Below are 72,089 nucleotides of genomic sequence, written 5' to 3'. Positions count from 1 at the left end.
TGCATAAAAGACCCCATTGCTATACTTGTCCCTCTAACCTGAAGTTCGAGTTTTTGCTGGAACTCTCTTGTCAGGAGAATCTGAAGCTCTCTGAAGTGATAGCCAAGGAGACATGCAAGAGCTGATGGAGACTGTGACAGGGAGGTTGTGGGAGCTCTCTTCACTATGTCAGTCAGGCTCTTTTGGAAAGAATTAACTTCTGCCATACCGCCTGTACAGAGTCATCCTAGATACCCGGTGGCTAGTGACAGGGTCCTAGCACCCAGAAGGTCTGGTGTTGGTTGCTTGCTCTTCTGCACTGTATGAACAGGTGAACAGCATGACATCTCCAGGTCTTGTTCTCCTCCCTACAAAGGGGCTAAGAATGAAAACACCCAGTTAGGGGTGTTCTCCTGGGAACATCAAAAGTCTAATCACTTGTGGTCAGACTGTGATTGGGGAGCACGTGTGCAAGAGCTTCAAGAATGGAGTACATGTGTACCGAGAATGTGAAGACCCTGTGTGCTCCGAGGGGAGAGAGAGACACAACTACCCCTTCTTTTGGGTCCAAAAGACCCAAAAGCCCTCTGAAATTTTCTTACCTCCTTTGTGCAAATGGGTGTCCAAGAACCATTTTGAATACTTACTTAACAGTTTCAGGGTCAAGATCATCTCATTACATTTTGATCAAAGGTGTCTGGAATCTGCTCATCATGGACCAGCAGAGACTCATTGTTCCAATTACTGGCAGAGCAATACCGTCCACCAGGATTGGCTTATGATAGCCCACAGATGTTATTCCCATCCAAGGATATTCTATTTTCTGGGAAATGAATTCTTAGAGCTGGTTGGAAAGTTTATGGATGATGATAAATTTTGAGATGAACTCTGGAGGGATCATATGACATGGTGATACCAAAGGCAGGATCAAAATGGAGCACCGAATGGTATAAATAGTTAACTTTCAGCATCCTAACTCATCCACCAACCAATAGATTGGAACTTAAAACACACTAGACTGCATCTTTGACCATAACAAATGTGGTCCAAGTTGAAAAGCTGTGAGAACGTAGTGAGGAACAAGCCAGCTAAGTGTCAGGTTCCTATCCTGTGCTGCTGTCCACAGTAGAGCAGTGTGTGGGTAAAGCATGACCACTGATTTGAGACTGTGTGCACCTGTCCTGCCTCACTCTGCTCAAGAACTCTAAACTCAGGAAAACCCAACAACTCACTCAGTTTCTATTTAGGGAAAATGCCAGCAGACCCCTCATTGCAACATCATCCAGCCTTTGTAATATCCCATATTTTGGGGCAAGGCTGCCACTGCAAAGAAGGGAGCATGTTATAGTCCAAGAGCCCTCAAGAACACATGTCAGAAAAGGAAGCTAATATCCTAAAGGATGACAAGTAAACTACAAGAAAAGGATCATTCATGGCATCTAGTAGTAGCACTTGCTTTTACATGTTTGTGGGAATGCCAATGGCTATTGTAGATTTGTCTTTCAGCCCTGGGTAAACCTAAAACCTGAAGTGGAATTCTTTGGACTCTGCATGGGTAGGTGCAAGCCTGGCCTTTTGAAAAGTACTATTTATCCTCCCAAGTTTAAGCATCACACATTTGAACACATCACCGTGAATTTGATAGGATTTATCAGCTTACTATGTTTCTCTTGACCTACCTCATTCTCATGTCTATGAGTAACCTTGACAATCAAGCCCATAAATACAACATTGCAAGTGGTATTTCAACTCCTTCTTGCAAGGTGATTCATAATAACTGCACATGAGACAAGACAAGGGAGATGGTCTGCTTAACAGCCACCTTAGAAAAAAGAAATAGTCTGCCAGCTAAAAGCAGCAGGGTCATTGCTACAAACCAGAAGGAAACATGCCCAGGAAACAGAGCAAGTCTTGGGAATGAGATAACTTGTGGGGTTGGAACAGGGGCTTGGGGACAGCTTGGGACAAGAGCATTGACACTTTCGTGAATACATTTTACATGCATATTTTTTAAGTTGATCTTCATGAATGTTCACTTATAACAAACAAAAGAGTAAAAGCATGCAATGACAATAATAAAACCACATGGATTTTCAGTGGCATCGTCCTGAGGAAGTGCTAATAACCAGGCAGATTGAATTCTTCAGAGAGACTGGGAAAGCTTACAGGACACCTTAGCATTCTGTGAGTCGAGAGAGCATGGCTGGTATGTGGGAAGAATGTGCAAGAAATGATAGACCCATGACTCCCTATGTTAAACTCAAAAGCGCTTGGGATTTCCAGGCTGCAGAATGAGACAGGTGATCAATGGCTTCCTGTGGGACCAGAAGAAAAGGCTACCTTCTGATTGAACATGCTCATCTCTCAGCATGAGCAATACCAAACTCAGCTCATATCTGTAGCAGAAGGAGACCATCTCCCCTCTACAATTTAAAAAGACACAGCAATCTCTTTTGACAGTATGAGCCACGCCACTTTAGAAGAATCCCAATATCATTGTTTAATGTCCCGAGAAGATATGGTGCTCACAAAGGCCAGCTTAAAGTAGTGGTTTCCCTCTATGTGGGTCTGAACAGCTACACCTCTCTGAGGATGCTCAAGAGAGGATCTTTCACTTCTACGTTCCCTCCAACTGTCAGCTCATTGTCTACACCTTAGAAAATTGACATATGGATTATGTCCTCTGAGTGTTTTGGAGGTGAGATCAGGACCAGGTCAGAAATGAATGGGGTGTGATTTGGTTGCCATTTGCTATGGGTGTAATTGGAGCCTGGCTCATTTCAAAATGCCAAGGACATGAGGGAGGAGCTGTAAAGACTTAGAAGGTGAAGGGATTTCCTGATATCATCCCCTAGGTCTACTTTACAAGGCAAGCATACCAAAGGAAAAAGATGTCCACATGGCTCACAGAAAAGCCTGCTGTAACAGGCCTAGCTGTGCAGTGAAGTGGGCCCATTCTAAAGCTGTTAGGACACTGGATATGGCCAACATCTTCCCATGTTCCACAAGAGCAAAGGCTGCTGTCAGGTCTAAACGTGCAGTAAGGCAGGCTTAATATAGAACTCATAGGACACTGGGCATGATTACCATCTTCCCATGTTACACAAAGGGAGAGGTGTAAGAGTTGGCTGACATCCAGATTGTGGGATAAGGTGATGGCTGTGAGAATGACTGAAATGGGTGTGTCTGAGGGGGAGCCTGTTTTACAAAGAAAGCCAGGAGGAAGGAGAGATGCTGGGTCTGTCAAGCAGGGTCTGTCAAATGTGGCTTTTCCTGTGAGCCTTGCTGGGTTTCTGTGTTCTCAGGGCCCTTGTCCTCAGAATAGACCTTCCTCAGCATGGCTTCCCCTTTTTCACAAGGACACAGTGTATATTTATCTTAGTCATGGACAGATATGGGTACTTTTACCAAAACACTAACTACCCTGTCCTTCCATATATGGACAATTTAGATGCATTGGGTTGTCACTGTAGCAAGAGTACCTAACTCATACCTGGATGGCACTGGATAAAGATGTACGGGGAACATCCCTCACAACAGCTGCAGCAAGTGTGGTAGGACTAGTCATATGCAACCACGTTTCCAACCTCACTTGCTTTAGGATGTGATGCAAGCAAAGCCTCTGCTCTAGGTGCAGAACATGAGACTGATTGGGAGTTTCCTTTGACATGAAATAGACATTTCCCCATGCTGCCCCCTGAGGACAGAACCCAGGACGTCCGCTATGCATGGTATGAGCTGCAGGACTGAGCTCTACTTTGTGTCCTCTCCTCTCATAGCTTTTTGGAATCCCGGTGCCTTAGCATCAAAAGGTAAGTCATCTAAAGTGATCATCTTACCTGCATGTAAAAGATGTGGTCCATGGTGAATTTCAGTTCTGTCTCTAAGGGGAGACTAAGGACAGACCATGAAGATGATCTGAATATTGAATTTGAAGTGAACCTCTGAGTGTCTCTTGTCAGCAGTCATGCCAACTGCAGCTTCTTTTATCATCCTCTGGAACATAGGAATATCAGATTTGCTAGCATTCCCTAGAAGGCAGAATTGGAAGCATTAAGGTGGTAGACCTCGGATCCATTTCCTGCTGTGGATTCTCTTTCTACCTGGTTTTCATCATGGCAGAGGAATATTGCTCCTTGAACAGGTTGTTGGTTATGTACAGTAGATGTAGATCCCACTGAAAAGTCAAGTTTTTCCCAGAACATCAGTGGTCTTGCTCAGACCCTCTGATAAAATCAAGAGCTTGACCTTCATTCCTTTGACACTTGGTCCAACCTTCTCACTGAGTTCAGGATACTGGAACAGGCATGGCCTTTGGAGAGATGTGGTATATTTAATGTTGAATGTGGAGACAGAAGTTAGAAGACACAACATGGGTCAAGATCATGCAAAAAATGCCCACCCCTTGATTTCTGGACTTCCAGCTACTGCTGAAGTAGTTGTTGACACTGACAAGAAAAGACTGCAAAAGGCCCAAACCCAGAATAAACAAAGAAGTTTGGACTGGTGAGCTTTGAGTTCTCAGGCTCAGGAACCATACTGGGGCAGGTCATGCTCTGAGTTTTAAGTTCTCTCTCACCACTGAGTCAAGATTAGTGTTACAAGAAGACTATCCTGTGTAAGGGCTCTGGGTATCCTGATGTGGCCTTGCCAATACTAAAGTGATACAAACGTACTGTCATAGCCATAGAAAGTTCTGGCAAAATAAAGGTAGACAGAAATAACAGGGGCAAATAAGTAGGATGCTAAGATTCAATACTACTTGACATTAGAGAACTAAGTTGAGAGATTGAGGATACCCAAATCAACAACCAAGAAAATTCTGAAGGACAGAGAAAATTCCATTGTCCTGACTGTCATCCAGGGAAGGAGAACAGCACATTCATGGTCCATGGCCGAGGTTTCTACTCTTCAGTCCAGTCAGGTACTTCTCCAGCATGGACTGGCACAGCCTCAGATCCTTCATGTTCTTCCACCTATAAAACTTTGCCAAGAATAGTAAATAGAGTTAAATCTCTGGGTCCTTTAAGGGTTTGAGAAATGCCTCAATAGAGTTATCCTCTGACATCCACAGGCTACCCACAAAATATGCATGCTACCCCCCCCCCCCCACACACACACAGACACACACACACACACAGAGAGAGAGAGAGAGAGAGAGAGAGAGAGAGAGAGAGAGAGAGAGAGAGAGAGAGAGAAACACAGACAGAGACAGAGACAGGGAGAGAGAAGCTGAGAGGCAGAGAGAAAGAGAGATAGAGAACATGAGAGAGTCAGAAACAAATGCAGAGACAGAGACAAAGCTGGAGTAGCAGAGAGATATAGAACCAGAGAAGCAGAAGAGACAGACAGAGGAGACAGCAAATACATCCTAAGTGAGAACATATGTAACTAATTTAAAATGCTTTCCAAGGTTACATGCTCTCAGTGCCCATACCATCTGTAAAAGTTACGGTAAGGTCTGTAAGCATCATACATACCTAGTAGCACTGAATTGGACCTACTCAAAGCACAGGCTAGCAGAAGGAAAATGGCCTGAAAGTCTGACCAGTTGCTAACCTCTCTTGGAGGGAGGGACTCCACTCCTGGAAAAGCACCTGGCAGAGGAAATGGAAAAATAGATCAACCTGAAGGCAAAGGAATCTGCTGTGAAATCTTAATCCCTGGGTAGAAAGCATTAGTCAAGGACACAGTAGAGACATCCCAGTGATGAGCTGATGGTTGAGTGAAAACAGTGTCAGGTATAATGTAGGGAGAAGCTGAGAGGGCCAGGTAGGACACACCACAAGATGTCAGGTTTGAGCCTGGGTAAAATGAGAAGCTGAAACCTCTAGTCACGAATCTGACAATTTTCAATGTTGGGAGCTATGGTGGACACTGGGAGCAATTCATGCCCTTTAATTAGAAATCTTAAGTAGTGCAGGAGAAGTGACCTGGAGGGAAAGTCTTTACAGAGGAATGCTCTAGATGAAGTTCCCCTGTGAGCCTGTCTATAGAGGATCAAGTTCATTATCTTAATTGACATGGGAAGACACAACAATTTGGGCAGTGCCATTCCTTAGGCTTGGGTACCAGACTGCATAATAGCACAGAGCTTTAGATGAGCACATGCAAGCATATGACATGGGTGTCCTTTTTGCCGATATGCCTTGGCTTCACTGTGGTAATGCAGTATAACAGTATAATTCCAGTATATGACTGGAAGTGTCCAGTCACTGTGATGGAAATGAAGCTAAAAAGGTTTTGCTTCAGAGTATCACAAGGACTCTAAAACAACCCAGGGACAACAGTGGAAGATATCTGGTCATTCCCTTCATCAGTAAACGTTATCAAACTGTGGCTCCCATGGCATGCTCGGTGAGGCACACTGCCTCACTTCCTCTGAATGTCTCATCTCCAGTCATAATCTAAATATTGTCTTCAGGGTGTTCTTATAAGGGTTAGAGGGACCTCTGTCAGTACATGCCGCCATGTGTCAGATGAGAGCGAAGAGGAGTTTTCTCAGACCCTGAACATCCCTCCACTAATGATCTTCCAGGAATTACCAATCACATTGAGAGGCAAGCCTATGATACTCTGCTTGCTTCCCATCTGCCACCACCCCACTGATAGGTCAGTGAGCAGCATCCTTGCTGAAGCATGGGTGAAGAGCAAGGGAGGAAGGTGCTCTGTAACAGCTGGATACTCGGATTTCTCATATTTAGGAATAACCAGTGATATCAACCACTAGCACTTCTGCAGACGGCTCTTTTCCCAAGCCCTTACCTGCAGAGGAATTCTAGGTCCACACAGTGATGTGAACGACCTATATCACACTTGATGGTGGCATCCAGGGAAGGGAGAGGCCCATACCGTGTTTACCAGACCTCCATACTACAGATGCTTGTGATGATGCAGATGGGGTTGCTTGACTTATTGGTAGTGCCCTCCTCTCTGGCAGCCCTCTTTGGCTGTCCTTCCAGGTAGCCACATTCAGCAACTTCTTGTGGGAAAGCACCAGGATCTTCAAGGGAGAAGTGAGAGGATGGAATATCATGGGATGAGAAGGACAGAGTCCATAGTACCTGGGTCATTATCCAGCCCATAGCTTCCTGACATCCTGACATTGTACTGAGACTCTGGATAGAAGATGGTGAATAGACCAGAGCATGAGCTCCCCAGGAAGAGAGGTTTGGGGGTCAAATTCCCAGAAGAAGAGGACAGAAGAGAGTGTACAGATGGTAGAACATTACAGGATAGTCCATGAGCTAGACAAGAAGGTTAATATCAGTGAAATGCCATTCAGAAAAGACCTAGCAACTGAAGATGGAAGCAGAGAAAAGTGTCTTTCAATGTGCTGAGAGAAACAGAGCTAACCACATCCAGTGGCCCCATTTTGTTCTGCCTCTAGGCATTATAGAAGTTTAGCTACTCTATGCAAGGTGTTAGTCAGGTTCCTGTTATAAAAAAAATAAACAACTTCTATGGAAATGAAGCTGCAACCCAGAAGTCAATCAGAGTAGGAGAACTTTCCTGAAGTGGGAGGGCAGGTCTGCAAACTGACCAGAGAGTGTCAGAGTGTTCAGGGAAATCATTCATACCACATGATGTTCAACTAATGAAGAGAAAGAGGCCCTCACAGAAGATCCTGAAGAGTCTCTCTGTGGGATGTGGCAGCCAGGGATCCCTCAGCCCTGTCAGCACTTCAGGGCTCTATTCATCCTAGAACTACGACTAATTTGGGGCTGGAATTGAAGGAAGTTTGCGAAGTACAATGAGATCAACCACACAGTAAGAAAGCCACATGGGACCTCTCCATCTTCCTCACCTGGTCTTTCCATTCAAGTGTACCCACTGTCCTTTCTGAGACAGAATGTTCCAGGTTGGAGGTTGGAAGCTTATATTTTCAATGCTGAATTAGATTTTTGGATCATAAGCAGCATTAGCCACAACTACAGTTCAGAGTTCAAGAAGTTGTGCCTTCACCGAGAGAGCAGGTTTAGACTCAAAGTTCAGACTACACTCAGCAGCTCCAAACAGGAAAGGACTTTGGTGCACAGCATCAGGATTTTGGCTCCAGCCTGTGTTGATTCTCTCAGGAACCCTCATGTCCTTCGACTGCTTTTCTGAAGGTCAGAATCATAGCTGGGGACATCTAAAGAGAAAATAGTGACAGGAGGTCAGAGCACAGATATAGGTAGCCCCTCCTACCTGTATCCCTCAGTGTCGTATTTTCAGAGTTATGAAAAATCCTGGACAGTAAGAGGAGTGTCTTTATGAGAGAGAAAGGAGACTAAAGTGCTGAGGGACAACCAAGGTCTAAGATTACCTCTGATGACAGTTTTTATCTGCACTCCTTACCTGCTTAGAAACTCAAAATGCATATGTGAAGAATGGTGGATCTACATGCAGGAGCATGGCCTCTTGTTTCTGGGATTGCTACATTGTCCGACCATCAGGATAGCCTCTTCATCTTCTGACTTTCCCATCACCAGCACAAGGGGAGTGTAGAGTTCAGGCTTTTGGCATGTGGCGACACCTAACACTCCTAGGGCTTTTGATCTGAGTGGAGAACACCATTTCACCAAGAGATCAATTACAATAAATTTCCTTTAGGGTATCCATAGAAATCATACTATCACAGATACTCATCAGGGCCAGTCATTGATGATGGCTGCCAGTCACATTGCTGCTCTCATGGGCCTCTGTGTCAGGCCTTCTTTCTCTACATGCTTACCCCAGCAGACAGTTAAGACCAACAACAGTTGTTCTTGACTGTCTGCTTAGGGACAGTGTTTGCCAACAACCTGTACTAGGATGGGAACTACCAGTTTCATTACTGCCTTTTTACCTGTTTTGAAGTGGACTTACCTCACCAACTTCGTCTTCCTAGATGTCCTGGACTGTGTCAGTGTGTTGGCTCCTTGGCCATGGCTTGTCCATGGCACTAATGATCCTGGGATCTAGCACCTGGCTAGAGCCTTGCACATCACTATGACTATAGAATGACAACTGAGAAAACGTCAGATAATACCACTTCATATAGACAGTCTAGAAGCTGGGGTCACATCTCAGAGCCAATCTTCACCCTTCCTCCTTGTGGGTAAGAATGAAGTCAGGCCTGTGAAGGGAAGAATGGCTTTCATGATGCAAGAGGAAGACTGGAGCAGGCACAGTCCAGGAAATGAGGAACAGGTTGCATCCCAAGAGCTGGGAGCCCAGCTCTCTCAGACATCCCACAGTTAGAACAGTCCCTAGAAAATGCAGTGGCAGTGGTCAGGGGACACCCACACTGACTGATCTGTAGAGGCCCTCCTTTAGGCTCTTTAGTCTCAAGACTGAGCATCAAGGATGAGGGAGAGTCAAGGAAAAGTTGTTGTCATTTGATGACAGTGCTGTCACTAGGAAGATTCCAGCATAGAATGAAGGTCTGAAGAGGGGAGAAGGGGTTGCACCATATAGCTTCCAGGTACATCTGGGCCTTACATCACTTTTGTATGCTGCCTCCCACTGTCACCTCTCATTACTGTCTCCTCAGTGACAGTAGCACCATGTATGGTTTGATCTCCTATATGGAGAGAGAGAAATTTTCATATGAGCTTAAAAGGCATAATATTCTTGTCAGAGGATAGTCTACTGGGACATGGGCTTTTGCAGCAGTTGGTGACAACATTGCAGCTTGAAGTGAAAGGGACCACATTCATCCACACTGTTCATGTCCAGCTTCACTCATCCAAGCATTGGATTTCTCAGTAGCCTCTCTTGGCCTTGGACTCCACATCATGACACTGTGTTTTCTGTATCTACTGTGGCATACCCCATGTGTCTTCTGGCCCTAATGAAGACACATTTCATTCTCTAGACCCCAGAGTCTATCCAAGCTCCTTCACATCTCCCACACTGAACTCCCCCATAGCTTGATTCTGGACAGCATTCATGGAGAGTCCTCGAAAATCTCTGTCCACTCTCTGTGTTTGAGCACTGGAAGCTCAGTTAGACTGGATCAGAGTTGCAAACATCTCTCGTCTTCTCTTGCCTCACAGTTGGGGAGTACTGGAACACTGGACTAGCAGAGAGTTCAGGCAGGTTGAGAAATCTGCATGGACTTAAGTGTTCAAGACTCCTGAGAAGACAAAGGCAACAGGGAGGAGGGGACCTCCTTACCTTTCCTGTCTGCAGGAATTTGGAACACTTCAAGCTGCCCTGGAGTGACCTGCACTGATGAAGGTTACATTTGGATATAGGAGAAGGTGAGCCTCGTGGCTCCTGATGGTGTTACAGGTCACCAGAACAGCTGTCACCTTATGCATCATTACTTTTGGCCTCTGGTGTTCTGGAAGTGTATTCTGCTTTCAGGAAAGATTCTGGTACTTGCAGACAGAAGGTTTCACAGTCATTCAGGCCTTACAGGTTCCCTGTCAAACTGGGTGACCTTCAAGAGGTCAGTATATATGCATGCTATGGGTGTCCCTCTCCCTTCTAAAATTCTCCTCTCAGGAAGGATGCTGGTACTGGCAGACAGAATGTTTCACAGTGATTCAAGCTTCCCTCCCAAACTGCATGCTTTTCAATGGTCAGGATATAGACCCAGTCTGTGCCCACCCCAACCCCTTTCTCAGATGGAAAAGCCTATGCATGCTATTTTTCTTATTTGGGCCCTGATACCCAGGGAGACAAGACTATTTCATTCACTGGGCACCTACACAGAGTTAGTGCTCTTTCACTGCACTCTTGGAACTTATCACTCTCCCCGTCTGGTCAGAAGCATCCACCATTCAAAGCCTGTGGATTCCTGGGTGTTGGTGTGGACACGGTTCCAGAAGTAACACTGAGCTCTCACACTTAAGTGTAGAGCCTGAGCTTCATCGTCATCATTAGAGGGTGACTCAATCATTATTATTTTGGCATCCAGCATTCTATTCTCATAGTCCTCTTCTCCTTCTTGTCCCCTTAGTGACAATAGCACAATGTTGGGGCATGCTGGGTGTGTTCATGTGGAGACAGGGGAGTCTTCACTTCATTGTCAAGGGCAGAATGGCCTTTGACAGGATAGTCTATTGTCTCGAGTGTTTCTTTCAGTAGATATCGACAGTACAGCCACTCAGGCCATCCTGCAGCTGTGACAGGATCTTCCAGAGATGGTCCACCCAGAGTGTCCATACAGAGACATGAGGACAGAGAGGTCCACATCCTCTTTTCACATGTGTTCCCTGAATTGTGGAACAAGATTCAATTCTGATATTGGCAGGAAAAGTTTTCTTGATAGGAGACAGAATGAATGGGGTAAGGAACCGAAACAAGGACCAGGTTATGTGTCCTAGGAAAATGCCTGTTATTTGGTCTTGGGGTACAGGGGCTGAAGGCATCGGCTTAGGTCTTTTTGCTGGTTCATCAGATGCTTTGGGTGGCTACGAAAGAGGCCCTATTATTGTGAATGGAGTCTCTGTGAAGAATCCTGTATCATTGTGTACACACCTCAACAGTTGGTTAGCTACTGTTTTAATGGTTGGGCGTACAGTACAAGTGTAGCACTCCAGCCTCTCCTTTGTCTAGAGATGCTAGTGTCCATTTTAGGCAGATGCTCCACTGATACAGCAGCCACAGGGTCAGGCCCTGGTTGTCCTTCTGAATGGCAGGAAAACTTTGAGGTGGCCCATTAGAGCCTTGAAATTGATCCTCTGCCAGGCACCAGATCCTCACATGATATTCCATCTGGACATGAGTTTCCCTCTGTACAACAGCCTCAGATCGGTAGGACAATTTTACTTTGTGTTTCTAGTTTCGTGTTGTTATTTTGAAAGGTGATCTGCAGCAACAATGAACCACTGCCCTCATTGTCAGGGATCCACGACTTTCCTGGCCTTACAACCATGAGCTTCGGTAGTGCAGCACTGTCATCTGCAGAGGAGAAGCTGAAGGAGGGAAAGACCTTAGATGTGAGAGGGACTTAAACCCACGCACCATGGGCAATGGCAGGCTCATCCTCTCTGAGAACCTCCTGCTGCATGAGAGATCCCTTGGGGGATGACAACTAGGGTAAGAACCAAAGGGCACAGGAGGGAAGGACACTGGAGCAAGTGCAGTGATGGGAGAAGCTATGGACCCTATCCATAAGCCCAGCATGATGCTGTCTGCCAAGACTCTCAATATCATAGTCGAGAGATTCTGGAGACACTGCAGCCATCTCCAGTGCAAGGGCATCCAGGACACACAGGAACTGGGCATCCAAATCTGCTTCCCCATGGAGGTATCCAAGCAGCAACGTCAGACTTAACAGGGCTCAGCACACTCTGCCTGCCCAATTGAATTGTACGGAGACATAGATGGGGCCAATTTGTATTTGACCGTGGTCACTCTTTCAGGCACTAGGTCCTCAAGCAGAGTCTCTTATCTGCATTTGTTCAGCATGGATGACAGCTCTACATGTCCTTTAACTCTGGCTGTAGCCACACTTGCTTGCTGATTACTGCTAGTTCAGTTGCATCAGATATGACATAGGCATTATCTAACTAGATTCCTTCCTCAGATGGTAAGTCAAGGAACAGAGATTAATCCTGCTGGAGTAGATATACACCTGACCATTGCAAGAGACCCCAGATATATACACCTTTTTGATTTTTTCCAATGAGAAGACATGAATAAAGACAGAGACTCCAAAATTCAGAGCTGAGATGTACCCTCCCATACTTGCCTACCCTTTCACCGGGCTCTGCATCCAACCTCTTTCAGGGGAGCCAATTTCTTGGAGGATCTACGCTGGCTGTTTGTCTCTGGAGCCCGGGGGGTTGCAACAAAGCCTTGAGAGGCAATTTCTGAGTCGATTGCGCAGTCTTCTGAAGAACCCAATCTTCAGAGGGGGAGATGATGTTTCCACGACAATGTCTTCCTCAGGTGGCAGGCATGTTTCATCTTCCAAAAGGATGTCGGAGATCCATGGGGCAGCCACAGCTCCAGTATGGAGGGCACAGCTAGGAGTGGTGCTCTTCTTCTCAGGAAAATGAAGAGCAATGGGAGGCATGGAATCACTTCTGGCCAACTTGTGTCCTGAGGGCCCGATGTGGAGGAGGCCAAAGTTGGGTTCACTGGCCCTTCTTTTTCGGGGAAGACCAGAGGTATGTGCTGGTGATGGGGGTGGTGTAGGGCACAGATCCGCAGGCTTGGGTGAAGGGGTAGGTGTATACTTAATCCCTTTGCCTACCTGCTCTTTTAAAAGCAAATATGTCCCCATGTTCTCATCAAACTTTTTCTTCTGCAGGGATTCTAAGATCTTATTGGCATCAAACCCCATGCCACAGAGCATGTCTATGATGGTGTAATCTGGGAAGCTATCAGCTGGAATAGTTACATCACATTTCGTGACCCAAGGATGTTGCTCAATATCTTCAATGGAGGGCCTCTTCTCAGGGGGAACTGTGAGGATCTGGTGTATGAGATTTTCCAGTTTAACAGAGATGAAAGGTGGAATACGATAGGTCCCTGTGGTAATCCTTTTCTCGAACTCTATCAAGGTACTTCCTGCAAAGGGGTGGTCCCCAGTGGTTATAAAGAATAGTAGCACACCAAGACTCCATATATCTGTCTTCCTGCCATCATATGGTTCTCCTAGCAATTTCTCTGGTGCCCAAAAGCTCCTTGTCCCACACTTCCGGCTCAGTAATCTGCCAGGGCTGCACTTTATGGCCAGGCCAAAGTCTGTCAGCTTTACATTTCTTTCCGCATCGAGGAGCACATTGTGTGGTTTAATGTCTCGATGGACAATATTAATATTGTGGAGGTATCTAATAGTTTCCACTAGCTGTCCAAACATATGTTTTGCCTCTTCCTCCTTCAGTGGGCCATGCTCCTTTATTAAATCAAATAAGCTCCCTCCTGATGCATACTCCAGTATGAAGTTGACGTAGCTTGATGTTACTAGGACCTGGAAGAGGCGAATGATGTTAGGATGATTGAGTGTCGCCAGTATTTCTCGTTCGGCCTGGATAACGTTGATGTTCTTCTTGCTGATCTCTACCATTTTTACGGCAACCAGGGCCTCAGTTTTCAGGTGTGAGGCCAATATCACAGTGCCAAATGTACCCTCTCCAAGATAGAAAAGGACCCTATACTGACTTCCCAAGCTCTTCTTTTTGGAGTTGCTGGCCATGAGGCTGACTTTTCCCTGTGCTCTGGTGCACACAAGTTGTGAGGTTCAACAATCGGCAATCCACAAGCTAGACAGCTCCAAAGTAGTCCCACAGATCACCAAAACCAGCTCCCTGCTCTGTATGGACAAATACAACAGGCCGGTCCACAGTCTTATACAGAGGATATTCATTCTTCCATCACAGAGGTTCTCTGTGAGGTCAGAGCAAAAACTGCACCAAGCAGAGAAGGTCATAACCCTTAGTGGCTGTCCTCACTCTGAGCCAGAGGGACTTTTCCATTCTCATGAAAATGAGATTAGCCTCTCTCAACTTCCTCTTCAGCAGATCAGAGACAGATATTTACTTCTTTAGCAATTACAGGCAGCAGAGTGCAGTGGTGGCCTCCGTAGCTGGATGCTGAGTATGTCAAACCAACCATCGGGGCTTTCAAGGATGATGTACATTTTGGACAAGTGTTCTGAGAGAGAGGCTATGTCACCACAAAGTGTAACTGGGAGCTTTTCCACCCAGCCACTTTGATAACAGAATAGACTCTGAGGTTTAATTCCTCACAAAGAAATACCTAGGCCATAAGCTTTGACCAATTCCCCAGCTGGCTTGTAAGTGATACAATCTCTTGATTCTAGTCTGTATCTGCCGCATGGATGGTTATCTCTCCTGAAATTCATGTTTCTGCCTTCCTCACAGTTCAAGGTCATTCTGTAGGTCTTCACTGTTTCTCAGAGTCCCATTTCTCTCTGCCTGATGTCCCACTTTGTATTTCCTGCCTTGCTTAATTGTCAATCAGATTTTAATGACAAGTGATGCCTGTGCACAGGACCAAAGAGATTCTCTATATATTCCCCTCCACAGTCCAAGTAAACACCCATCTCTAACATTAGTAAACTACAATCCAGAGGAACAACTATGAAAACCAGCAGATAAGAATTACATTCACAGTGTCCATTCTATCTGCACTTGGCCACATTGGGTTGGTCAGAACTATCTTGGTGATGGAGTTTGAGTTTCTATACAGAAATCATTTTCTATCAAACTATCCATTTATAAAGCTAAGAATATCTTTTAGACCTTATGACATTTTCTCACACAAGTTAAGTTGAAATCTGAGACTATGTCTACCCAATCTTCAATCTTTTCAGAGACATGAGGAGTTAGAAGGCCTGAGTATACTGAAAATACAACACAAGTAACTTCCAAATCTATAGACATGACAGAGGCAGCTGGTTCCTCAGACACCTGAAATGTCTATGAGTCTTTGGATGATCCACCTTCAGCCTTCTGGCTCAGAATATCTGACAGACTTTTCGGTAAAGGAGGAATTATGAAAGACTCCTTACCTTCTTGAGGCAGAGCTTGGCCATCAACTTCCTTGTGTATTGTTTATCCACAGCTTGGACAGCATTCTGTCTGCAATCTAGGCAAGCACAATATGTTGCCTAGGGTCTAGTTTGCCACATTTGAAGCAAACTCCATACAAAGGTTCTTCAGTGTCCATCATCATCTTTGAAGTAGTGTCAGTGTGCTGCCAGGAACAGACATGTCTCACTTTAAGAGCGTTTTATTAATAAAACATCTTTAAATGTCATATTCTGTAGATGTTTGAGGTTTTTGAAGACTATCTATTTATAGCATATGAGAATTGCATGTTCACAGCTAACTACTATCTGCTCAACATAGGAAACGTTTTCTGTAATCAGCAATCCTAGTATGTAACAAGCCATAGACAGTTGGCAACAGCAGACTTCAAGGACTAGAACGTCATGTTACGTAGGTACAATACCTTAAAAAGACATGAAACATGGATACATAATATATTCTTGCAAATAGAATCCTATTCTGTATTAAGATACAAAGACCATAGCAATGTGACAATATTTGGCTTGTTGATCATCTTTGGTCTTAAAGTCGATTTAAATAATCTACCATTTAATTCACACACCCATAAACACATACACACACATATAAATATACATGCATATATATGCTCTTATTCCTCTAGCCCCCTGTTTCTTTTCATGCCTTCTCTCCCTTTCCCTGAACATTAAGTAGGAGCAAGAGAGGGATAGAGGAAAGAGAAAGGAAGAGAAAAAGAAAGCCTGAGTCTAACATCCCTTACTGTGATTTCCTCCTGACCAAGCCAATTAACAACTTTTTACCAATCTCCCTTAAAGGAGGACAAATATAAATAACCCGTTTTATGACCCAAAGCATCTACCCCATTTTCGGTGAATGGGATGCCTTCCTCTTGAAATTGCTTCTTACTGTTTGGTGGTGTCTTTTCCTTAAGTATTTCCAAAGAAAACTGGGTATTTGCTAGCGTTAAGAAATCTGGTTGTACTATTAGTTGTCCAAGTTCTGTTTCCTAAAAGGTGCAAGGCTTAATGCAAGGCCCTTGTGTAATAGTCTAAGAGTAGGGACCAACTGGGAGCAGCAGCTTTCAAGGTTTCCTAGAAGTGAGTTTTGATGAAACAGCTATTGATGTAGTCTAAGGTTGAGCCTAGCAGGATGCTAGAATAATATGTCTCAGGGTCATAGTATCCTACTCAGCATCCCTGAGGGTGAATCTTGTCATGGCTTCTTTTCCTTCATTCATGTCTGTAAGCAATTTACTTTTACAGGTTATACACATTTCTACATTAACATATCTGTGGAATACGAGATGTGTCAGTCAGGTAAAGAGGGTTTGATGATGTCTGTTTGAGCTGGTAGGCTTTTGTTTTTCTAAGTTAGCTTGGATTATATTATCAGAGTTTAATATGAATTTTCATCCATGCCATTTCAAAGAATGGCATGAATCCACCTTGGATATTCTGTAGCCAATAAGATTTATTGGCAATCCTTACCTGAAGTCATAGCTAGAGACTTTTTCACATCTCAGCCTGTTTGAGTACAGTTCCCATGTAGAAGGATCAGCAAAACAAGTTACCTGTTTCGTTGGTCTTCATGATTTTTTTTTTCTTGTCAGTAGGACAGATCTTCAGGAGGTCTCTTCCAGTCACCTCTGTGTTTTATTAATTTTGAAGGATTCCACAGTTTTTCTTTTCCCGTTTGAAAAAGATCATATTCTCTTCCTCTATGCAGCATATTTACTGCCTTCTGTTCTGAGGTTAGCACATGTTTATGTTTATCTAAATCAGCAGTGCTCTCTAAGATCTAGGACTTTTTAGCAGCTGTATTATCTGTCTCGTTGGCATTTTAATAATTCAAGTCAATAAAGCTTGATTTAAACTCTCTTTGGGAGATCCTAGATCCCCCGTTTGTTCTATGAGCATTTCCTTTGAACTCCCATGAGAGCTCTCTATAACTGCCTGACCTGTAAGTTGGTAACATATAACATTTTTTATGCCCTAATGGGCAGAGTGCATTATAGTGGACACACAGGTTAAAGAATCATTTGCTCCAGTCTGCAAAGGCGTTTCCAAGGCAGCCATCATCTCTAATAAATGTGCAGTTTCAGAACCATCCCTTTTAGAAGGCAAGTCTGAAGCTTCTTAGAAGTCTGCATATGTATCCAGTGAGTGATGAATCAACAGATGTACATAGTTTAAAACTTCAAACTCAACACAATGAGACACATATTCTATTTTATGTTATTGCTTTGATAATTTAATTAATTTAATAATAAATCGGAATCTGGACGTTTATTGAGAATATTCAGCCTCTATGTGCTGTCATTTTCATCCTTCAAGCCTTTGTGCAATTTTCTCCTCCAGAAATTCTGTTTCTGCTCTCATCCTAGGTTCTGGATTGGATTCTTCCAAGACTTGGTATACTGATTTTAAGAATTCTCTCATCTCTGTTCTATGCCCTCTAACCTAGCATTCCATCCCATTTCTGTTTTATCTAAGTCAGCTTTATTTCGAACCTATTTAAAATCATTACCAAACCTATTAATTATTTCTTGTTTACACCAAAACAAAATTATATGGGGTCCAAATGCCATCAGTCATTGTTTTTTCTCCATTTCTTAGGAAAAAATATTTTCGTTTTACTCTCTCTAACTCTCTCCTTCCTATGGAGTCTTGATTATATTATTTACAAACAAATAATTCCTTTGTAATATCTTTTTTTAATTTATTTTTTTATTAGGTATTTTCCTCGTTTACATTTTCTTTTTTTTTTTATATTTTTATTACATATTTTCCTCAATTACATTTCCAATACTATCCCAAAAGTCCCCCATAGCGCCCCCCACTTCCCTACCCACCCATTCCCATTCTTTTGGCCCTGGCATTCCTCTATATTGGGGCATATAAAGTTTGCAAGTCCAATGGGCCTCTCTTTCCATTGATGGCCGACTAGGCCATCTTTCGATACATATGCAGCTAGAGACAAGAGCTCCAGGGTTCTGGTTAGTACATCATGTTGTTCCAACAATAGGGTTGCAGATCCCTTTAGCTCCTTGGGTACTTTCTCTAGCTTCTCCATTGGGAGCCCTGTGATACATCCAATAGCTGACTGTGAACATCCACTCCTGTGTTTGCTAGGCCCCGGCATCGTCTCACAAGAGACAGCTATATTTGGGTCCTTTCAGCAAAATCTTGCTAGTGTATGCAATGGTGTCAGCGTTTAGAAGCTGATTATGGGACAGATCCCTGGATACAGCAGTCTCTAAATGGTCCATCCTTTCATCACAGCTACGAACTTTGTCTCTGTAACTCCTTCCCTGGGTGTTTTGTTCCCAATTCTAAGAAGGTGCACAGTGTCCACACTTTGGTCTTCATTCTTCTTGAGTTTCATGCGTTTAGCAAATTGTATCTTATATCTTGGGTATCCTAAGTTTTGGGCTAATATCCACTTATCAGTGAATACATATTGTGTGAGTTCTTTTGTGATTGTGTTACTTCACTCAAGATGATGCCCTCCAGGTCCATCCATTTGGCTAGGAATTTCATAAATTCATTCTTTTTAATAGCTGAGTAGTACTCCATTGTGTAAATGTACCATAATTTCTGTATCCATTCCTCTGTTGAGGGACATCTGGGTTCTTTCCAGCTTCTGGCTATTATAAATAGGGCTGCTATGAACATAGTGGAGCATGTGTCCTTTTTACCGGTTGGGACATCTTCTGGATATATGCCCAGGAGAGGTATTGCTGGATCCTCCGGTAGTACTATGTCCAATTTTCTGAGGAACCGCCAGACTGATTTCCAGAGTGGTTGTACAAGCTTGCAATCCCACCAACAATGGAGGAGTGTTCCTCTTTCTCCACATCCTCGCCAGCATCTGCTGTCACCTGAATTTTTGATCTTAGCCATTCTGACTGGTGTGAGGTGGAATCTCAGGGTTGTTTTGATTTGCATTTCCCTGATGATTAAGGATGTTGAACATTTTTTCAGGTGCTTCTCTGCCATTCGGTATTCCTCAGGTGAGAATTCTTTGTTCAGTTCTGAGCCCCATTTTTTAATGGGGTTATTTGACTTTCTGGAGTCCACCTTCTTGAGTTCTTTATATATATTGGATATTAGTCCCTTATCTGATTTAGGATAGGTGAAGATCCTTTCCCAATCTGTTGGTGGTTTTTTTGTCTTATTGATGGTGTCTTTAGCCTTGCAGAAGCTTTGTAGTTTCATGAGGTCCCACTTGTCAATTCTCGATCTTACAGCACAAGCCACTACTGTTCTATTCAGGAATTTTTCCCCTGTGCCCATATCTTCAAGGCTTTTCCCCACTTTCTCCTCTATAAGTTTCAGGGTCTCTGGTTTTATGTGAAGTTCCTTGATCCACTTAGACTTGACCTTAGTACAAGGAGATAGGAATGGATCGATTCGCATTCTTCTACATGTTAACAACCAGTTGTGCCAGCACCATTTGTTGAAAATGCTGTCTTTCTTCCACTGGATGTTTTTAGCTCCCTTGTCGAAGATCAAGTGACCATAGGTGTGTGGGTTCATTTCTGGGTCTTCAATTCTATTCCATTGGTCTATTTGTCTGTCACTATACCAGTACCATGCAGTTTTTATCACAATTGCTCTGTAGTAGAGCTTTAGGTCCGGCATGGTGATTCCACCAGAGGTTCTTTTATCCTTGAGAAGAGTTTTTGCTATCCTAGGTTTTTTGTTATTCCAGATGAATTTGCAGATTGCACTTTCTAATTCGTTGAAGAATTGATTTGGAATTTTGATGGGGATTGCATTGAATCTGTAGATTGCTTTTGGCAAGATAGCCATTTTTACAATGTTGATCCTGCCAATCCATGAGCATGGGAGATCTTTCCATCTTCTGAGATCTTCTATAATTTCTTTCTTCAGAGACTTGAAGTTTTTATTATACAGATCTTTCACTTCCTTAGTTAGAGTCACGCCAAGATATTTTATATTATTTGTGACTATTGAGAAGGGTGTTGTTTCCCTAATTTCTTTCTCAGCCTGTTTATTCTTTGTGTAGAGAAAGGCCATTGATTTGTTTGAGTTAATTTTATATCCAGCTACTTCACCGAAGCTGTTTATCAGGCTTAGGAGTTCTCTGGTGGAATTTTTAGGGTCACTTATATATACTATCATATCATCTGCAAAAAGTGATATTTTGACTTCGTCTTTTCCAATTTGTATCCCTTTGATCTCCTTTTGTTGTCGAATTGCTCTGGCTAGGACTTCAAGTACAATGTTGAATAGGTATGGAGAAAGTGGACAGCCTTGTCTAGTCCCTGATTTTAGAGGGATTGCTTCAAGCTTCTCACCATTTACTTTGATGTTGGCTACTGGTTTGCTGTAGATTGCTTTTATCATGTTTAGGTATGGGCCTTGAATTCCTGATCTTTCCAAGACTTTTATCATGAATGGGTGTTGGATCTTGTCAAATGCTTTTTCCGCATCTAAGGAGATGACCATGTGGTTTTTGTCTTTGAGTTTGTTTATATACTGGATTACGTTGATGGATTTCCGTATATTGAACCATCCCTGCATCCCTGGGATGAAACCTACTTGGTCAGGATGGATGATTGTTTTGATGTGTTCTTGGATTCGGTTAGCAAGAACTTTATTGAGGATTTTTGCATCAATATTCATAAGGGATATTGGTCTGAAGTTTTCTATCTTTGTTGGGTCTTTTTGTGGTTTAGGTATCAGAGTAATTGTGGCTTCATAGAATGAGTTGGGTAGAGTACCTTCTGTTTCTATTTTGTGGAATAGTTTGTGAAGAACTGGGATTAGATCTTCTTTGAAGGTCTGATAGAACTCTGCACTAAACCCATCTGGTCCTGGGCTTTTTTTAGTTGGGAGACTATTAATGACTGCTTCTATTTCTTTGGGGGATATAGGGCTGTTTAGATCATTAACCTGATCTTGATTCAACTTTGGTACCTGGTATCTGTCTAGGAACTTCTCCATTTCATCCAGGTTCTCCAGTTTTGTTGAGTATAGCCTTTGGTAGAAGGATCTGATGGTGTTTTGGATGTCTTCAGGATCTGTTGTTATGTCTCCTTTTTCATTTCTGATTTTGTTAATTAGGATGCTTTCCCTGTGCCCTCTAGTGAGTCTGGCTAAGGGTTTATCTATCTTGTTGATTTTCTCAAAGAACCAGCTCCTTGATTGGTTGATTCTTTGAATAGTTTTTCTTGTTTCCACTTGGTTGATTTCACCCCTGAGTTTGATTATTTCCTGCCGTCTACTCCTCTTGGGTGAATTTGCTTCCTTTTGTTCTAGTGCTTTTAGGTGTGTTGTCAAGCTGCTAATGTGTGCTCTCTCTAGTTTCCTTTTGGAGGCACTCAGAGCTATGAGTTTTCCTCTTAGAAATGCTTTCATTGCGTCCCATAAGTTTGGGTATGTTGTGGCTTCATTTTCATTGAACTCTAAAAAGTCCTTAATTTCTTTCTTTATTCCTTCCTTGACCAAGGTATCATTGAGAAGCGTGTTGTTCAGTTTCCACGTGAAGGTTGGCTTTCTATTATTTATTTTGTTATTGAAGATCAGCCTTAGGCCATGGTGATCTGATAGGATGCATGGGACAATTTCAATATTTTTGTATCTGTTGAGGCCTGTTTTGTGACCAATTATGTGGTCAATTTTGGAGAAGGTACCATGAGGTGCTGAGAAGAAGGTATATCCTTTTGTTTTAGGATAGAATGTTCTGTAGATATCTGCCAGATCCATTTGATTCATAATTTCTCTTAGTTTCACTGTGTCCCTGTTTAGTTTCTGTTTCCATGATCTGTCCATTGGTGAAAGTGGTGTGTTGAAGTCTCCCACTATTATTGTATGAGGTGCAATGTGTGCTTTGAGCTTTACTAAAGTTTCTTTAATGAATGTGGCTGCCTTTGTATTTGGAGCATAGATATTCAGGATTGATAGTTCCTCTTGGAGGATTTTACCTTTGATGAGTATGAAGTGTCCCTCCCTGTCTTTTTTAATGACTTTGGGTTGGAAGTCAATCTTATCAGATATTAGAATGGCTACTCCAGCTTGTTTCTTCATGCCATTTGCTTGGAAAATTGTTTTCCAGCCTTTCATTCTGAGGTAGTGTCTATCCTTTTCTCTGAGATGAGTTTCCTGTAAGCAGCAAAATGTTGGGTCTTGTTTGTGTAGCCAGTTTGTTAGTCTATGTCTTTTTATTGGGGAGTTGAGTCCATTGATATTAAGAGATATTAAGGAAAAGTAATTGTTGTTTCCTGTTATTTTTGTTGTTAAAGTTGGCATTTGGTCTTGTGGCTGTCTTCTTTTAGGTTTGTTGAGGGATTACCTTCTTGTTGTTTCTAGGGCGTGGTTCCTGTCCTTGTATTGGTTTTTTTCTGTTATTATCCTTTGAAGGGCTGGATTCGTGGAGAGATAATGTGTGAATTTGGTTTTGTCGTGGAATACTTTGGTTTCTCCATCTATGTTAATTGAGAGTTTGGCTGGGTATAGTAGCCTGGGCTGGAATTTGGGTTCTTTTAGTGTCTGTATAACATCCGTCCAGGATCTTCTGGCTTTCATAGTCTCTGGTGAAAAATCTGGTGTAATTCTGATAGGCTTGCCTTTATATGTTACTTGGCCTTTTTCTCTTACTGCTTTTAGTATTCTATCTTTATTTAGAGCATTTGTTGCTCTGATTATTATGTGTCGGGAGGTATTTCTTTTCTGGTCCAGTCTATTTGGAGTTCTGTAGGCTTCTTGTATGTTCATGGGCATCTCTTTCTTTAGATTTGGGAAGTTTTCTTCTTTAATTTTGTTGAAGATGTTTGCTGGTCCTTTGAGTTGAAAATCTTCATTCTCATCCACTCCTATTATCCGTAGGTTTGGTCTTCTCATTGCGTCCTGTATTTCTTGGATGTTTTGAGTTAGGATCTTTTTGCATTTTACATTTTCCTTGATTGTTGTGCCGATGTTCTCTATGGAATCTTCTGCACCTGTGATTCTCTCTTCCATCTCTTGTATTCTGTTGCTGATGCTCGTATCTATGGTTCCAGATTTCTTTCCCAGGGTTTCTATCTCCAGTGTTGCCTCATTTTGGGTTTTCTTTATTGTGTCTACTTCCCTTTTTAGGTCTAGTATGGTTTTGTTCATTTCCATCATCTGTTTGGATGTGTTTTCCTGTTTTTCTGTAAGGACTTCTACCTGTTTGATTATGTTATCGTGTTTTTCTTTAAGGATTTGTAACTTTTTAGCAGTGTTCTCCTGCAATTCTTTAAGGGATTTTTGTGCTTTCTCTTTATTGTCTTCTGCCTGTTTAGCAGTGTTCTCCTGCATTTCTTTAAGTGTGTTATTAAAGTCCTTCTTGAAGTTCTCTATCATCATCAGGAGATATGCTTTTAAATCCGTGTCTAGCTTTTCCGGTGTGTTGGGGTGCCCTGGACTGGGCGAAGTGGGGGTGCTGGGTTCTGATGATGGTGAGTGGTCTTGGTTTCTGTTAGTAAGATTATTACGTTTACCTTTCGCCATCTGGTAATCTCTGGGGTTAGTTGTTATCGTTGTCACTGTTTAAAGATTGGAGCAGAAGCTGTGTTCCACTCACCAGCAGTCTCTAAATCCTGTGGCGGGGGTCGTGGGTAGCTGACGGTACCCCGGTGCTGGTCCAGCCAGAAGAGGCCTGTGGTCCTACACAGGCCGTTTTTCTGCTTCCCTAACTAATGCAGTCTCTGGTCCCGCGTGCAATTGGATTGGAGCAGAAGCTGTGTTCCACTCTCCAGAAGTCTTAAGATCCTGTGGCGGGCGTTGTGGGTAGCTGGCGAGTGTCAGCAGACCCTGCACCCCAGCTGCCCTGGTGCTTTTCTGACCGGAAGAGGGTTGTGGCCCTATGTAGGCCGGATTTCTCTCTCCCCAACCAGAGCAGTCTCAGGTCCCGCGTGATTGGACTGAAGCAGAAGCTGTGTTCCACTCACCAGCAGTCCCAAAATCCTGCGGCGGGGGTCGTGGGTAGCTGGCGGGTGTCAGGCAACCCTGCGCTCCCGCTACCCCGGCGCTGATCTGGCCGGATGAGGCCTGTGGCCCTACTCAGGCCGGTTTCTGCTTCCCTAACTAATGCAGTCTCAGGTCCCGCGCAATTGGATTGGAGCAGAAGCTGTGTTCCACTCACCAGCAGTCCCAAAATCCTGTGGCGGGGGTCGTGGGTAGCTGGCGGGTGTCAGGCAACCCTGCGCTCCCGCTACCCCGGCGCTGATCCGGCCGGATTCTCGTTTACATTTTCAATGCTATCCCAAAAGTCCCCCCATACCCACCCCCCCAATCCCCTACCCACTCACTCCCCCTTTTTGGCCCTGGGGTTCCCCTGTACTGGGGCTTATAAAGTTTGCAAGTCCAATGGGCCTCTCTTTGCAGTGATGGCCGACTAGGCCATCTTTTGATACCTATGCAGCTAGAGACAAGAGCTCCGGGTTACTGGTTAGTTCATATTGTTGTTCCACCTATAGGGTTGCAGTTCCTTTTAGCTCCTTGGGTAATTTCTCTAGCTCCTCCATTGGGGGCCGTGTGATCCATCCAATAGCTGACTGTGATCATCCACTTCTGTGTTTGCTAGGCCCCTGCATAGTCTCACAAGAGACAGCTATATCTGGGTCCTTTCAGCAAAATCTTGCTAGTGTATGCAATGGTGTCAGCGTTTGGAAGCTGATTATGGGATGGATCCCTGCATATGGCAATCAATAGATGGTCCATCCTTTCGTCACAGCTCCAAATTTTGTCTCTGTCACTCCTTCCATGGGTGTTTTGTTCCCATTTCTAAGAAGGGGCAAAGTGTCCACACTTTGGTCTTCATTCTTCTTGAATTTCATGCGTTTAGCAAATTGTATCTTATATCTTGGGTATCCTAAGTTTCTGGGCTAATATCCACTTATCAGTGAGTACATATTGTGCGAGTTCCTTTGTGATTGGGTTACCTCACTCAGGATGATGCCCTCCAGGTCCATCCATTTGGCTAGGAATTTCATAAATTCATTCTTTTTAATAGCTGAGTAGTACTCCAGTGTGTAAATGTACCACATTTTCTGTATCCATTCCTCTGTTGAGGGGCATCTGGGTTCTTTCCAGCTTCTGGCTATTATAAATAAGGATGCTATGGACATAGTGGAGCATGTGTCCTTCTTACCGGTTGGGACATCTTCTGGATATATGCCCAGGAGAGGTATTGCGGGATCCTCCGGTAGTACTATGTCCAATTTTCTGAGGAACCGCCAGACTGATTTCCAGAGTGGTTGTACAAGCTTGCAATCCTACCAACAATGGAGGAGTGTTCCTCTTTCTCCACATCCTCGCCAGCATCTGCTGTCACCTGAATTTTTGATCTTAGCCATTCTGACTGGAGTGAAGTGGAATCTCAGGGTTGTTTTGATTTGCATTTCCCTGATGACTAAGGATGTTGAACATTTTTTCAGGTGCTTCTCAGCCATTCAGTATTCCTCAGGTGAGAATTCTTTGTTCAGCTCTGAGCCCCATTTTTTAATGGGGTTATTTGATTTTCTGGAGTCCACCTTGAGTTCTTTATATATATTGGATATTAGTCCCCTCCTTTGTAATATCTTATACCCAGTTTCTTTTCTCTTTGATTATTTTTGCATTGAATACATTTTCCTTTGTGAAGGCTGGGGCTTCTTAGTGCTACCGCAGCTCAGTAATATGGTCTGTCTGTCTGTCTGCAGGCTTCTCAGGCCAGCACATGTCTATTGCGGCAGGCTCCCATCTCCTTGCTTTGTTCAGCAGGCTGCCTTGCCTGTTTTGGTACTAGAGCTTCTCTTTGCCCTGCATCCCCTGCCCACCCTAGGAACTTATATCAGGCTCTCAGATTGCTACTGCCTTGTTTTTATCTAGGGGTCACTGCAGGCTCCTCTCACAGGCACATGCTGGTTTCTAAGAGGCCTAGGTTCCTCAGTTCCTGATCAGTACCAGGGAAGTGCATTAAAGTTGCAGCCTGAGAGAGACCTTTGATCGCCTCTGCACCCTCTCCCTCTTTAGGTTCATAAGCTTTCAATTAGAGGAGCAGCACTTGGGAAGTGCCCTGAGGGTCCAGTGAAAGAGCCCTCATTTCCTCCTCAACAGGTTGTTTATTTACTTATTCATTCATTTATTTTAGAGCAGCCTTTTGCATTGCCTCTCTGTGGTACACTGCTCCTTTTCTGAGAAATTGTCTTCCTACCAAGAGTTCTCACACTCTAAGGCTAGAGTCTAGCTTGACATTCAGTGTACTATTGGAACAACTACCTTTACCCAGCCTTGATGTTCCAAGAATAATGACTCTTAGACTTAAAAACTTCAATGCCCAGCTCATAACCACTGGCTTATTCAGAGACTAGCTCACAGCTTATATAACCTGTTTATTCTAGTCAGTGTCTGCCACATTTTTGGTCACCTGTCCTCAGTTTTATGAGTCTGACTTACTCAGATTTTAGGGTCACACTCGTGTTCTTGCCTCTTTCTCAGGATCCTCTCTCTGATGGTGGTTCTCCCTTCTGTTTCCTGCCTCAGCCAATAGGACATAAGCTCTATATTGGCAGGTGATGCTTGTACAGAGTGCATAGGAGACTCTCTATAAGTTAGTTTTGTCAAAGCTATGTTCACAGGCTTCTGATTTTGTGGTCTGCAGTAAGAACAGCAAAAGACCCATGGCATGAGGAGCCCTTGGTCCTCTCTAACCTGAACCTGATGTTCTTTGTTCTGGTCCAGAGCCTTGCTTCCAATGTGCCTTACAGCACCTCACTAGATGGGAAAGCCAGGGAGAGGTGGAGTTGGCAAGAAGATCCTCATCTTCTGAGAATCACTGAGGGGTACTCAGACTCCCCTCCAGGCTCCTGTTTTGCCTCTTCTCCTCAGGGAATCTTGCAAAACCACTGAGTGAACTCCTTACAGATAGGAGAGTGAATTTTTAGTTCTCTCTTGTGATCCGGTGTGATGATTTGCCCTTGAGTCAGTTTTCATGGGAACGTCACAACACCTCCTAGAGAACTGCTTCAGCCTCTGGTCTGCTTTGGGGGAGTTCTCCAGCTATTCCTGTCTTTTACTTGTTGAGACACTGCTCCGTTTTTGGGACAGGATCTCATTTTGAACCAGAGGACAAGCTCTTGCTTGTCTTTGAGACAAACATATACTAGCTCACAAGGACAGGTGGGGACTGAGGGGGCAAATAAAACAACCACTCTGTCCTGATCCACATCCCTGGTCCTGCTCATATTCTGCTCAGAGACAGAGCAGGGGAACCTCAAGCAATGGACTAGGGTCTTTCATTGTTACTCCCTTGTTCATGTATTCTGTATTCTCTTAGTGCAAATGTAGTCTCTCAGGCTTTCTGCCTCATTGTGCCAACTTAAACCTAGTGTGAGAAGGTTGTCGCCTTCATAGAATCTATCAAGGCCTAGAGTGTTTTTCACCTCTGAGGCTTACCATGGAATAACTTCACCCCTTCCTGCTTCTTTTGACCTCTGTAAATCTCTCCCAGTAAAACAGCTTCCTTGTCTTCTTTTCTTTCTCTGCAGTGCTCTCTCTTATGTAGCCTTTTTTCCCCCCTTTCTACTCATGAGAGTGAGGCATATCCTCTTCTGTCAAATGTTTGTCTGATTCATCACTCTTCCTACCACTCAATTAGACATAACTTTCAAACCTTGTGCTACTTTATACAATATTAGCATTACCTTCATCACTTGGGATTATGTATGTGTATTAAGGGTGAATCATATCACTATCAGGAACATGATTTACCAGGAAACAGCAAAATCTCTGGTTTTAGAGTATAATCAAATATCATGCAAGAATTAATGGGCAGTGGGCCTACCACTCAGCTATTTGTTTTCCCAGTTTGCATTCTGTGACGGTGACCAATGCCATGGCCAAAAGCATGTTAGGGCAGAAATAGTTGGTATGGTATGTATATGGTTGGTATAGTATGTATATCCCAGTCAAACCTTACAAGAGTCAAGCAGAAGCAAGGGCAAGAATCACAGGAGAAATTTACTCACCTACTTTTTCTCCGTGGCTTCCTCAGCTTGCCTTCTTATGACCTTCTAAGAACCACTGCTTTTGGGTGCTGCTACCCACCGTGCTCTATAAGGAGTTCATCAAGGATCAAGAAAAGAGTCCATGGTCATGACCACAGTGCAAAAGGTGGAGGTCTTTCTTAGATGAATTTTTATCTCTCCTTTTGTCTCTTGTGTCAAGTTGACAAAAGTCTACCAATAGTCTTTCCTTCTCTCAGTGTGAATCTAGTTCCTTCACACTGAGCAGACTAAGATGCTGTGTTTTCTAAGAAGGTGGATGGCCCAATGATAGCCTCTACATTGTTTTTTTAAATGGAGATCTGTGGTTGATTTTCGTTTCAAAAATCTAGAAGTATGCTGGAAAATGATGCAATGAATTCCTATCCCTTTCCAAAATGAAGACAGGTTAGTCTGCCAGTCAGAAGCCTCTCTCTGCAAGGAAGTGGGGGGCGGGGTGGGTGTGCTGAGAAATGATAAAAATGTAAGGAAGCACTGGGGGCTTTGACAGGAGGACTAGGCCTGGCGTCCACAGTGCAAACAGTTCCTTGTTGCCTGTTGCTGACCAAAGGCTTTAAAAACACTGCTTCTGGCCTTTGTTTGGGGATTTGTTACTTTTGTTGCCACCTCCTGGTCACTCTTCTCTGAAGTTTTTACTTTCTCCTTGCTATCACTGCCCCTGTCCCTGTACATGACTGCTTCCACTCTGTTCTTCCCTGAAAGATCCGCAGCTGGCAGACTGCTGCCTCCATATCCTTCCCAGGCTCCCTCCTGCTCTGGCTGCTCAGTGGCCATGATGAGCTGCCAGCATCTCAAATCCTGCCACTCCTCCGGTATTTCTGTGACTGCTTCAGCGCAGATATCAAAACCAACTCACAGTTTTCCTTTAAGGAGAGCCATCACCTTCAGTTTGTCATCATTGCTCTCAGTTAGCTGCTCCGTAAGTTCTTGCCAAGCATAACTGATACTGGGCATCTCAATAGAGCTCCGAATGATCATGGTCACAAAGCATGCTTGCGAGTTGATCAGGGAGCGCTGGATGACTGATGTGGCCCTTGAGATGTGGACCAGAGCTGCTGCCAGGGCCTCTCTAGTTCCTTTCTCTTCAAGCAACTTCTCAGTTGACTGCTTGAAATGTCCAATGACAGTGGGAACAGAGTCCAAAGCCTGATGGCATCTTTGCTGGAGGCTTTTATGATTTCTGTTGCAGAAGGAACGCCCATCAATTTCAACGTAATTCCTGCTTTCTGCTCCACTTGAGCTAACTGGTACTCTTCTTTCTGCTGATAAAAGCAGGTGCATACTTCTATCCTTCCATCTCTGTCTGTTCACCCTGAATCATGAATGGAAGACCCCACATCCTTTAGTGGACAGCTCTGAACAACCAAGTCAACCTCAGGGATGTCTAACCCAGGGGCAGCAACATTGGTTGCCACCAAAACTCCAAAATTGCCATTTTGAAAATCTTTCCAGTGTGATTTCCCTTTGCTTCTGTGGAATGTTTCCAAGTCAGGACCAGGCATTCTGCTTCAGGCATGTGTTCTGCACAAGCTCCTAGGCATCCTTCTTGGTTCCACAGAAGATGATTGTGTGCCCTGATGACCACTGTACACTAGGATCACTTTCCAATTCCTGCTGTGCTTTCTGTCCAGTGACACTCATTGTCAGGTGCTCCACAGTTATAGGTGATTTCTGAGTCTTTATACCAATCAGGTCCACCTGTTCGTATGTAGATCTCATGGAGTTTTTAGAACAATAAATACCCAAAATAGGGCAAGTTGCAGAGAAAAGTAATGTTTGGGGGTTGTCTTCAGAATCTTTCTTGTATGCCACACATAAAATTTCTTCCACCTGATCAGCAAAACCCGTATCCAACATCTGGTCCTCTTTATGCAGGAAAACATGTTTAAGTTTGGTAAGGTCTAGCTTGCCATTCTGCAAGTTTTCTTTATTACGACCTGGGATCCCAACCAGGATATCGATCCTACTCTGCCTTCATTCAATTTGACCTCTGTAGGGACTTCCACCATAAAACAAGCTAGTGATAGCATTTTGTTTAAGTCCCTGAAGTCTTTCCTCACTTGTTTTGCTAATTCTCTTGTAGGTGCTGGACTAGTACCGGACAGGCTTGGCCTCTCTTCTTCTCTTGTAGCCCACATAGAAGTTTCTCAGTCAAAGGGATAGCAAAGGAGAAGGCCTTTCTGGGTCCTGACCATGATTGAGCAATTAAGTCTTTCCCTCTGTCTACATGGTGGAAAACCTTGGCTTGTGTAGGAAAGACGAAGTTCACCCTGGGAGCTCTGAGAAGCTTGACATTCTCTTCAGATATGGGAAAATCAGAAAAATCTCCTTCTTTCTGCTCCATGGGTATTTACTTTTCTGTCTCACTACAACTTTTTTTTGTTGGTCTCAACTATTTAATGCAAAAATATAATAAAATGATAGGGGGTTTCAGGTCTTAATATATTCTTGGATTGTTGGCCTTCCAGAGAGCATTATTTCCAACTGTTGTATACTTAGCTGACTGTTCTGACCCAAAGACAGTTTGTTTAACTTTGAAAAGACTTGGCTCCATTGGCTTTTAGCAGTTAATGTATCAAGAGAATTAAATAGAAACCTGTCAACGTCTGAGCTAACAGAGAGTAACATGCCAGAAGCAGCTGGGGCAGACATGAGAGCAAACAATCCTAATATTACTTTTCCCTTGTAACAATATTAAGACTTGGACATGGTTATACATTCATTATTGTATTTTAAAGCAATCACACCCAAATAAATTTATATCATTGAAAGATGCACACATACGTTATGCCTGCTTAAGCACAGATTTTTGTCCACCAGCCCCTGGCACGTGTTGACAGAATCCTCTGCTTCTCAAGCTAATGTAGGTCTGTCTGTCCTTTTGTAGAAGATAACCTGAAACTTCAAAACTCACCAACCTGGGACTCTGGTACTGGAGACACCAGGACAAAACCAGTGGTTCTCAAACTTGAGCTTGCATGCCAGTCACAGGAATGGTTTGAAAATCACCCTGCTAGTCCCTGTTAATGAAGCCCCCAGATCTCTGCCTTGAGAGATTACCTGGGGTATGACTGTACTTCTAACAGTGCCTGGGGAACCCTACTTTGAGAACCACTGGCTCACCTAGGCACTGAGCACCAACAATTCCATTGCTGTTCAGTCACAGCAGCTACTGTCCATTATTCAATTGTTGGGGATGTGTGGAACTGCTCCTTTGACTGCATTGCTCAGCATCTTCTGGTGTCAAGAGAAATCTGGGCCTGCTCACGGGGCACTCCCCTGCTAGCCCACAATGCACTTTACAACTAAAGCCATATACAATATAATTGAAATGGTTTACTTAATGCTGAAAAACTTACCCTAGTGGACAGAGCATGTAAAATTCAAAGGTATGTTTTTGTGTCGTCCTTGGCAATGAACTGTTTTCTTCAAAATGATTTCACTGTTACTTCTCGGACTAAACATTCTATGAGGTAAACAGGCTCTTGTACCTCAAGGACAGGTGACAGGATCCGTGGTCACTCCAAGACTCTAAAGCAGGCTCTAGGATGAGAGCCCTGAGCATATGGAAAACAAAGGCCTTCCTCAAGTTTAGAAGGAAGGGATCCTATGAATCCTTGAAGGAGGCCCCAGAAACAAGCTGGGAAGGAGCCATTTCTGAGTTTGTTGCAAGATCACAAACAAAAGCAGCAGACAGGCTCCAAGGCATAGACAGGATGGCTTCTAGGCCCCCTGCCATACCTTAAGTAACTCGCTGAGCCAGGCTAGCTAGTGTGTCATATATTTAGTGAAAGGGGATCTGCAATCCTGGTGGATGTTCTCATCGTCTACTGTCACATCTCACCACTGCACCCTCTACCTTGAACTCAAAAGCATCTTCCAAGTCTGGTGTACTATATGTGTTCCCTGCAGCGAAAGGCAGGCCCCATCTGACCCGGTTGCCCTCCTATTAACTGCTTTCCCAATCACAGGGGACAGGAATGTGCCAGGAGAGCCTGTCCATGCAGCCCAGGCTGGGGCCAGGCTAAGATGAAGCAAACATTATTGAGGGCTTGAAATGGCTGTTGTCAGGTAAGTGGAAGCTCATGTGATAACTGTGTGCAAATGAGGGACTCATCTTAGGTGGCTCAGTTGGGAGCAGGCCTGGTGGTAGTCTCTGGCCTCCACAGCAGAGTGTTCTGTGCACACCCTGCCTCCTGGTAAAGTGTGGTGTGCCTGGGTTGGGCTTGGGGTGTCAGCTGGGGGGAGGAGGCAGCAGTGGCCTCAGCAAAGGGTGTCATCAATAGCCCTCCTGAGTAAAGCTTGTTTCACCAGGGATAAGTTGATGGCAGTTACACAGGGCTCCTGGCTCCCACAGCATAACAGCTTGTAAACCCACACAGAGAAAGGCTCATGAAATAAAGGAGACTTATCCACGGTGGGGGCAGTCTTCAGAGGAACACAAAGGCAAGCTGTCTTCTGAAAGGATTACTTTAGACTATGATATAAAGACACATGCCCATCTCCCCCATGAGTCCAATGTAAGACTGCTACAATTGCTTCTTCCAGAGGGCCATGAAAAAAATTTAAGCCTTGAAAAAAGAATTCAATTTGTTTAAAAGAGCAACAATGTTGTGGGAGACCCCCAATCATTTGGGTCACAAGCTACTTTAGCATCAACTGGCCTCGGGAAGCATCCCTGTATGTCCACTCACTTTCAATGAGGAAATTTATTATCCCATTCTTTAGGACCTTGTCCAGATAAGTGGGAAGGCGACTTTTAGAGGGGATCTCTTGCCGCTTCTGGAGGTGATTTTTAATTATCATAGTCTTCACAGTCAAATAGCACGCAGGACTCAAATTCAAGGAACTACAGAGAACCTTTTTGCAATCCGACAGCAGCTCCAACCCAGTAAGGTTCTCAATAGCTGCAAACTGTCTTTGCCATCCTCCTTCCCCGTTCTGGAGCTGGCCAGGTTTTTGTTCTCCTTCCTCCTCTTCCATTTGTCTCTGTCAGCCTCATATTCGGCTGACTCCTCCATCTTAATCCCATTGCACGCGTACTGCTGCAGCTCTCAGATTGTGGCGCGAAGCATCTTCTCTTTGTGTATGTTTTCCAATAAATCATCAAATTCTTTGCAGAACATGAACTGGTAGAGTGGCCGTAGTTTCAGCCGCAGCTCTTTCTCCTCCTTGGTGATCTTTCTCTTCAATGTCTTTCTTCATTTCTTTCTTGTCCTTGCCCAGGAAGGCTAGTACCACGTTATACTCTTGGGCAATATTCTTCCGGAGCTGCCTTTCCTTCAACTCCCACACATGCATGTCTACGTGGACACTCTTGAGCTCTGCCTCATCTTCCTCCTCCTCCTCCTCCTCCTCTTCCTTTGAGTTCACAGAATGAATGCTGGTCATACTCGATCATCATAGTCAACTCGCAGGGGCATGGAGCCCAGCTGCTGCTGCTCAGCCATAGAGATTTCCAATGGGGGCAAAGGTGTGGTAAGACTAGGCTAGATTGGACCCCCACTGGGGACCATTGTGATCTGTCACCCGGTTGGGGATGGTGCCAGGGATGCAGACTTTGCCTAATTTCTTGTGGGTATACATGCTAACGGAGTGCTCCACCACTTCCTGGGAAGTCCATGAAGCACCAACATGCGCAGCCATGCTCAGTTACTGAAGCTGAACTGCTCCATGGTGTCCAGTTGCCCTTGGTCTCAAAACTCCGGAGTGTGAATCATCCAGGGTCCAGCAGATGGCAGCCCTGGTAGCGGTGGTGGTAGCTGATCTGCATGCTGGGCTAGAAGCACTCAGGGTACAGCTTGATGTCCTGGCACTCTGTGCAGCGGAAGCGCAGCGGGTTCACCTTGGCCAAGCAGTACATGCAGTACTTCTTACCCAGCTCTGACATCTACCCCTGCTCGCCCTCAGCAGCCTTACCACGGTCCTCAGACTAGCGCCATCTGCTGTGCTTGCTGGGCTCTCTGCGCATGTGCGTTTGCAGGCCTCAGCCAAGGCCTCCCCTGTGCAGGCACCACTGGAGCCAGCCCTGCAGGCTGTGTCCTACCTCTGCAGCCATGTGCTCTCTGGTCCTAGTAGGCCACTGCAGCTGTCTTCCTGGTCCATCTCGCCAGCGCCCCGTTATCGCTACTACTTTCTTTCTTCCTATTTTATTTTATTTTTTTAATTGGATATCTTAGTTCTTTACACTTCAAATGTTATGCCCTTTCCCAGTTTCCCCTCTGCAAACACCCCATGCCATCCATCCTTACTCTGCTTCTATGGGGGTGCTCCCCCACCCACCTACCCACTCCCACCTCACTGGCCTAGCACTCCTCTACACTGAGGCATCAAGCCTGCACAGGAACAAGGGCTTCCTTTACCAAGAGCTTCACTGGAGTTGGAGTTCGGCTTGTAATTGGACAGTCCATTCTTTAGCTTGGGGCTTTCTCTCTGTCTCCATTTGCTTCCTTCATTTGTTCATCTTCTTGGGCTTAGGGACCTCTGCCTCTTCTTCAGAAGGCTGTTCATTTTTTATCTCTATGGTTTTTAGCAGTGGCTGCTTCCTTCGCAAGGGGCTCCTTTTTCTTCTTGGAGGATTTGCATTTAGAAGCAGTGTCATCTTGAGGCGCCTCTGCCTGCTTCTTGGCCTTCTTGGATTTTGGGTCTCCACGCCATCTTCACAAGGCTCTTTCTTTTTAACTGCTTTCTCTTTGGCGGAAGCAGCCTCTTCCATTCCTCCAAGTGCTTCTTTGTTCTTTTTTTGCCTCTTTTTAATTGGGTATTTATTTCATTTACATTTCCAATGCTATCCCAAAAGTACCCCACACGCTCCCCCACCAACTCCCCAACCCACCTACTCCCACTTCTTGGCCCTGTCGTTCGTTCCCCTGTACTGAGGCATATAAAATTTGCACAACTAATGGGCCTCTCTTTCTACTGATGGCCGACAAGGCCATTTTCTGATTCATATGCAGCTAGAGACACGAGCTCCAGGGGGGTACTGGTTAGTTCATATTGTTGTTCCACCTATAGGATTGCAGATCCCTTTAGCTCCTTGGGTACTTTCTCTAGCTCCTCCATTGGAGGCGCTGTGGTCCATCCACTAGCAGACTGTGAGCATCCACTTCTGTGTTTGCTAGGCCCCAGCATAGTCTCACAAGAGACAGCTATATCTGGGTCCTTTCAGCAAAATCTTGCTAGTGTATGCAATGGTTTCAGCGTTTGGAAGCTGATTATGTGATGGATCCCCAGATATGGCAGTATCTAGATGGTCCATCCTTTCGTCACAGCTCCAAACTTTGTCTCTGTAACTCTTTCCATAGGTGTTTTGTTCCCAATTCTAAGAAGAGGCACATTGTCCACACTTTAGTCTTCGTTCTTCTTGAGTTTCATGTGTTTAGCAAATTGTATCTTATATCTTGGGTAGCCTAAGTTTCTGGGCTAATATCCACTTATCAGTGAGTACATATTGTGTGAGTTCCTTTGTGATTGTGTTACCTCACGCAGGATGATGCCCTCCAGGTCCATCCATTTGGCTGGGAATTTCATAAATTCATTCTTTTTAATAGCTGAGTACTCCACTGTGTAAATGTACCACATTTTCTGTATCCATCCCTCTGTTGAGGGGCATCTGGGTACTTTCCATCTTCCGGCTCTTATAAATAAGGCTGCTATGAACATTGTGGACCATGTGTCCTTCTTACCAGTTGGAACATCTTCTGGATATATGTCCAGGAGAGTTATTGCGGGATCCTCCGGTAGTACTATGTGCAATTTTCTGAGGAACCGCCAGACTGATTTCCAGAGTGGTTGTACAAGCTTGCAATCCCACCAACAATGGAGGAGTGTTCCTCTTTCTCCACATCCTCGCCAGCATCTGCTGTCACCTGAATTTTTGATCTTAGCCATTCTGACTGGTGTGAGGTGGAATCTCAGGGTTGTTTTGATTTGCATTTCCCTGATGATTAAGGATGTTGAACATTTTTTCAGGTGCTTCTCTGCCATTCGGTATTCCTCAGGTGAGAATTCTTTGTTCAGCTCTGAGCCCCACTTTTTAATGGGGTTATTTGATTTTCTGGAGTCCACCTTCTTGAGTTCTTTATATATATTGGATATTATTCCCCTATCTGATTTAGGATAGGTAAAGATCCTTTCCCAATCTGTTGGTGGTCTTTTTGTCTTATTGACAGTGTCTTTTGCCTTGCAGGAGCTTTGCAACTTTATGAGGTCCCATTTGTCGATTCTCGATCTTACAGCACAAGCCATTGCTCTTCTATTCAGGAATTTTCCCCCTGTACCCATATCTTCGAGGCTTTTCCCTACTTTCTCCTCTATAAGTTTCAGTGTCTCTGGTTTTATGTGGAGTTCCTTGATCCACTTAGATTTGACCTTAGTACAAGGAGATAGGAATGGATCAATTCGCATTCTTCTATATGATAACGGCCAGTTGTACCAGCACCATTTGTTGAAAATGCTGTCTTTTTTCCACTGGATGGTTTTAGCTCCCTTGTCAAAGATCAAGTGACCATAGGTGTGTGGGTTCATCTCAGGGTCTTCAATTCTGTTCCATTGGACTACTTGTCTGTCGCTATGCCAGTACCATGCAGTTTTTATCAGTATTGCTCTGTAGTACAGCTTTAGGTCAGGCATGGTGATTCCACCAGAGGTTCTTTTATCCTTGAGAAGAGTTTTTGCTATCCTAGGTTTTTTGTTATTCCAGATGAATTTGCAGATTGCACTTTCTAATTCGTTGAAGAATTGAGTTGGAATTTTGATGGGGATTGCATTGAATCTGTAGATTGCTTTTGGCAAGATAGCCATTTTTACTATATTGATCCTGCCAATCCACGAGCATGGGAGATCTTTCCATCTTCTGATTTCTTTAATCTCTTTCTTCAGGGACTTGAAGTTCTTATCATACAGATATTTCACTTCCTTAGTTAGAGTCACGCCAAGGAATTTTATATTATTTGTGACTATTGAGAAGGGTGTTGTTTTCCTAATTTCTTTCTCAGTCTGTTTATCCTTTGTGTACAGAAAGGCCATTGACTTGTTTGAGTTAATTTTATATCCAGCTACTTCACTGAAGCTGTTTATCAGGCTTAGGAGTTCTCTGGTGGAATTTTTAGGGTCACTTATATATACTCTCATATCATCTGTAAAAAGTGATATTTTGACTTCTTCCTTTCTAATTTGTATCCCCTTGATCTCCTTTTGTTGTCTAATTGCTCTGGCTAGGACTTCAATTACAATGTTGAATCGGTAGGGAGAGAGTGGACAGCCTTGTCTAGTCCCTGATTTTAGTAGGATTTCTTTCAGCTTCTAACCATTTACTTTGATGTTGGCTACTGGTTTGCTCTAGATTGCTTTTATCATGTTTAGGTATGGGCCTTGAATTCCTGATCTTTCCAAGACTTTTAACATGAATGGGTGTTGGATTTTGTCAAATGCTTTCTCTGCATCTAACGAGATGATCATGTGGTTTTTTTCTTTGAGTTTGTTTATATACTGGATTACGTTGATGAATTTCCATATATTGAACCATCCTTGCATCCCTGGGATGAAACGTACATGGTCAGGGTGGATGATTGTTTTGATGTGTTCTTGGATTCAGTTAGCGAGAACTTTATTGAGGATTTTTGCATCGATATTCATAAGGGAAATTGGCCTGAAGTTCTCTATCTTTGTTGGGTCTTTTTGTGGTTTAGGTATCAGAGTAATTGTGGTTTCATACAACGAGTTGGGTAGAGTACCTTCTGTTTCTATTTTGTGGAATAGTTTGTGAAGAACCGGGATTAGATCTTCTTTGAAGGTCTGATAGAACTCTGCACTAAACCCATCTGGTCCTGGGCTTTTTTTGGTTTGGAGTCTATTAATGACTGCTTCTATTTCTTTAGGGGATATAGGTCTGTTTAGATCATTAACCTGATCTTGATTTAACTTTGGTAACTTGTATCTGTCTAGAAACTTGTTCATTTCATCCAGGTTCTCCAGTTTTGTTGAGTATAGCCTTTTGTAGAAGGATCTGATGGTGTTTTGGATTTCTTCAGGGTCTGTTGTTATGTCTCCCTTTTCATTTCTGGTTTTGTTAATTAGGATGATTTCCCTGTGCTCTCTAGTGAGTCTGGCTAAGGGTTTATCTATCTTGTTGATTTTCTCAAAGAACCAGCTCCTTGATTGGTTGATTCTTCGAATAGATCTTCTTGTTTCCACTTGGTTGATTTCGCCCCTGAGTTTGATTATTTCCTGCCTTCTACTCCTCTTGGGTGAATTTGCACCTTTTGTTCTAGAGCTTTTAGGTGTGTTGTCAAGCTGCTAATGTGTGCTCTCTCTAGTTTCTTTTTGGAGGCACTCCGAGGTATGACTTTTCCTCTTAGAAATGTTTTCATTGTGTCCCATAAGTTTGGGTATGTTGTGGCTTCATTTTCATTAAACTCCAAAAAGTCCTTAATTTCTTTTTTTATTCCTTCCTTGGCCAAGGTATTATTGAGAAGAGTGTTGTTCAGTTTCCACATGAATGTTGACTTTCTATTATTTATTTTGTTATTGAAGATCAGCCTTAGTCCATGGTGATCTGATAGGATGCATGGGACAATTTCAATATTTTTGTATCTGTTGAGGCTTGTTTTGTGACCAATTATGTGGTCAATTTTGGAGAAGGTACCATGAGGTGCTGAGAAGAAGGTATATCCTTTTGTTTTAGGATAAAATGTTTTGTAGATATCTGTCAGATCCATTTGATTCATAACTTCTGTTAGTTTCACTGAGTCCCTGTTTAGTTTCTGTTTCCATGATCTGTCCATTAGTGAAAGTGGTGTGTTGAAGTCTCCCACTATTATTGTGTGAGGTGCAATGTGTGCTTTGACCTTTACTAAAGTTTCTTTAATGAATGTGGCTGCCCTTGTATTTGGAGCATAGATATTCAGAATTGATAGTTCCTCTTGGAGGATTTTACCTTTGATGAGTATGAAGTGCCCTTCCTTGTCTTTTTTGATGACCTTGGGTTGGAAGTCGATTTTATTAGATATTAGAATGGCTACTCCAGCTTGTTTCTTCCTACCATTTGCTTGGAAAATTGTTTTCCAACCTTTCATTCTGACATAGTGTCTATCTTTTTCTCTGAGATGAGTTTCCTGTAAGCAGCAAAACGTTGGGTCCTGTTTGTGTAGCCAGTCTGTTAGTCTATGTCTTTTTATTGGGGAGTTGAGACCATTGATATTAAGAGATATTAAGGAAAAGTAATTGTTGCTTCCTATTATTTTTGTTGTTAAAGTTGGCATTCTGTTCTTGTGGCTGTCTTCTTTTAGGTTTGTTGAGGGATTTCTTTCTTGCTTTTTCTAGGACGTGGTTTCCGTCCTTGTATTGTTTTTTTTCTGTTATTATCCTTTGAAGGGCTGGATTCCTGGAAAGATAATATGTGAATTTGGTTTTGTCATGGAATACTTTGGTTTCTCCATATATGATAATTGAGAGTTTGGCTGGGTATAGTAGCCTGGGCTGGAATTTGGGTTCTCTTAGTGTCTGTATAACATCTGTCCAGGCCCTTCTGGCTCTCATAGTCTCTGGTGAAAAATCTGGTGTAATTCTGATAGGCTTGTCTTTATATGTTACTTGACCTTTTTCCCTTTCTGCTTTTAGTATTCTATCTTTATTTAGTGCATTTGTTGTTCTGATTATTATGTGCCGGGAGGAATTTCTTTTCTGGTCCAGTCTATTTGGAGTTCTGCAGGCTTCTTGTATGTTCATGGGCATCTCTTTCTTTAGGTTTGGGAAGTTCTCTTCTATAATTTTGTTGAAGATATTTGCCGGTCCTTTGAGTTGAAAATCTTCATTCCCATCTACTCCTATTATCTGTAGGTTTGGTCTTCTCATTGTGTCCTGGATTTCCTGGATGTTTTGAGTTAGGATATTTTTGGATTTTGCATTTTCTTTGATTGTTGTGCCGATGTTCTCTATGGAATCTTCTGCACCTGAGATTCTTTCTTTCATCTCTTGTATTCTGTTGCTGATGCTTGTATCTATGGTTCCAGATTTCTTTCCTAGGGTTTCTATCTCCAGCATTGCCTCACTTTGGGTTTTCTTTATTGTGTCTACTTCCCTTTTTAGGTCTTGGATGGTTTTATTCAATTCCATCACCTGTTTTGTTGTGTTTTCCTGCAATTCTTTAAGGGATTTTAGTGCTTCTTCTTTAAGGTCTTCTACCTGTTTAGCAGTGTTCTCCTGTATTTCTTTAAGTGAGTTATTAATGTCCTTCTTGATGTCCTCTACCATCATCATGAGATATACTGTTAAATCTGGGTCTAGCTTTTCGGGTGTGTTGGGGTGCCCTGGACTGGGCGAAGTGGGAGTGCTGGGTTCTGATGATGGTAAGTGGTCTTGGTTTCTGTTAGTAAGATTCTTATGTTTAACTTTTGCCATCTGGTAATCTCTGGAGTTAGTTGTTATAGTTGTCTTTGTTTAGAGATTGTTCCTCTGGTGATTCTGTTACCATCTATCAGCAGACCTGGGAGACTAGCTCTCTCCTCTGAGTTTCAGTGGTCAGAGCACTCTCTGCAGGCAAGCTCTCCTCTTACAGGGAAGGTGCACAGATATCTAGCGTTTGGACCTCCCTCCTGGCCGAAGATGAAGGCCCAAAACAGGACCTGTCCCAGAAGCTGTGTTGCTTTGGAATGTCACAGAAACTGTTAGCTTCTGTAGTCCACACTCTTACCTGTGCAGACTACTTTTGGCAGAGTCTTGGAACCAAGATGGCTCCTGCTGATGCTGAGCAAAGCCCTCCAGGGCCGGGCGGACACCTATCCTCTGGCCGGGAAGATGGCCGGATGTCTGGAGCCCGAAAAGGGGGCTGCCTCAGGAGCTCTGTGGTTCCCGCCTGTCCCAGAAGCTGTTAGCTTTTGTAGTGCACACTCTCACTTGTGCAGACTACTTTCAGCAGCGTCCCAGATCCAAGATGGCTCCCGCCGATGCTGAGGCAAAGCCCTCACGGGTCGGGTGGACACCTATCCTCTGGCCAGGAAGGTGCCTGGATGTCTGGAGCCCAAAAAGGGGGCTGCCTCAGAAGCTCTGTGGCTCCCGCCTGTCCCAGAAGCTGTTAGCTTCTGTTGTGTTGCTTCTTTGGTCTTAAATTGTGGCTTCTCTTTTCTAGTTTTCTTCTCGCTTGGTTTAGAGGGCATCTCCATGCTTCCTCTACCCAGTCTGATCCAAACTTAGACGCATGTCTACTGGTTTCCTCCAATGCTTGTAAAGGAGAGTGAGTGACAGAGCAGCCTTCAACTTGTTATCTAGCCTGCATCTCCAACAGTCTCTTCCCCTGGCATGCAATGACTCTTACTTCCCCTGAACTGTCACAGTGAGAGTTTCTATTGCTGTGAAGAGACACCATGACCCAGGGAATATTTTGCTGCCTTGTCATGTACAGTATATTATTGTGGCTGGCTCAATGGTTGTGAGTTTCAATCCAAATTGTTATGGTGGGAAGCATGGCAGCCTCTAGACAGGCATGGCACTGAGTTGCTGAGCATTCTACATCATGTTCCAATGGCAAACAGAAAACTGCCTTCCAGGAAGGAAGGAAGGAGAGTCTCCAAGCACATCCATATAGTGACAAATGTACTCCAATAAGGACACACCTCCAGTAGTGCCACTCCATGTGCCAAGCATGTGCAAACCACCTCATGCAGTTTCCCAGCTCTGTGTCCTCCCAACTCCATCTTTTAGCCAACATTTGTCTTGATGTGAAATGATCTTTCTGAACATAAGTGCTTCACTTTATGGGCACCTTGCCTTCCCAGAAATTAACCTTATTGAGTACCGTGACAGGTGCTTAGATGGAAAGAAACAGGCCTGTGTCTGTGTGTGTTTTAGAGAGATTTTGTCAAAATTAGTCAATTGCTCACACTCAGTGTTTTCTGGAACCTTTCCTCAGGCTGCATTTCCAGCTGCATCAAACTGAGAAAGCAACGAGATTCCCAAACCTCAGCAGTCTGGGATTCCTGACCATGGTCATAATGAAATCCATTGCTTTTTCTGCTAACGCCCTGCTTTTCCCACCACTATATCATCATTACCTCTGAACTAGGGGAAACCACCCTTTAGGTTGCTTTTCTTCAATATTTTCTCATGACGGGAGAAAAGTAAGTCATAAAATCCACTCTTCTCACTAGAGTCTTCCACTATCCATATGTCTTTGCCCCTTTCAAAGTCACTAAGGTATTATCAGTGCCTCCCAAACTTTGCAGAGAACTTGAGGCTTTAAGACCAGAGACTCTTCCACTGATTTTTTTCTACTCTCTTATTTCCATCAATTGAATCTAAGGTAAATTAGCTTAGAGTCCAGTCTTAAGCCTCAGTTGAGGTTGTGACCTGTGAATGTGCATCTCTACATGGATTACCCCACCTACCCCATGCTACCGAGTTAACAGTGTGTGATGGTCTCTGCACCAGTGCTTGAATGACTTACAGTTTCTAATCCCCTAAATATGGATAAAAGCTTGCCTACTAGAGACAAGGACTACACACAGCTAGTTAGTGGATTCCTGATTCTGCAATCAGATATCTACTAGTCAGACATTAAGTGTGGATCATGATGATAACAGAGACAAAGACAGAATGCTAAGCAGACAGCAAATCTGAAAACACTGAACCTGTTATCAATAGGCTATTTCATTGTTGCCATGAATGCTGTGCTGAGAAGCAATGAAGCCTTCTTCAGTCATGGGCTCCTCAAATGCTATTAATCTCACTTGTGCACTGTCAGTCACAGCTCTTTGAGACAATGCAGACAGAGGTCAGTAGATTGGAAGGGTGAACCAGTTGTCCAGCAGAGTCAATGTAGGTAATGACACTGAGTCTCTGGAAGTGCCTTGGAGAAGCATCGGGAAAAGGACTAGTAGACAGAGGTTGGATTGTCTTACAGACTGAAGAGCAAGGTGACAGGTTTGAATACACACACGTGTATGTGTGTGTGTGCATGCATGTATGTATGCATGAAAGTAAGTAAGTATGTATGTATATGTGTATGTGTGATTTCTGTGTGGGCCATCTCCATGATGTCCAGGCATCTTGACATGGGTAAATGTGGCAGAGTCACAAGAAGGTTGAGACTATCCTAGGGCCCCTTAACTTCCTGCTATAAAGGCAACCAGATGATGATCGGCTACAGTCTCATAACTTGGACAAGGTCTCAGAAGCAGTTTCCCTTACCTAACCTGTTCTCATGGAGTGTACTCACTGGAGGATAGCAAGCAGGATGAGCTTTCATCCTGGGCATGGTGATATCCTACGTGCCATAGTTTGAGGTATACAAAAACAGTCAATGAGGGTCAGCTTCCAGTTCAAGGTGAAAGTAAGAACAAAGGCATAATAAATCAAGGGGTATGTGGGTTTTCTGGTTTTTTTGGTTTTGTTTTTGTTGTTGTTGTTATTGAAGTCTAGCAATAGTCCATGGTGATCTGATAGGATGCACGGGACTATTTCAGTCTCCTTGTTGAGGCTTTTAAAATGACTGATTATGTGGAAAATTTTGGGAAAAGTACCATGAGGTGGTGAAAAGGAGGTATGTTTTGTTTTAGTATGAAATATTTTGCAGATATCTGTTAAATACGTTTGGTTCATAATCTCTATTAATATTGTATCTGTGTTTAATGTCTATGTCAATGTTCTGTCCATTCGTGAGAATCAGATATTGAAGTCTATGTCTATTATTGTGTAGTGTTCATTGTGGTTTTTTTTATGTTGTAGTCAAGTTTCTTTAATGAATGTGAGTGTCCTAGCATTTGGGGCATAGATAGATGTTAGCGAATGTCCAGTTTTGGAAGTCTACCTCAAGTCTCTTCTCTAAAGATCTATTTAGTATTTAGTCCAAGTCTAAAAAGTTCTTCTTGGGAAGAATTTTCTGACACAATTCTCCCCAAAGTCAAGTCCAGTTCGTCAACAGCTTCCTTTGAATCAGAGTGGGACCATCTAGAGAAAGGCTGTTGGTTAAAGTGTTACGGTTCTTGGAAATGATCTTATATTGGTTCCCAGAACTCATATCCCTGCATTAACATTCACTTGTAATTCCAGCTCCAGGTTGATCTAGTGCCCTCTTCTGGATGTCATAGTTGCCTGCACTTACATGCAGTTTTGAAAAAGAGAAACAGACACAGACACAAAGAAAGACACAGAAATAGAAAGAGAGTGAGTGAGCAAGTGAGCGAGAGAACTAAAAACAATGTTTTGAAAAAAGGGGATAGTATTTAGTGTAAAGTTGCAAAAATAAACACTTTATATATTTTTTAAAATATGATAGTAGAACAGAAAATTATCTTTAAACATTTATTCAGAGATAACCATAGTGAATACTGTATTTAATATAGCTTTGAATCATTAAAAACACACACATGTGTTATAATCTGAATTTTTAAACATTTACTTCAGTTAGAGCCAGAGATTCCAAACCTTTACACAGTTTCTAATTTTATAATTTTTTATTAGGTATTTTCTTTATTTACATTTCAAATGTTATCTCCTTTCCTGGTTTCCCCTCCAAAAGCCTCCTCTCTCCTCTCTCCTCCCCCTGCTCACCAACCCACTCACTCCAGCTTCCTGGCCCTGGCATTCCCCTACACTGGGGCATGGAGCCTTCACAGGACCAAGGGCCTCTCCTCCCATTAAAGACCAACAAGGCCATCCTGTGATACATATGTTATTTTCTGTTGTTTTTGTTGTTATTGAAGTCTATCCATAGTACTTGGAATCTGATACTTCTTGTATATATAAAGGGAATAAATATTTAATGTAAAGTTCCACAAATAAATACTTTACATAGTTTAAATTTTATGTCCATCTGTGTAGCATTGTGAGAACCCAGGCATTACCATGAGACGCCATGGAAAAAACTAGGGGCTCCAATTTTCATCACCTGAACAAACTTTTCTCAATGCTGGAGGAATATATTTAATCAAAGTAGAGGAAGATAACCCAGAAGTTAATCTGGCATTTGAGTTTATAATTAATAATATAATATGGGTGTGCTGTCATACACTGCAGTGGTTAAGTGCACTGGTTGCTGTTGCAATGGAAGCAGTTCCGAGTCTCAGGACGTATACTGTGGCTAAAAACATCTTGAAACTCCATTTCCAATGCATCAGCACATTCTTCTAGGTTCTTCACATACCAAGCACTGCAGGGGTACACAGCCATCCAAACAAACAAAACACTCACAAATGCCAAAGGAAAATTAAAAAGTAAAGAAAGAAATCACATTCCTGCCTTACAGGGCAGCTGTAAAGAGACTAGTGGAAGTGAGACAGGTAAGGAGGGGGACATGTTAGCCCTATGGTCTTTTCCTGAGGACTCCTGAGCTTCTGTGCTCCCCTTGTCCCGATTCCCTCTCGCCTGCAGAAAAAATGTAAGGATGTACATCTAGAACCTGAAGAGCCTGCTGAGGACCCTGGCCTCCTCTTCTAAGCTGCATGTCTTGGGCATTTTTCACACTCCAGAAACATCAGGAGAGGAACCTGAAGTAACAGGCAGGAGGCTGGGCTTTCCCTAGTGATGCAATTTCTTCAACATAACTTAAGACAACTTTGAAGTTCAAAACATGAAAATGAAGCAAGAACCACATGAAAAGGCAAGACCCAGGCTGCCTTCAAGGTCCTGGATGCTCCTGAGCCACTGAGGAGTGGTAAGTGTGAGTCTGCTCTACAAGACTTCAGGGTTAAGTACACGAAGAGATCATTGAGGAAGCATTAGAATTACGGTGATAGACAATGTTTAAAACGCAGCTGTAACCAAGCACATCCTGCTCTGCTGTAGCTTGGAATATCTTTTTTTTTTTTCTTCACTGTTTTTTTTATTACATATTTTCCTCAATTACATTTCCAATGCTATCCCAAAAGTCCCCCATACCGCCCCCCACTTCCCTACCCTCCCATTCCCATTCTTTTGGCCCTGGCATTCCCCTATATTGGGGCATATAAAGTTTGCAAGTCCAATGGGCCTCTCTTTCCAGTGATGGCCGACTAGGCCATCTTTCGATACATATGCAGCTAGAGACAAGAGCTCTGGGGTACTGGTTAGTTCATCATGTTGTTCCAACTATAGGGTTGCAGATCCCTTTAGCTCCTTGGGTACTTTCTCTAGCTTCTCCATTGGGAGCCCTGTGATACATCCAATAGCTGACTGTGAGCATCCACTCCTGTGTTTGCTAGGCCCCTGCATAGTCTCACAAGAGACAGCTATCTTTGGGTCCTTTCAGCAAAATCTTGCTAGTGTATGCAATGGTGTCAGCGTTTAGAAGCTGATTATGGGATGGATCCCTGGATACGGCAGTCTCTAGATGGTCCATCCTTTCATCACAGCTCCGAACTTTGTCTCTGTAACTCCTTCCCTGGGTGTTTTGTTCCCAATTCTAAGAAGGGGCACAGTGTCCACATTTTTGTCTTCATTCTTCTTGAGTTTCATGCGTTTAGCAAATTGTATCTTATATCTTGGGTATCCTAAGTTTTGGGCTAATATCCACTTATCAGTGAATACATATTGTGTGAGTTCCTTTGTGATTGTGTTACCTCACTCAAGATGATGCCCTCCAGGTCCATCCATTTGGCTAGGAATTTCATAAATTCATTCTTTTTAATAGCTGAGTAGTACTCCATTGTGTAAATGTACCATAATTTCTGTATCCATTCCTCTGTTGAGGGACATCTGGGTTCTTTCCAGCTTCTGGCTATTATAAATAGGGCTGCTATGAACATAGTGGAGCATGTGTCCTTCTTACCGGTTGGGACATCTTCTGGATATATGCCCAGAAGAGGTATTGCTGGATCCTCCGGTAGTACTATGTCCAATTTTCTGAGGAACTGCCAGACTGATTTCCAGAGTGGTTGTACAAGCTTGCAATCCCACCAACAATGGAGGAGTGTTCCTCTTTCTCCACATCCCCGCCAGCATCTGCTGTCACCTGAATTTTTGATCTTAGCCATTCTGACTGGAGTGAGGTGGAATCTCAGGGTTGTTTTGATTTGCATTTCCCTGATGATTAAGGATGTTGAACATTTTTTCAGGTGCTTCTCTGCCATTTGGTATTCTTCAGGTGAGAATTCTTTGTTCAATTCTGAGCCCCATTTTTAATGGGGTTATTTGACTTTCTGGAGTCCACCTTCTTGAGTTCCTTATATATATTGGATATTAGACCCTTATCTGATTTAGGATAGGTAAAGATCCTTTCCCAATCTGTTGGTGGTTTTTTTGTCTTATTGATGGTGTCTTTTGCCTTGCAGAAGCTTTGCAGTTTCATGAGGTCCCACTTGTCAATTCTCGATCTTACAGCACAAGCCATTGCTGTTCTATTCAAGAATTTTTCCCCTGTGCCCATATCTTCAAGGCTTTTCCCCACTTTCTCCTCTATAAGTTTCAGTGTCTCTGGTTTTATGTGAAGTTCCTTGATCCACTTAGACTTGACCTTAGTACAAGGAGATAGGAATGGATTGATTCGCATTCTTCTACATGATAACAACCAGTTGTGCCAGCACCATTTGTTGAAAATGCTGTCTTTCTTCCACTGGATGGTTTTAGCTCCCTTGTCGAAGATCAAGTGACCGTAGGTGTGTGGGTTCATTTCTGGGTCTTCAATTCTATTCCATTGGTCTATTTGTCTGTTACTATACCAGTACCATGCAGTTTTTATCACAATTGCTCTGTAGTAAAGCTTTAGGTCCGGCATGGTGATTCCACCAGAGGTTCTTTTATCCTTGAGAAGAGTTTTTGCTATCCTAGGTTTTTTGTTATTCCAGATGAATTTGCAGATTGCACTTTCTAATTCGTTGAAGAATTGAGTTGGAATTTTGATGGGGATTGCATTGAATCTGTATATTGCTTTTGGCAAGATAGCCATTTTTACAATGTTGATCCTGCCAATCCATGAGCATGGGAGATCTTTCCATCTTCTGAGATCTTCTAGAATTTCTTTCTTCAGAGACTTGAAGTTCTTATTATACAGATCTTTCACTTCCTTAGTTAGAGTCACGCCAAGATATTTTATATTATTTGTGACTATTGAGAAGGGTGTTGTTTCCCTAATTTCTTTCTCAGCCTGTTTATTCTTTGTGTAGAGAAAGGCCATTGATTTGTTTGAGTTAATTTTATATCCAGCTACTTCACCGAAGCTGTTTATCAGGTTTAGGAGTTCTCTGGTGGAATTTTTAGGGTCACTTATATATACTATCATATCATCTGCAAAAAGTGATATTTTGACTTCATCTTTTCCAATTTGTATCCCTTTGATCTCCTTTTGTTGTCGAATTGCTCTGGCTAGGACTTCAAGTACTATGTTGAATAGGTATGGAGAAAGTGGACAGCCTTGTCTAGTCCCTGATTTTAGAGGGATTGCTTCAAGCTTCTCACCATTTACTTTGATGTTGGCTACTGGTTTGCTGTATATTGCTTTTATTATGTTTAGGTATGGGCCTTGAATTCCTGATCTTTCCAAGACTTTTATCATGAATGGGTGTTGGATCTTGTCAAATGCTTTTTCTGCATCTAACGAGATGACCATGTGGTTTTTGTCTTTGAGTTTGTTTATATACTGGATTACGTTGATGGATTTCCGTATATTGAACCATCCCTGCATCCCTGGGATGAAACCTACTTGGTCAGGATGGATGATTGTTTTGATGTGTTCTTGGATTCGGTTAGCAAGAACTTTATTGAGTATTTTTGCATCAATATTCATAAGGGATATTGGTCTGAAGTTTTCTATCTTTGTTGGGTCTTTTTGTGGTTTAGGTATCAGAGTAATTGTGGCTTCATAGAATGAGTTGGGTAGGGTACCTTCTGTTTCTATTTTGTGGAATAGTTTGTGAAGAACTGGGATTAGATCTTCTTTGAAGGTCTGATAGAACTCTGCACTAAACCCATCTGGTCCTGGGCTTTTTTTAGTTGGGAGACTATTAATGACTGCTTCTATTTCTTTGGGGGATATAGGGTTGTTTAGATCATTAACCTGATCTTGGTTCAACTTTGGTACCTGGTATCTGTCTAGGAACTTCTCCATTTCATCCAGGTTCTCCAGTTTTGTTGAGTATAGCCTTTGGTAGAAGGATCTGATGGTGTTTTGGATGTCTTCAGGATCTGTTGTTATGTCTCCTTTTTCATTTCTGATTTTGTTAATTAGAATACTTTCCCTGTGCCCTCTAGTTAGTCTGGCTAAGGGTTTATCTATCTTGTTGATTTTCTCAAAGAACCAGCTCCTTGATTGGTTGATTCTTTGAATAGTTCTTCTTGTTTCCACTTGATTGATTTCGCCCCTGAGTTTGATTATTTCCTGCCGTCTACTCCTCTTGGGTGAATTTGCTTCCTTTTGTTCTAGTGCTTTTAGGTGTGTTGTCAAGCTGCTAATGTGTGCTCTTTCTAGTTTCTTTTTGGAGGCACTCAGAGCTATGAGTTTTCCTCTTAGAAATGCTTTCATTGCGTCCCATAAGTTTGGGTATGTTGTGGCTTCATTTTCATTGAACTCTAAAAAGTCCTTGATTTCTTTCTTTATTCCTTCCTTGACCAAGGTATCATTGAGAAGAGTGTTGTTCAGTTTCCACGTGAATGTTGGCTTTCTATTATTTATTTTGTTATTGATGATCAGCCTTAGTCCATGGTGATCTGATAGGATGCATGGGACAATTTCAATGTTTTTGTATCTGTTGAGTCCTGTTTTGTGCCCAATTACGTGGTCAATTTTGGAGAAGGTACCATGAGGTGCTGAGAAGAAGGTGTATCCTTTTGTTTTAGGGTAAAATGTTCTGTAGATATCTGCCACATCCATTTGATCCATAACTTCTGTTAGTTTCACTGTGTCCCTGTTTAGTTTCTGTTTCCATGATCTGTCCATTGGGGAAAGTGGTGTGTTGAAGTCTCCCACTATTATTGTATGAGGTGCAATGTGTGCTTTGAGATTTACTAAAGTTTCTTTAATGAATGAGGCTGCCTTTGTATTTGGAGCATAGATATTCAGGATTGATAGTTCCTCTTGGAGGATTTTACCTTTGATGAGTATGAAGTGCCCCTCCCTGTCTTTTTTGATGACTTTGGTTTGGAAGTCAATCTTATCTGATATTAGAATGGCTACTCCAGCTTGTTTCTTCAGACCATTTGCTTGGAAAATTGTTTTCCAGCCTTTCATTCTGAGGTAGTGTCTATCTTTTTCTCTGAGATGAGTTTCTTGTAAGCAGCAAAATGTTGGGTCTTGTTTGTGTAGCCAGTTTGTTAGTCTATGTCTTTTTATTGGGGAGTTGAGTCCATTGATATTAAGAGATATTAAGGAAAAGTAATTGTTGTTTCCTGTTATTTTTGTTGTTAAAGTTGGCATTCTGTTCTTGTGGCTGTCTTCTTTTAGGTTTGTTGAGGGATTACCTTCTTGTTGTTTCTAGGGCGTGGTTCCTGTCCTTGTATTGGTTTTTTTCTGTTATTATCCTTTGAAGGGCTGGATTCCTGGAGAGATAATGTGTGAATTTGGTTTTGTCGTGGAATACTTTGGTTTCTCCATCTATGTTAATTGAGAGTTTGGCTGGGTATAGTAGCCTGGGCTGGAATTTGTGTTCTTTTAGTGTCTGTATAACATCTGTCCAGGATCTTCTGGCTTTCATAGTCTCTGGTGAAAAATCTGGTGTAATTCTGATAGGCTTGCCTTTATATGTTACTTGGCCTTTTTCTCTTACTGCTTTTAGTATTCTATCTTTATTTAGTGCATTTGTTGTTCTGATTATTATGTGTTGGGAGGTATTTCTTTTCTGGTCCAGCCTATTTGGAGTTCTGTAGGCTTCTTGTATGTTCATGGGCATCTCTTTCTTTAGATTTGGGAAGTTTTCTTCTATAATTTTGTTGAAGATGTTTGCTGGTCCTTTGAGTTGAAAATCTTCATTCTCATCCACTCCTATTATCCGTAGGTTTGGTCTTCTCATTGTGTCCTGTATTTCCTGGATGTTTTGAGTTAGGATCTTTTTGCATTTTCCATTTTCCTTGATTGTTGTGCCGATGTTCTGTATGGAATCTTCTGCACCTGAGATTCTCTCTTCCCTCTCTTGTATTCTGTTGCTGATGCTTGCATCTATGGTTCCAGATTTCTTTCCTAGGGTTTCTATCTCCAGTGTTGCCTCATTTTGGGTTTTCTTTATTGTGTCTACTTCCCTTTTTAGGTCTAGTATGGTTTTGTTCATTTCCATCATCTGATTGGATGTGTTTTCCTGTTTCTCTTTAAGGACTTCTACCAGTTTGGTTGTGTTTTCCTGTTTTTCTTTAAGGACTTGTAACTCTTTAGCCATGTTCTCCTGTAGTTCTTTAAAGTCCTTCTTGATGTCCTCTACCATCATCATGAGATATGCTTTTAAATCCAGGTCTAGTTTTTCAGGTGTGTTGGGGTGCCCTGGACTGGGCGAAGTGGGAGTGCTGGGTCCTGATGATGGTGAGTGGTCTTGGTTTCTGTTAGTAAGATTCTTACCTTTACCTCTCGCCATCTGGTAATCTCTGGAGTTGTTATAGTTGTCTCTGTTCAGAGGTTGTTCTTCTGGTGATTCTGAGTATCCTCTGTCAGCAGACCTGGGAGACAGGCTCTCTCCTCTGAGTTTCAGTGGTTAGAGCACTCCCTGCTGACAAGCTTTCCTCTTAAAGGGAAGGTGTACAGATATCTGGCGTTTGGACCTCCTCCTGGCCGAAGAAGAAGGCGGAAAATAGGACCTTTCCCAGATGCTGTGTTGCTTTGGCAGGTCACAGAAGCTGTAGGCTTCTGTGGTGTACACTCTCAGCTGTGCAGACTAAGTTCCTAATTTCAGTGGAGTCCTGGATCCAAGATGTGCTCCCTGCTCCTGAGGCAGAGGGCTCCTGTGCAGGGCAGACCACTGTCTTCCAGCTAGGAGGGTGCCGGATGTCTGTGGCCCCAAAAGGGTGCTGCCTCAGCGGCTCTGTGGCTCCCGCCTGTCCCAGAAGCTGTCTGCCTCTGTGGTCCTCACTCTGACCTGTACAGACTAAGTTCGGCGGAGTCCCGGAGCCAAGATGGCGCTCCCTGCAGGGCAGGTCACTTGGAATATCTTTTATACTTTGTCATTCACAAGCTTTCTAGCTCTCATCCTAATGATCCCTGATCTTTGGATTTGGAGTTCTGCTGTTTGTTTTGCTTAACTATGTGATATTTTGAGTGATGTATGTGTGTACTGGCTGGTGTTTTGTTAAAACTTGACACAGGCTGGAGTTATCACAGAGAAAGAAAGGAGCTTCAGTTTCAGAAGTGCCTTCATGTAATTCAGCTGTGGGGCTTTTTTTCATTTAGTGATCAAGGAAAGAGGGTTCCTTGTGGGTGGTACCATCTCTGGACTGGGAGTCTTGGGTTCTATAAGAAAGCAGACTGAGCAGCAAGTCGGGGGAAACAAGCCAGTAAAGAACATCCCTCCAATGGCCTCTGCATCAGCTCCTGCTTCCTGACCTGCTTGAGTTCCAGTTCTGACTTCCTTTGGTGATGAGAAGCAGTGTGGAAGTGTAAGCTGAATAAATCCTTTCCACCCTAATTTGCTTCTCGGTCATGATGTTTGTATAGGAATAGAAACCCTGACTGAGGCAAATTGGTACCAACATAGTGGGATATTCCTGCGTCAACCTGACCATGTTTTGAGGAGGACTGTGGAAAGACTTTGGAACTTTGGGCTAAAAGGTCCATTTTGTATTAAGAGCTCTGTGGGATGTTCTGTAGGAGCTTGGAAGATAATGTTGAGAACAGTGCAGAAGATGGAGGCTTGGCTTGTGAAATTTCTTTTCAGGGTCATTGCTATTTTGATTATGAAGATTCTGTGGTTCTGGTTAGCTGGGGCTGAAGAATCAGCAGTGATTAACAAGATACCAGAAATACTAAAGTAAACCTTTGTGTTATGCAACTGTTGATGCTGGTTAACTGGAGCTAAGAAATTAGTGGTGATTAAGAAGAGACCAGCAACACCGAGGTGATATCTTCTGGGAAGTGTTTTCTGAGAGCATAAAGGCTATGTTCCAGAGATAGCCAAGGTTGTACCTTGTGCTGTGGCTTGACTTGGTAATGTGTAAGAGTCACCCAGGTGGTACTGGTTTTGAAGGCATGAAGCTGTCATGCAGAGCAGCTGAGGCTCTGCACTGTGAGAGGCCATGGAGACCATTGGTGAAGGTGCAGCCTCAGTTGCAATTGATGGCCCAGGACTGAAGGGGTCATGCAAAGGAGTTGAGGTTTGGCACCATGAAGAGAGCCTATGAGCGGCTGTTGGCTAAGCCTAGTTACACTGGAAAACTATGGAAACTTAAAGGGGATGGGGAAGGAGGGGGAAGGGAGGATAGCCCACATCTGGCCAGAGTTCCTCCTATGCACTGGGAGGGAGACATGGGAGGGTTGCAAGATGCTTTCCACTCGGCCCCGGGTGGGAATTTAAGCCAGTGGCCCCACTTGCCAGGGGGTGGACAAGGGGCAGCCCCGACCAAGTGACAACCTGTAGCCACGGGGTTACAGGCATAGGGGAGAGGTTCCCACATAGGCGAGAATCTGCACAGCAGGCCTTGATGAGCAGAGACTGTCTATAGTTTTAGAGCTTTATTGTAGAAAGGCAGGGGGGAAGAGAAAAGGTGGGGAGAGAGAGAGAGAGAGAGAGAGAGAGAGAGAGAGAGAGAGAGAGAGAGAGAGAGAGAGAGAGAGAGAGAGAGAGAGAAGAGAAAGGCTAGAGTTTAGGAGGGAGAGAGAGAGGAGGAGAGAGGAGATAGAAGATGAGAAGACAAAGAGAGAGGAGAGAGGAGATTCTAAGGGGAGTAAGAGCAAGAGAGCAAGAGGCATGAGAGAGTAAGGAGGGGCCAAATAGCCCCTCTTATAGTGGGCTGCTTTATCTTACTGTTGCTAGGTAACTGGGGAAGAATTTAGCCTGGAGGTCTGAAGCTTGGGACATTGCCTAAGTGACTACTAACCATGCTTCTCTTGTGGGGGCTGAGGGGGTGGTAACTTAGATGGGAGCCAGAGTTCCAGGAGCATGAGGGAATGCCTACCATGCCATGTAGGTCAATTATCACCACCGGGTCCTGGGGTTCACATCTAGCCTCAACTGGAAACCAGGCTGTCTTTGCATAGCCCAATGCCCCACAGAAAACAGCAGAGTCTTGGAGATGCCAGTACTATGAGATGATCACCAAGAACAGCAGCATCAGTGGAGTACTGCTGACTGGATACCAGAAGAGAAGCTGTGTGCTACAAAGGGCAGGGCTGGTAAAGTCACCTAAGCCCTTGGTGGAGCCTAGAAGATGGTGAGTGGATCCCAGACATTGGACTGTTGCAGTTTGATTTTGCTTTTGATTGTGACTGTGCCCTGATATTTTTCCCTCTTGAAAGAAGAAAGTATTTTAGTGGAACCCACATTTAAGAGACTTTTAATTGTAAAAAGAATTTGGATTTTAAAGATACTGGATATTTTCAAGGGATTGAACTTTTAATTTGTTAAGTCTGTGGAACTTTTAAAGTTATTTAGATCTTGGGGATGAATAAAAAAGTAAGGGTTCAGGCTTCACAGTGTTGTGTTTGTGTGTCAAGTTGACAAGGGGTCAATTGTACCGGCTGTTTTTTTGTATCAACTTGACAAAGGCTGGAGTTATCACAGAGAAAGGAGCTTCAGTTGGAGAAGTGCCTCCATGAGATCCAGCTATGGGGCATTTTCTCAATTAGTGATCAAGGAAGGAGGGCCCCTTGTGGGTGGTGCCATCTCTGGGCTGGGAGTCTTGGGTTCTATAAGAAAGCAAGCTGAGAAGTCCAGGAGAAGCAAGCCAGTAAATAACATCCCTCCATGGCCTCTGCATCAGCTCCTGCTTCCTGACCTGCTTGAGTTCCAGTTCTGACTTCCTTTGGTGATGAACAGCAGTGTGGAAGTGTAATCTGAATAAACCCTTTCCTCCCCAACTTGCTTCTTGGTCATGATGTTTGTGCAGGAATAGAAACCCTGACTAAGGCTGTGTGTGTGTGTGTGTGTGTGTGTGTGTGTGTGTGTGTGTGTGTGTGTGTATTTCTGTGTGTGTTTGTGTGAATTTCACTTCACAACTCACAATCCCACTAACTCACCCTACCCTACAGTCCATTCTTCACCCTTGTCCCCTTTCCCCAATTATAGGGGGACAATGATGTTGAACCTGTAGTACATCACCATGGGTTCCTCGCCTTTTTGCCTGCAATGTTCACTATGATGGCTGTTTGGTGTGGGAAGAGGCCTCTGCTACTCTATCAACACTTGAATTTCAATAGGACTCCTCTCAGATCTCTTGTTGTCATGGAGATCATCTGTGTCCCAGAGGTCCTGGAGTTTTGGATCTGTAGGACAGCCCCCTTCACGTACTCTAGAAGTTCACCAATGTTGGAATCCACCAAAAGACCCTCACTAACAAAGACCACAGAGACCAACATCACTGTAAACTGCAAGAGGTTTTGGTTTTGTTTTGTTTTTTGTTTTTTGTTTTTTTTTATCCAACATGTTAGGACCCCCCCCCCCCAGTACGTAGGCAAGAGGAGAGATCCAGAATGAACAAAGAACACACTTTTTATACCTTGTAGGGGCAGATTTAGGCAACAGGGTAGCTGGCTTATTCTAATTGGTATAGCAAGTAACCATTTCTGGCGTTGGTTGGTTTGCACACGGTGACTACCCTTGGCCAAATATGACTGAAGGGATCACTTTCTCTGATGACCTGGGCCTGTAGTTATTTTATCCTCTTGTCTGATGGGTCTGGGGGCACTGGGATTTACCTGCTATGGCATGGCCTAAGGTCAGTAACCACATGGACTCCTTGGTGTCTGTAGGCTTTGGGTGGATTATTTGAAGTCCTTCTCCATCTGGTTGTGTGTAGAGAGAAGTAGGAAGCCATGATATGCTTAATATCCTGGTCTTCATCCTGGGTTAGATCTCTGAGCTAAGAGAACCTTTCCAAGTGGTACCTCCACAGTGAGATCCAGAGGGCCATAGAAGTGGTAGGAGGGATGGGAAATGGGTTAGTGGGTGAGAATGCATTATCAGAAACTAAGAGGGCCTAAGAGAAGCTGGAGGCTGCTCCTCAGTACTGACTGGACAGCCTTCTCCAATTCTTTTTTCTTTTTCTTTTTTTATTTATTAATTTCTCCATTCATTTACATCTTGTACTGGCTATTTTTGTGTCAACTTGACACAGCTGGAGTTATCACAGAGAAAGGAGCTTCAGTTGAGGAAATGCCTCCATGAGATCCAACTGTAAGGCATTTTCTCAATTAGTGATCAAGGGGGAAAGGCCCCTTGTGGGTGGGACCATCCCTGAGCTGGTAGTCTTGGGTTCTATAAGGGAGTAAGCTGAGCAAGCCAGGGGAGGCAAGCCAGTAAAGAACATCCCTCCATGGCCTCTGCATCAGCTCCTGCTCCCTGACCTGTCTGAGTTCCAGTCTTGACTTCCTTTGGTGATGAACAGCAACATGGAAGTGTAAGCCGAATAAACCCTTTCCTCCCCAACTTGCTTCTTGGTCATGATGTTTGTGCAGGAATAGAAACCCTGACTAAGACAAATTGGTACTGGGAGTGGGGTATTCCTGTGACAACCTGACCATGTTTTGGGGAGGACTGTGGAAGGACTTTGGAACTTTGGGTTTGAAGACCCATCCGTTGTTAAGAGCTCTGTCGGATGTTGTGTAGGAGCTTGGAAGATAATGCTGAGAACAGTGCAGAAGATGGAGGCCTGGTTTGTGAAATTTCAGAGGGAAAATTAAAGACTCTCTTCAGGGCCATTGCTGTTTTTATTGTGAAGATTTTGTAGTTCTGGTTAGCTGGGGCTGAAGAATCAGCTGTGATTAACAAGATACCAGAACTACTAAAGCAAAAACTTTGCATTACTGGGACTATTGATGCTGGTTAGCTGGAGCTAAGAAATTAGCGGTGATTAAGAAGAGACCAGCATCGTTGAGGTGACATCTTCTGGGAAGTGTTTTCTGAAAGCACAAAGAGGCTGTGTTCCAGAGATAGGCAAGGTTGTACTCCTTCTGCAGTGGGACTTGGTAATGTGTAAGGGTCACCCAGGTGGTACTGGTTTTGAAGGCATGAAGGGGTCACACAGCAGCTCAGGCTCGGCACTGTGAGAGGCCATGGAAGGCCATTGGTGAAGGTGCAGCCCCAGTTGTAATTGAAGGCCCAGGATTGAAGGGGTCACGCAGTGTTTTGGAGATTCCAGTACCACGAGATGACCACCAAGAGCAGCAGCAGCAGTGGAGTACAGGCATCTGGAGCCCAGAGGACGACATGTGTGCTACAAAGGGCATGGCTGGAGAAGTGACCCAAGCCCTTGGAGGAGCCCAGAAGATCGTGAGTTGGATCCCAGACGTTGGACGGTTAGAGATTGATTTTTGCTTTCATTGTGACTGTGCCCTGATATTTTCCCTCTTGAAGGAAGAAACTGTTTTAGTGGAGCCCACAGTTAAGAGACTTTTAATTGTAAAAAGACTTTGGATTTTAAAAGAGATGGATATTTTAAAGAGATTGAAATTTTAAGAATATGTAAAGACTGTGGGACTTTTAAAGTTATTTAGATCTTGGGGATGAATAAGAATGTAAGGGTTGAGGCTTACTAGTGATGTGTTTGTGTGTCAAGTTGACAAGGGGTCAATTGTACTGGCTATTTTTGTGTCAACTTGACACAGCTGGAGTTATCACAGAGAAAGGAGCTTCAGTTGAGGAAATGCCTCCATGAGATCCAACTGTAAGGCATTTTCTCAATTAGTGATCAAGGGGGAAAGGCCCCTTGTGGGTGGGACCATCCCTGAGCTGGTAGTCTTGGGTTCTATAAGGGAGTAAGCTGAGCAAGCCAGGGGAGGCAAGCCAGTAAAGAACATCCCTCCATGGCCTCTGCATCAGCTCCTGCTCCCTGACCTGTCTGAGTTCCAGTCTTGACTTCCTTTGGTGATGAACAGCAACATGGAAGTGTAAGCCGAATAAACCCTTTCCTCCCCAACTTGCTTCTTGGTCATGATGTTTGTGCAGGAATAGAAACCCTGACTAAGACACATCTCAAATGATATTCCACTTTTAGGTAGCCCTTCTACAAACCCCCATCCCACAAGTGCCCTCTCCCCCTTGCCTCTATGAGTGTGCTCCTCCAACCAACCACCCTTTCCCACCCCTGTGTTCCAGCATCCCCCTAAGCTGGGGCATCAAACCTCCTGAGGACTGAAGGCCTCCCCTCCCTCTCTGCTACATATCTGAAGCCATACATAATTTCCTGTACACTTTTTGATTGGTGATCTAATCTCTGGGAGCTCTGGGTGGTCTGGATAGTAGATGTTTTTCCTATGCGGTTGCAACCCCCCTTCATTTCTCCAGTCCTTCTGACAGCTCCCCCAACAGGGTCCCTTAGTTCAGTCTGAAGATTGGCTCCAAGCATACACATCTGCATTGGTCAGTTGCTGGCCAGACCTCCCAAGTTACAACCATACCAGATTTCTATCAGCAAACACTTTTTTTAAAAAAAATTATTTATTTTATATATATGATGAGTACATTGTAGCTATCTTCAGACACAACAGAAGAGGGCATCGGATCCCATTACAGATGGTTATAAGCCACCATGTGGTTGCTGGGAATTGAACTCAGGACCTCTGGAAGAGCAGTCAGTGCTCTTAACTGCTGAGCCATTTCTACAGCCCAGCAAATACTTCTTGACAAGGGCAACAGTGTCAGATTTGTTGTCAGCAGCCGCAATGGATCCCAAGTAGGGACAGTCTCCAGATGGCCCTTTTTTCAATCTCTGCTCAAATTATTTGTCTCTTTTCTTCCATTTGGCAGGATCATTTTTGGGTTAAAACCTTTGAGATGGGTGTGTGGGCCTCTCTACTGCAGGTGGTCTCTACAGGGTTCTGTCTCCCCCTTCTCTGAACGTTTTGGCTAAAGTCATCCCCGTTGTGTCCTGAGAGCCTCTCACTTCCCTGGTGTCTGGGACCTTCCAGTGGCTGTCTCTAGTTCCTCATCCCCTCCCTGTTACATGTTTTTATTCCATTTCCTGTCCCTCTCTAGCTCTCTCCCATCCCCTTTAGTAACAGATACTGCCTGCCTTATTTCCTTCGCTCCTCTCTGCCTACCAGGTCCCTGTCTCCCTCTCCTTCCTGCAATCATCTTGGTCCACCCTCAATGCAGGACTGAAGCATCCACACCCTGGTCTTTCTTCCTCCTATGCTCCATATAGTCTGTGGGTTGTTGTTGCGGCCCGCCCGCGGTCCACAACACGAACGGTTCAACTGAGAATGGCAGTTCCCTGCAAAGAGAGGTAACTAGATAGGGCGGAAGAAAAGAATGAAGCCAGGACAACAAGTTCTGATCGAGGCTCAATTTAATATTTCCAAACACTCAGTTTATAAAGGAAGGGGGAGGGAACCCAATTTCCCGCCAAGTAACTCAGGGTCCAGTAGCAGGACAAACACGTGTGTGCCTCCAGGCAGCAGAGTCAGGTTCCAGCAGTGGGCGTGGCAGGACGAATGAGCCGGTAGCTCCACCCTAGAGCAGGCAGGTTCCAGGCTGGGGGAAGGGAGGCCACAGGTTGTATCATAGTCATTGTGAACTTTTGAGCTAATACCCACTTATTAGTGAGTACACACCATATGTGTTCTTTTGCCTGGGTTTTGTCTGGGTTACCTTACTCAGGATGATATTTTCTAGTTCCATCCATTTGCCTGCAAATTTCATGAAACCATTGCTTTTAAACTCTAAGTAGTACTCCACTGTGTAAATTGGTCACACTTTCTGTATCTATTCTTCTGTTGAGAGGCATCTGGGTTGTTTCCAGATGCTGGCTATTATAAACGAGGCTGCTATGAACATAGTGTAGTCATATGTTGGAGCATTTCTGGGGTATATGCCCATTACTGGTAACTTTTGTCTCTAGTCTTCTTTCTCATCTTTTCTATAATCCCCTCACAAGGATGCTCAACTTCCTACCAGCTAGACCTATATACTGCCTCTGTCCTAACTATGGTCAGCAAGCTCTTCTTGGCTTTGCACTCCTACCATAGTCATAGATGTCAGTATTTGTTGCCTGGCTCACTCCAGGAGGAGTTGGATCTTGCTTGCTTGTATCCTGTTCGCTCCTCAAGCCAGCATGTCCTATTTCTTCAGCCAGCTGAGAAGGTGCCAAACTACTACATATACCATAGCCTCAGCAGACATTCCTGGCCTATTAGACTCTCAAAATGACTACTTTCAGAGTCCTCTGTCTATCACTAAGTCACTTGTGGTTGTTGTTGTAGTTGATGATGATGATGAGAAATATCCCTTGTTCTACAGTAATTAATTACCCTAACTCACCTCTTGTGTGAACAAGGACAAAATTATCCTTCCCTCAGACACTCTGTCTCATTGCTGTGACCATCAGGGCAGAAGTAAAGTACATGATCTCTTGAGCCATCTGTATCTTTCCAACAAAGTTACTGTTCTTTTCCTAATGGGCACTGTTCATGGGGCTGAGGCCTGCAGTTGCCATTCTTTATTGTTCAGTGTCTCTCCTTCCTCAGTTCTAACAAAGCAAAGCAAAGTATTCTGGGGTGAAGCAGGTAAGGCAGTCACTTGGAGATGGTGGAGCTGACACACAGTAGACACAGCTGATGCTCCATGGAGGACAGCTGTCCAGCCTCTTGGCCCCATGGACAACCAGATCACTAGACGCTGGCTTGCCCAGGATCCTCTCAAGCCTCTTCCTGGTGGAGTGAGGAAGGTCGCAGCCTGCCTAGGGGGTCATGGGCCAAAATTCTCATATCTTTATTGGCACAATAAACAGTTGGTTCATATATTTAAATGCTCAGACATGACTGGTCAGAATTGTCAGTGAAAGATATTTAATCCCTTCTGATTCCTTTGAATTAAGACAAGGAAAATCAGACCTCTATCTGCATTGGAGTCCTCAGGGGTCCCAGTGTTACCTAAGGGAAAGCATTCTACTAGAAGCCCGAATTTCTGAAAAGTTTATGCATCTTTGAGGGGCTCATTTAGGAATATTAGAATAGAGTGCACTAAGCTATTAAAACTTGGAAGAACTCTTTTAATATTGGGCAGTGCTTTCCATAGGGATTTTCTCCTCTCCTTGGTAGATGCCTCCGTAGGTGAGCCAAACATAGCTAGAATCCAAGTGTCTAATCTAAACATCTGGATGAGCCCAGATGAACATGAGATCAGTGGAACTTAGAGAATTGTCACCAACTGCCATCCTCCCTGTACATAGTTATTTTTCTCCTACTGCCTTCCTCCTCTACAATGAGTGTCTTTCTCCCATTGCTTTCCTGCCTATACATAGGGCATCTCTCACAAAGTGCTTTCCTCTCTGTACATAGAACATCTCTCACCAACTGCCTTCCTTCCAGCCTGTTAAAACCTTAACTAAAACAAAACTACTCGGGGGGGGGGGGAGAACCAACATCCTAGAATTGACATCTCTCAAAGGCCATTCAAATTAAGAATTGGAGCAGTAGAACATGGGAACCTTCTGTCTCACAACTTCAGGATAGAATTTTCCCAGTTTTTTAGAAAGCTAGGTAACGGTGTGTCAGACTGGATCTTGGAATTATTTGTGCCAAGGTAGGAGTATCCCTCAGAGTCTGTAAGTTCTTTCCAATTCCTAAGCACCCTACCTGACCAATCAGGAAAGTGCAATGAGGACCAGATGTGGAATGGAAAAAGCAATATATCTTGTAAAGTGGGTGGGAAGCAAGGGATAAACTGTGTAGAGTACTGTCATGAGCAATGTAGAAAACCTATCCTTATGGCCAGCATCCACGGAAAGAACCAATGCAGGAATCAGTATATGATCCTTTTTCCAATTGTCCAGGGTGCATTTGGTACTGAGAATCTTGCCTGCCACAGAAAACCACAGGCTGCCATGACCATAAAAGCTGTAGAGAACATTGAGCAGCCCGTCAGGAGAATCCTGTCAGAAATATCAACACGTGTCACACTATATCAGTCTAACATCACTAACCTCTTCCAGGTTCTAGTAACATCAAAGTGGGTCCATCAAGTTACTGAGTATACTCCAGTGCTCCTCTGCAGATAATCACCAGGGACCCAGAACAAGGGAGTGAGAGAGTGGGAGGGAAAGAGACACAAAGAATGAGAGCAAGTCAATCATACTGATCAAGCTCTAAAAAAGGTTATTCAAGAGTGGCAATATAAGCATAAGGAAGATTAAGCTCCAAGGGAAGGGGGAAGAGCACACGGGCTCTCTAAAGGTCAGGTGGCAAACTTCTTGTCCTGGAACCAATGGTCACACTTTCCTCTTTACCTACAAACATTCTTACTGTTATGACCACGAATGTTCAAAAGGATTGTTTATGTAAGCTAGAAAATAACCAAAGGCAAAGGCTGAGGCCACGGATCCCAGCAATCCATGAGGAAACATGTTTGACCTGATAATGAAGGATGGCCTGCCGAATGAGGAAGATGCAAAGAAAACATTCAGGCAGATAGTAGCAGTCATAAAGTATTGCCACAACCTTGACATTGTCAATCCTGACATTAAACCCTTTTAATATACTCATAGATTCATAGAGTGATGTGAAGTTGATAGACCTGGCCAATTACTGCCATGGCACTGTAGGACCATGTGATTCTTTTCACATTAGCTCACCTTGGGGAAGCCATATGATGGCAAGGGGGCAGATATGTGGAGTCTGGACATGCGGCTTTATGTTATCACCATAAAAGAGACAGAAGAAAAAGACTGTCACAGGGACCTATGACTTTCTAACTCACCTCTCTGAGATACTTGAAAACCTAATTCTTCATATCCTCGCAGATTTCCAGAGATGAGGTCCTCCACTGAAGACAGTGAGAGACAGCCATGGGTTATGATATGTGAACTATATACCCAAAAGGAGACATATCCAGATTCTAATATTCTATACATGTTCTGAGGCATGGGGTTTAATGCCAACGAGATATTGGAATCCCTGCAAAAGGAATGAATATGGTAAAAAGATGGGGCCATATTTGATTATAAAAGAACAGATACACAATGCGCTTGAGCATGGATCTACGATTTCAACTAAGCCTGTATGTTCATTTCCTATGCCACTTCCATCACCAACATATTTCCCTTTAACTCTGCTCTTCCACCAAAGTGAAAGGTCACTGATCCTATCTTTGGCTTCCTCCACATATGACTCTCAGGAGAGCATGGACTGTTACCCTAAATCTATCAGGACACAAGTGACAAGAAATGCTTCCTTTCTTGCCATTGCTTTACATTGTTCCAAGAAGGAGGGCCCAGATAGTGCCTGAGCAGTCAATTCCAGAAATGTGGTGCTGTCCCATGTGTCTGCAGCAGCATACGGGTAGAGGAAATGTCCCTGCCACCTGAGCAAGACTTGGGCAAGAAAACTTATCACTCCCTCAGGGAAGATTGCATGCTTTAAGAGAGTGAGCAGGAGAATCAGGGCTGGCCTCTAAAGCCTCTGTTACTTCTAGAGTTTTCTGAAGGCAAAAACCCACTATATATCTTTCATGAAAGTGGGTCCACTGGAAGAGGCAGGGTACAGAACCTAGTGAAAGAGTAAACAAACATGGGAGGGTGCATCACAACCTTGACCTTGTTCACTACACCATTCTAACCTCAGCAGCCTCTTCCAGGTTCTAGAGAAACATCCAAGCAGGTCCATCTAGTTGCAGACTGTGCGCTAGCAGGAAACATGTTTGACCTGATAATGAAGGATGGCCTGCTGCAGGAGGAAGATGCAAAAAATATATTCAGGCAGATTGTAGCAGCCATAAAATACTGCCACAACCTTGACATTGTCAATCCTTACATTAAAATCTTTAAATATGCTCATAGATTCAGAAAGAAACATTGAGTTGACAGACCTGGCCCCTTTATGCCATGGCTGTATAGGATCAAGTGCTTCTTTTCACCAGAGCTCATCCTAGGGAAGCCAAATGATAGCAAGGGGGCAGATATGTGGCGTCTGGACATGCTACTCTATGTTATCACCATAAAAGAGACAGAAGAAAAAGATTGTCACAGGGACCTATGACTTTTTAACTCAGTTCTCTGCGATACTTGAAAATCGAATTCTTCAGATCCTCACAGATTTCCAGAGATGAGATCCTCCACTGAAGACAGTGAGAGACAGCCATGGGTTATGATATGTGAACTATATACCCAAAAGGAGACCTATCCAGATTCTAACATTATAGACATGCTCTGAGGCATGGGGTTTAATGCCAACAAGATATTGGAATCCCTGAAAAAGAATCAATATGGCAAAATAATGGGGCCATATTTGATTATCAAAGAATAGATACACAATGCGCTTGAGCATGGATCTATAACTTAAGCAAAGCCTGAGAATCAACGCCCTATGTCACCCTCATCTCCAACACATCTCTTTATCTCTGGTTGTACCCAACTTTAGCCTCCTTTAGAGCTGGCCCACAGGAGAGTATGGGCCTGTTATCCTGACAATATCAGGACTCATGTGGCAAGAAATACTTCCATTGGTACAATTGCTTTACATTGTTCAACGAAGAGCCCAGATATAGCCTGGCCCCTCCCTTCTGGAGATGTGTCTGCCCCCATGTGTCTACAGCAGCATATCCCATAGGAAATGCCCCTGAGACCTAAGGAATATTTCACAAAGTAACCTCATCATCTCTAGACAATTGTGTGCTTAGAGACTGTGCAGGAGAATCAGGGCTTCCCTGTCAAGGCTCTGTTGCTTCAAGAACTGTCTGAACACAAAAATCCCCCATATGCCTTCCAAGAAAGTGGGTCCTCTGTAAGAGGCAAGACAAAGAACCAACTGAGACAGTAAGCAAGCATAAGAGGGTGCATCACAACCTTGACCTTGTTCACTACACCATCCTAACATCAGCCTCTTCCAGGTTCTAGATTAACATCCGAGCAGGTCCATCTAGTAGTAGAGTGTGCTCTAGAAGGAAACATGTTTGACCTGATAATGGAGAATAGCCTCCTGCAGGAGGAAGAGGGGAAGAAAATATTCAGGGAGATAGTGGCAGCCATAAAGTACTGCCAAAACCTAACATTGCTCATGGATACATTAAAACTGATAACACTCTTCAAGTTGTAGAAGCTAATAGAATACAATGTCCAAGTTGCAGATCCAGAGTTCTTATAAATAAACCTGTATCTTCTCACCTAAAAGAGTTATATGTGCACCAGGACCCAGAGAATGGCAGCCTCTGTGTACCAGGGAGGGCTGTCACTGAGAATTCTCTCATGTGTCATCCGATGAGTACTAATTGCAAATGCATTTTCCTGAACACAAGCTGAGGGCTCAAAACCAGGTCACATTAAGGAAAAAGAGGCCTGCAGAAAGCCCATCCATACTCAGAAGCATCCCTAAAGAGATGAGGACATGCCGGAGTCTAACAAACCAGCCCACCACTGACCAACTGAATTCTACTGTGCACAAAAGTCAGACTCCAGAGAGAGAGAAAAGTATAGATTCTCTTTGAAATGATAATGTTCCCAAGCATATATACTAGGAATATCATACACTTGTCATAACTGATTGAACTAACATTTCAAAGCATGTAAATTTCATCATAGAACATGAGTATCCTCCTAAATGCAGTGGACAATGTAATGGTACTATCTATATATCTGTCTGGAGACAGCATGCCCTGTCAGCTATATAAAAAGAGTACTGGGAAGATGCAATGGGAAGAATAACTGATTCAGGTGACCTAAGGGTGCAGCAGGCTGCACAATGAAGAGACCCAGAAACCTCATTTGTTGTGTGATCTATCTCAAGCCACAGATTTGGACCTGCATACCTTAATGTATACATTGCTCCTCAAAACTGTTTGCTTGGCGTCCCTTGGAAGCTGCAGGACACATTACAATGAACTCTTTATGGAGAACTTTTAACATAAAAGCCAGAGCATCTGTGTCCATACTAAAATCATTCGTGATGGTTGCCTGTCCTGTGACTGCACTCTTGGCCCTCTTTCTCATGTCTTTTATCTGTCCTGGCTCAGCCCAGCAGAGCTGTCGTTACAGGGAGTGTGTTTCTCAACAACCTGTACTAGGATGGAAGCTCCCAGTTTCATTACTTCTTTCACCTGTTTTGATGTGGGCTTGCCTCCCCATCTTTGTCTTCCTGAATGCCCTGGACTCTGCCAGAGTGTCAGTTCCTTCTGTAGAGCTTGTCCATGACACTAACGATCCTGGGATCCAGCACCTAGTGATGGCCTTGCACATCACTATGCCTACAGAAGGGCAACTGACCAAAGCACAGAGCACACCACTGAAGAAAGACAGTCTAGAAGCTGGGGTCACATCTCAGATCTGATTCTAACTCCTTTTGAGTAAAAATGAAGTCAGGCCTGTGAAGGGAACAGTGAACCCCATGATGCTACTGGAGGCCTGGAGTAGGAACAGTTCAGTAAGTGAGGAATAGACTACATGACAAGAACTAGGAGCCCAGCTCTCTCAGATATCCCACACTTAAAACACAATCCCAAGAAAATGCAGTGGCAGTGGTCAGGGGACACCCACTGACTGATCTGTCGAGGCCCTCCTCTAGGCTCTTCAGTCTCAAGCATGAGAAGCAAGGATGAAAGAGAGTCATGGAGAAGTCACTGTCATTTGGTGACAGGGCTGTCACTAGGAAGACTCCAGCATAAAATGAAGATTTGAAGAGCAGATCACAGGTTGCACCATGTACCTTCCAGGTACAGCTGGGCTCCCATCATTTTTTTCATGAAGCTCCCTACTGTTACATTCCTCCTGTCCTTACTGTCACCTCAGTGACAGTAGCACCTAGTAAGGCCAGGTCTCCTATATGGAGACAGGGCAATCATCACATGAGGTTGAAGGCCAGAATAACCTTGTTAGAGGATAGTGTACTGGAACATGTGCTTCTGTGGGAGATGGTGACAACACTGCAGCCCGAAGTGAACGAGTCCATGCCCACCCACGCTGTTCATGTCCAGGTTCACTTACACAGGGCCCACGGTTCTCAGTACCTTCCCTTGACCTTGGACTCCATACCATGACACCATGTCTTTTGTGTCTACTCAAATACTCCTGTGTCTTCTGGCCCTAATGAGGACACACTTCATATCCCAGATCCCAGAGTCCATCCAAGGTACTACACATTCTTGCTCAGTGAACTTCCCCAGAGCTTGATTCTGGACAGTATTTATGGAGAGGCCTTATAAATCTCAGTCCACTCTCTTTGTTTGAGCAGTGAAAGCTCAGTTAGATAGGTTCAGAGTCACAAATGTCTGTGGTCTTCTATTTCCTACGAGTTGGAGAGTACTGAAACACTGGAGTAGCAAAGAGTTCAGAACATGTTAAGAAATCTGGAGGGACTTAAGTTCTCAAGCTTCCTGAGAAGACAAAGGCAGCAAGGAAGAGATCTCCTTAGCTTTCCTGTCTGCAGGAATTTTTTGAACAGTGACAGTTGTCCTGGAGTGACCTGCACTGATATGCCTTACGTTCGGTTACAGAAGGAGGTGAGCCTCAGGGCTCCTGATGGTGTTATAGGTCATCAGAATACCTGCCACCTTATTCACCATTATTTTTGGGCTCTGGTGTTTTGGGAGTGTATTCTGCTTTCAGGAAGGACTCTTGGCTCTGGCAGACAACATGTTTCACAGTGATTCATGCCTTAGAGGTTCCCTGTCAAACTAGGTGACCTTCAAGAGGTCAGGATATATGCATGCCCTGAGCCTCCACTAGCTTCTAAGATTCTCTTGTCAGGAAGGATTCTGGTACCAGCAGACAGCATGTTTCACAGTGATTCAGGCTTCAGGGTTCCCTCTCAAACTTCACGACTTTCAAGTGGTTGGGATATATGCATCTCCTGCTCCTTCTCCTAACCCTTTTCCCAAATGGAGATGCCCATTATCATTTGGACCCTGATGTCCAGGGAGACAAGACTATTTTGTCCCCTGTGCACCTTCACAGAGTGAATGCGACCCAGGACTTACCACTCTCCCACTGTGGACAGAAGCATCCAACATCCAAAGCTCCTGGATTCCTGAATCTTGGTGTTGACTCAGATCCAGGAGTGACACTCAGCTTTCACACTTGAAGTCCATCTCCTTTGAGGCCTGAGACTCTTTTGTCAGCATTAGAGTGTGAAACAATCATGACTGCATCCAGCATCCTACTGTCATAGTCTTCCTTGTCCTTAGTGTCCCTGTAGTGACAGTATCATGCTTGTGGGGCAGGCTAGGTGTATTCATATGGAGACAGGGGAGTCATCACATCAGTGTCAAGGGCAGAATGGCCTTGTCAGAGGACAATCTATTGGCTCCCGTGCTTCTGCAGTAGATGTGGGCAGCACAGCTGCTCAGGCCATCTTGCAGCTGGCACGGGATCTTCCAGAGCATGTGCAGTCCTGAATGCCTTGGCAGATGCTCTATCCTGATAAAGCAATCACAGAGCTTATGCCCTGGGTGTCCTTCTGAACCACAAGAGACTTTGAGGTGGGTCATTAGAGCCTTGATTGTTTTCCCTCAACAGGTTACAGATCATCTTAGGTTCCATCTGGACGCTTGTCCCTGTGTACGACAGCCTCACCTCACCTCTTTTCTGCATCTTTGCTCAGGCAGGAGAATTTCACTTTCTGTTCAGTGCTGTCATCTTGAGATGTGATCCTCAGCAACAATGACCCACTGCCCTCATAGTCAGGGATCCATGACCTTCCTGGCCTCATATGCACCAGCCTCTGTAGCACAGCATCATCCTCTACAGAGGAGAAGCTGAAGGAGGGGCAGGTATCAGATGCAAGGGGAGGGAACCCCAGGTGCCATGGACAATGGCAGGCTGACCCCTTCTGCAAAATTCCTACTGATGAGACCTCCCTGGGTAGATTGCAACTAGGAAAAGAACAATAAGCCCCAGGAGGGAAGGACACAGGAGCAAATACAGAGATGGCATAATTATGGACCCTTTCCCTTTTCTTGCATGACTAAAACTGCACTTGAGATTGTCAGTGGCCATTAAGAGTGGCCAAGACCATTGACTATGGGACATCAGCATGTTGTGTGTCAGGAAGCTAATGGATCACATGTCCTTTCGGGTGGTGAGAGGAAAGAGCTCACATGTGCCATTGGGCTTTATCTCATGCTGACTCTGGGATAGGGAGAGTCCAGACCCTCTAGTCACTGTGGGAACTTAAGTTCCAGAGTGACTCTAATGACCATCCTGGTCTAATGACCAGATGAAGACAGCAGCATTGAATCCCAGATATTAAGCATATGGTGGATAAAATTGATGGGGGAGGGGGCAGGGGTGAGCGGCTGAGACACCTGATAGATGTATGAGTGAAAATGTGACAGGAGACAAGATCAGGCTGTCTACTGTTCCTGGAGTGAGGACGGGTCACACTCTGAAGTGTCTGGCATGACAGAGAGGGATTGCCAACCCCATCTGGGTTGGGTAGTTTTCTGGCAATTGGGTGAAGTTTAAGACATTCCTGATGAAAATATTTGTTGAGAAAATGCCCTTATAATATTGTCAAGTGAGTCTGTAGTACACTATCGTGAACAGTGCCTGACTGTGTTTAGGCCAATGTGGGTGGAAGCACAGCTGTGAGTAGTAAACGTACTAGGAAATCCTGGTGAAGAAGCCAGGAAAGAGCACCCACCCCTCATGGCCTCTACTCTTGTTTCTGCCTCTCAGTTCCTGCATTCGGATACTATTCTTGACCTATCTCAGGGGTAGTTACGCACGAGTGTGAAGTCCAAAAACAAACAAAGAAACAAAACAAAACAAAACAAAAAACCACTGTTCCGCACAGCCAATTAGGACCTACTGCTCTCTGTGCATGGCTGACATGATGTGGCAAGGGGTGTGATACAAATACAGTAGTTAGTTTGTGGCTTCAGCAAATGGCAGTCTCACCCCTGAAGCCTCATGGTAGTTTGCTACTGGACTAAAACATCTCAGCTGGAGAATTCTAGAGAGATCAGGGCTAGCAGGGGAGAGCAGAGAGAAATTGCCTCATCAGTACCCCCATGCCACCCTGTAGGGTGTTTTTTTTTTAAGGATTAGAAGGAGATATCTAAGACACTGAAGATATATCCTCAAGGTTACTGAGTCTTTAAGCCGTTGAGTTGGACAGGAAAAACAAATCAAGTGCTAAAGAAAAACACAGGTCCGGGAGGGCTGCCTGCCTGGTGACACTGTTTACCTAGAATCCCCACTGGCTTTGAAACACATGCAGGTATATGTGAAAGAGGGTGGAGCTCCACAGCTGGAATAGGGTCTCTAGATTCTGGGATGCCACCATGATCTCCATTTCTGGCTGGCCCTGTCCTATCGCACTGTTCTGCTCAACATCTTGTGCTTTCCTATGCTCAGTGCACAGGGGAGTGAACCCTTCAGGTCTCTCCCATGTGTGCATCATCGAGACCTCCAGAGCCTGAGCACTATTTCGAGTTTCAGGATATTTCACCTAAAGCCAACTTACACACAGCTTCCCCTTGGGTGAGCACACGAACTGGGAAATGCAGAGTGTAATATAAACATATAGATTTCGGCATGGCCATTAAGTGCAGACCTGGCACCTTACTGAAGTGGCAGTTGGGGGCTGCTGTGGCTATTCCTGGTTGTCAACTTGACTATATTTGGAATGAACTACAATCCAGAATTGGAAGGTTCACCAGTGAAGTGACCCTAATCTGGAGGCTGGGAGATAGAAATTTCTGATCTGGATCTTGGTATGGAGATCTTGAAGCATAGTGGCTATGGATTTCAGAAGATTAAGACAGGGAGATCTCTGAGTTCAAGGTTATCTGGGATTAAAGGTATGATGAAACACACTTTTAATCTGGGCTACACCTTCTGCTGGAGACCATATAAGGACATTGGAAGAAGGAAGTTTCACTCTTGCTCCTTTCCCTGCATGCCCTGTGGGACTGAGTAACTTCTAGATCCTTGGACTTCCATTCACAGCTACTACTGAACCATTGTTGGGAATTGGACTGCAGACTGTAAGTCATCAATAAATTCCTTTATTATATAGAGACTATTCATAAGTTCTGTGACTCTAGAGAACCCTGTATACCAATACAGAGAACTTCTGTATACCAATACAGAAGCTGGTACCAGGAGTAGTTCTAGGAGCAGAAGTAGAAGGATGAATCTTTTAAAATGCTGGAATTGGCTTGTTGATCCACCAGTGCTTTCAACTACTGAAACCTCTCCAGATTCTGTCCCTTTTGGGAGCTCAGAGAATTTTGAAGACCCATGGTTGAAACTATATTTCAAAGAAGCTAATGCCCTTCATTTTCTTGATGAATTAGGTGATTCGGTGTACAAAGCTTTCTACAAGATTGGGGGAAAATCGAAAAATGATTTTACTGCCTGGCTGCTCTGAGCATCTTGGAAAAAATGATGAAAGGAAGGAGTTGTGTGATAAAATCGAAAGGCTTCAGACACACTAAACGATCTAAAAGTTGCTAAGTGTGTCCTTGAAGAGAATCTTCTCTCCTGCAGCCATAGAGCTCAAGTTGCCGGAAATCAAACTGAAACCCTCATTGTAAGGTTAGCTGAACTACAGCAAAAATTCAAGTCTCAGCCTCAGAGCGTGTCGACGGTTAAAGTAAGGGCACTAATTGCCAAAGAATGCGATCCTAGAACTTGGG

General features: G+C 43.8%; 1 long non-coding RNA gene and 3 pseudogenes across 1 annotated transcript; all 4 read right to left on the bottom strand.

The window, feature by feature from the left end:
- Nucleotides 1-12,657: 12,657 nt before the first annotated feature.
- On the bottom strand, nt 12,658-14,152 carry LOC110302722 (putative sperm motility kinase W pseudogene; annotated as a pseudogene).
- A 14,834-nt stretch (nt 14,153-28,986) lies between these two features.
- LOC110302721 (nucleolar RNA helicase 2 pseudogene) lies at nt 28,987-35,206 on the bottom strand (annotated as a pseudogene).
- LOC110303389 (transcriptional adapter 2-beta pseudogene) lies at nt 33,136-34,381 on the bottom strand (annotated as a pseudogene).
- A 27,139-nt stretch (nt 35,207-62,345) lies between the features above and the next one.
- On the bottom strand, nt 62,346-68,760 carry LOC147002707 (uncharacterized). Its single transcript, XR_015048540.1, has 3 exons — nt 68,424-68,760; nt 63,219-63,415; nt 62,346-62,510 (listed from the first exon to the last, which is right to left on the bottom strand). It is a non-coding gene; the product is annotated as an uncharacterized LOC147002707 (long non-coding RNA).
- Between the last annotated feature and the right edge of the window lie 3,329 nt (nt 68,761-72,089).

The sequence above is a fragment of the Mus caroli genome, unplaced genomic scaffold (assembly GCF_978045245.1).
Source record: "Mus caroli unplaced genomic scaffold, Mus_caroli_1 scaffold_9, whole genome shotgun sequence".
Classification (NCBI taxonomy): domain Eukaryota; kingdom Metazoa; phylum Chordata; class Mammalia; order Rodentia; family Muridae; genus Mus; species Mus caroli.
Note: the sequence above shows the minus strand (reverse complement) of the source record. Positions and strands in the feature narration are given on the sequence as shown.